Source organism: Lampetra planeri, chromosome 63 (genome assembly GCF_965212315.1).
Source record: "Lampetra planeri chromosome 63, kcLamPlan1.2.h2, whole genome shotgun sequence".
In the NCBI taxonomy this organism is placed as follows: domain Eukaryota; kingdom Metazoa; phylum Chordata; class Hyperoartia; order Petromyzontiformes; family Petromyzontidae; genus Lampetra; species Lampetra planeri.
Window position 1 is genome coordinate 3246104 of NC_136169.1, and position 71757 is coordinate 3317860.

The window sequence follows — 71757 nt, forward strand, 5'->3', positions numbered from 1 at the left end:
CATTTTTAAAAAATCGTTATTTTTTCGTAAAAAAAAATTGTGATTTGCTCACCTTGCCTATCATTTGCACTCCCTGTCGCGTCTTGAGGCGGCGGCATTTTCTGTCGTCGCAACTTGTTTGACCTCGTGTCCCCGACTGGACACTCATAGCCCATCGGATTTCCCCAAGATAAGTAAATATTCGCGTTTACCATTCCTGACGTCAGCCGTCTCCATTGGGCTCGGCGGGGGCAGGCAGGAAGCCCCCTCGGACTGATGCAAATTGTCGCGACCGATCCCCGTATCTCGGATTTGGCGCACGGGTCGAAGTTTGCGCAGACCTACATCGCTGTCTAAACAACCCATGAACGCACTCTCTTGCGCAATCCTTATAACTCGATGGCCTTAATGGCAGGCAGGTACGCACACACACACACAGGGGGGGTGAGATACACACACACACACGCATGTACGTATCTCCCTCTCTGTGTATATATAGTCGTGTTATCTGCCATCCGAGCGAACACAGCCTGAGCGATCTACCTGCCCTGCCGCTCGTCACTTGTCGGCTTTGTGCGTCAGAGCACACGTTGAGTCCCTTCCTTCTCAGGGCGTTACTTTTAATTTGAACGTCTCTCTCTCTCTCTGTGTCTCTCGTTGTCTCTCGTCCGTCTCCTCGCACGGAATCGCAAAGATGTGCACGGGAAAGTGCTCCGCTGGTATAGGCCATTCTCTGAGCATCCTCTCGCTGGTTTGCATCGTGGTCAATGTCCTTCAGTTCTTCCCCGACTGGAAGATCTGGGGCCTGCATTACAGCAAATACGTCTGGTGCATGGGAGGCATCTTGGGCGGTGGAATCATGGTGAGTTACGTGTTTAGCAACGTGCGTTTACATTGTCCTTTTATTGGTGTCCTTGATGATTTCACTCGTACGCAGCAGCATGTGGGTTCGATCGCGACCCCGTCGTCTGCTGCTGTATCTTTGGAGTTTGCGTGTCTCTCTGTCTCTCCCCGTGGTGAGATGTTAACTACCTCGCCTGGTATACAGGAGGTCGTGGGTTCGATCGCGACCCTGTCGCCTGCTGCTGTATCTTTGGAGTTTGCGTGTCTCTCTGTCTCTCCCCGTGGTGAGATGTTCACTACCTCGCCTGCTATACAGGAGGTCGTGGGTTCGATCGCGACCCTGTCGCCTGCTGCTGTATCTTTGGAGTTTGCGTGTCTCTCTGTCTCTCCCCGTGGTGAGATGTTAACTACCTCGCCTGGTATACAGGAGGTCGTGGGTTCGATCGCGACCCTGTCGCTTGCTGCTGTATCTTTGGAGTTTGCGTGTCTCTCTGTCTCTCCCCGTGGTGAGATGTTCACTACCTCGCCTGCTATACAGGAGGTCGTGGGTTCGATCGCGACCCTGACGCTTGCTGTATCTTTGTAGTTTGCGTGTCTCTCTCTCTCCCCGTGGTCGCGTGGATTTTTCTCCGAGTCCTCTGGGTTTTTTCCCTCCACATTTAGGATCAACATCACCACACGTTTAGAGTATTTGACTGATGCTATAAATGTCCACGTGATAATGATGATGAGCTACTTCGTTGGGACCTATCATTTGTGGCCAGGCCAACTTCTGAAAAAGAGCTAAATAGCATAGTGGGCCTTACTTGGTAAAATAGTTAATTATATTTCATTAACTATTGTATGATTAACAGTTGATTATTATTACATTTAAAAATAAACAAATGTATATTATTGTTAAACGTAATAAACGCAACGGTGGCGAGATGTTAACTACCTCGCCTGGTATGCAGGAGGGCGTGCGTTGGATCCCGACCCTGACACCTGCTGCTGTATTTGGAGTTTGTATGAACGCCCCCACCCCCCTGTTCTACAGAGTGGTAGTGAGTGGGTATAGTTTGTATGATTTCTCCCTGTTCTACAGAGTGACTGAGTGGAGTTTGTATGATCTCCCCCTGTTGATCTCCCCCTGTTCTACAGAGTGAATGGAGTTTGTATGATCTCCCTTGTTCTACAGAGTGAGAGTGTCATCTTCTTGGTTCTTTCGGTCAAGTCACGTAGAATGGAAATAATAAAATAAAATAAAACATAATAAAATAATTCTCACGACGTTTCGGCCACAACGCAAGCAGCCGTCCTCAGGTGGAGAGCAGGTCTGTCGAGGAGACAGAGTGAGAGTGATTAAGTGGAGTTTGTATGATTGATCTCTCCCTGTTCTACAGAATGAGAGTGAGTGTAGTTTGTATGATCTCTCCCTGTTCTACAGAGTGAATGAGTGGAGTTTGTATGATCTCCCCCTGTTCTACAGAGTGAGTGAGTGGAGTTTGTATGATCTCCCCCTGTTCTACAGAGTGAGTGAGTGGAGTTTGTATGATCTCCCCTTGTTCTGCAGAGAGAGTGAGTGGAGTTTGAATGATCTCCCCCTGTTCTACAGAATGAGTGAGTGGAGTTTGTACGTTCTCCCCCTGTTCTGCAGAGTGAGCGAGTGTATTTTGTACGTCCTCTCCCTGTTCTACAGAGTGAGCAAGTGGAGTTTGTATGATCTCCCCCTGTTCTACAGAGTGAGTGAGTGGAGTTTGTATGATCTCCCCTTGTTCTGCAGAGAGAGTGAGTGGAGTTTGTATGATCTCCCCCTGTTCTACAGAGTGAGCAAGTGGAGTTTGTATGATCTCCCCCTGTTCTACAGAGTGAGTGAGTGGAGTTGATATGTTCTCTCTCCCTGTTCTAACAGCCTGAATGTTTCTAACCGAGCCGTTTCACGACTGATGCGCTCACTCACTCACTCGCATGTCTATGGAAGCAGCTGAGCGCCTCAAGCCCTGAGCCTGTGCCTAAACCTCAGCGGCTTGTCAACGGAGACGGAGTCGATGCGAAATGAAACACTGCTCAAGACTTAGTCACACAGCGATGAGAAGAGTTGGCGTGACTCAGGGCCAATAATCGATTGAAGAATCGATTTATTCCCGTTTTTTATTTTGTCTTCACAGGGTAGTTTGTATCGTTAATAAAGAAATATGTTTCATGATTTCTAAGCTATGTAAATTGATAGTTTTTTTTTATATTTTACCAGGTAAAGCCTACTGATTCATAATAAAGTTTTTTTTGGAGGGGGTTAGATCGCTTAAGTATAAATGTATGGTTAAACCCGCCACCACCCGACACAGAACGTGGCCAATTCGTCACTAGTACAGCACTAACCGGTGTGTTGGAGAGCCAAGCCACAACATTTACAATCTGAGTACGAAGTTTCGCCAGTAATTACAACCAGCATCATCAGGCGACAAAAGCTGTTTCTTTTTCCTTCGGCGTTGGGCCGCCCTGGTTAATACTGCGCGTCCTCCGATTTCGCACGGCCGGTGCACGGTGCGAAAGGTGACGTGGCCTCAGTCGTGGGCTAGTTGGCTAATTGTGTGCAGGCGTCACCGTCCAGTAGTGACGGTGGTGGTGGTGGTAGTTCAAAGGCTGGGCAACGTGTCCAGTAGTTAAGGGTGTCGTTTTATTGTCTCACAACCATCTCCAGCCCTCCGTTATCGCGTTCTTTTGAGCGAGATAACGCGAACAATGCCCCCTACCAATCCCACCCCCCCCCAATGGGTGTGTGGGGAAATTCCCCCCCGCCCCCCCCCTCACACCCCCCCCCCCCCCACACACACACAGACTGAGACATCGCAGATATGGTTTGCGACGGGAGTGACAACGGGGCCACGCAAAACAGACATCGCGTAGAAACAAAACAAAAACAAAAACCGAGAAGCATTTTTTCTCATTTATCTCACCAGGTTCAAGGTCCCACTGGAGCTGTCTAACTCACTCTCTTTTTTTGCACAAGCCACACTACTGTGCCATCACGAATTGATAGGTCGACGAAGTTTGCTCGTCGTCACGTGGACATTCTATAGCGGCAAAACGAAAATTAACAACATTTAAATAATCTCAATGCATGGAGGGGGGGGGGGGTAAAAATCCGGGCTTTCTTTTGGTGAAGATCCTTCTTGCCAGCGGTGACGCGAGATGGAAATGGAGGATGCAATTTGAACTTATATATTTTATTTATTTAAGGGGGCACCGCGGTGGTTGAGATGTTGTCTTCCTCGTTGGTCTACAGGAGTTCGGGGGTTCGATCCCGACCCTGACGCCTGCTGTTTATTTGGAGTTTGCGTGTCTCTCTCTCTCTCATCATCATCATCATCACGGTGGCTAGGAGATGTTAACTACCTCGCCTGGTATGCAGAAGGTCGTGGGTTCGATCCCGACTCTGACGCCTGCTGCTGTATATTTGGAGTTGCGTTTCTCTCTCTCATCATCAAGGTGGCGAGGAGATGTTAACTACCTCGCCTGGTTTACAGGAGGTCGGGGGTTCGATCCCGACCCTGACGCCTGCTGATGTGTATTTGGAGTTTGCGTGTCTCTCTCTCTCGCTCTCCCCGCGGCCGCGTGGATTTCTCCCTCCGGGTCTTCCGGCTTGTCCCATCCACATTTAGAAGCACGCGTTGAGATTGTTTAAATTATGTTGCTGCTATAAATGTCAAACACGATGGGCCACTTTGCTGAACTATCATTCGTGGCCAGGTCAGTGGGATTTGCCTGCTAGGATGGGATATTTCTTCCTGCCTCAGCAGTCCGCCTGCTGTATTTTTTCACCTGAAGACGATTGCTTGTGTTGCGATCGAAACGTCGTGATTTTTTAAATTATTTTATTACTTTTATATCTACGTGACTTTACCGAAAGACCCAAAGAGTAGGATGGGGATGGTTTAGTTTTTATTTGTGTGTGTTTCGGTGATTTGTTACCTTTATTGTGCTTTGCGCTACTATCGTTTGTTGTTAGCCCGTGCCCCGCCTGGACATCTGTCAACAAAATAGCTCCATAGCTCATCGGATTCCTCCTGCAGTATAAATAAATACAGGGAATACTCTTACTCTTCGTTTTTCTCGGTCAAGTCACGTAGGTAAAATAAATAAATACATTTACTCACGACGTTTCGGAAGCAACACAAGCCTCCGTCATCAGGTGTTGCTACAGAACGTACAGAACCAGTGGCATCACATCTACAGAACACGAAGAACCAGTGGCATCTACGTCCTCAGGACATTATATAACTTTCAAAGCCATTCCCCATGTTTCGTGTGCACGCCGTGACAACGCGTTTGGAATCGAAGGGAGTAAAGTTTGCACTTACGGACAAATCGACTTACGGACACACCTCCTGAACCCAACTCGTTCGTAAGCAGAGGAGTCCCTGTAGTGTGATTCTGAAATTGCAGGGCCTGCGTCAGAGGTCGCAACCGGGTACCCGATACCCGTACCCTACCCGATACCCGGCTACCCGGGTACGGGTATGGGTACCCGTTTGCGACCCTGGTGTGGCCGGGTACGGGTACGGGTAGACCGTGAGTCACTGGTGAGTCACCGTTTGTCACTCATTTCCCAACGTCTTGTCTCTTCTCACAATTCAAGTTCCTAGAATCAACCCACCCGCGCCTGCAACATGGCTTCATCCCAGAGGTCGCAATCAGGTACCCGTACCTTACCCGTACCCGGCCGGGTACGGGTAGGGTACGGGTACGGCCGGGTTACCCGGGTACCCGTTTGCGACCCTGGTGCGGCCGGGTACGGGTAAGGAATGAAAACCCGTTTGCGACCTCTGGCCTGCGTTGTGCTCACTCGCTCTCTCTCTCTTCATCTCTTTGATCCTCTCTAACCGATTCTCTCTCTCTTCCTTCCCCAGGTGGGCCCGGGCTCCGCCTGGGCCAAGCGTGCTGGAGGCCACGGCTGCTGCTGCAACAACCGATGTGGGGTAAGCCCCCCCCCCCCCCCCCCGGGAAAGGGGAAAACGTGAAACAATTAAACCGCACGCAGCGTGAATAGCGACGTGCACGTGGTCTCTCAGGGCTCTCGCCCTCACGGCGTGGGATGTTCGTTGCCGAGGGGAGGCGGGGCGCTCTGTCTCGCTACACACCGGCTGGGGTAGTCTTATAAATGGGAGCGGTAAAATTTCGATTTAAAGCTTTCGTGACTGCAGGGATTCATATTCTTGGTTCTTTCGGTACCTTACTTAGCGATGATCGCCCTGCGCTCTTGAGAATGATTAGCAGTGAGTGGGTGAGTGGGTGGGTGAGTAAATTCATGAGTGAGTGGGTGGGTGAGTGGATGTGGGTGAGTGGATGCGTGAGTGGGTGCGTGAGTGGGCGCGTGAGTGGGCGAGTGAGTGGGCGAGTAAATTCATGAGTGAGTGAGTGGGTGAGTGAATTAATGAGTGGGTGAGTGAGTGAGTGGGTGAGTAAATTCATGAGTGAGTGGGTGGGTGAGTGAATTAATGAGTGGGTGAGTGGGTGGGTGAGTGAGTGGGTGAGTAAATTCATGAGTGAGTGGGTGGGTGAGTGGATGTGGGTGAGTGGATGCATGAGTGGATGCATGAGTGTGTGGGTGAGTGAGTGGGTGAGTAAATTCATGAGTGAGTGGATGTGGGTGAGTGGATGCATGAGTGGGTGCGTGAGTGGGTGCGTGAGTGGGCGCGTGAGTGGGCGAGTGAGTGGGCGAGTGAGTGGGTGAGTGAGTGGGTGAGTGAGTGGGTGAGTGAATTCATGAGTGGGTGAGTGAGTGCGTGAGTGAGTGGGTGAGTAAATTTATGATTGAGTGGGTGGGTGAGTGGATGTGGGTGAGTGAATTCATGAGTGGGTGAGTGAGTGGGTGAGTGAGTGGGTGAGTAAATTTATGATTGAGTGGGTGGGTGAGTGGATGTGGGTGAGTGAATTCATGAGTGGGTGAGTGAGTGCGTGAGTGAGTGGGTGAGTAAATTTATGATTGAGTGGGTGGGTGAGTGGATGTGGGTGAGTGAATTCATGAGTGGGTGAGTGAGTGGGTGAGTAAATTCATGAGTGAGTGGGTGGGTGAGTGGATGTGGGTGAGTGGATGCATGAGTGCTGAGGGTGAGTGATTGAGTGATTGAGTGCGAGAATGATGCAAGTGGGTTGTTGAGCGAGTGTATCCGTGTCACTTTGACCCTCTGTGAAACAGCAGCCAGCCTCTTCCTTAGCAACAATCGCTCTGCGCTATGAGAACTCAATCATTTCCCCCAAGCCCCCCTTCTTTTTCAAACTATACTATTGATTTATATTTCACCAAGTAGGGCCCGCTGAGCGATGCAGTTCTTTTTTTAGAAGCGACCTGGCCGCAAATGATAACTCGGCGACGTGGTTTATTACTTGGAAATGTAATCAGTCACGTTTGCAGCGACTGATTGATTATATTATTATTATAAATGCAAGGAGTTGTTCAGAGCTAAGAATCGAACCTGCCGAGCTCGGGTGAGTGACGATCACTCCCATCGACATCTCTTAACACGCCCAATGCAAACGCAAATTTCGGTGCAAACTTTTCATGCGTCACGTTGGCACCATCTGGCTCCCAGTGTTAATGATTGTGTATCTCGGCGCAGCTGATAAGAGCGTGGTGCAAGTACGGGTGTAAACGACGCTCACCCACCCCACCACCTTCGCAACAATCCGCGATTGCTGTTCAGCCTCTCGGTAAACGTGGACGAACGTCCAGTCAACCGTTTGTCCAGTGGCACATGCCAACGTTTTGGCGAACTTTGGCATGGGTTCTTTCTCAATTATTTTAATATTTCTAGCGATTCATCTTCTTGGTTCTTTCGGTAAAGTCACGTAAAAGGGAAATAATTAAATAATAAAAATAAAACATAATAAAATATTTTATTATATTTTTATTATTTTATTATTTCCCTTCTACGTGACTTTACCGAAATAACCAATAAGATGAATCCCTGCAGTCACGAAAGCTTTAAATCGAAATTTCTAGCGATTGTTATTATTTTTATTATATTATTTTATATTATTATCATTGATTATTTCATTATTATTCTTTTTTGTCTCATTGCTGTTCAGCCTCTGGGCGAACACGGAATTCAACGTTCAGCCGACGTTATTTTTTATTTTATTTTATTATGTTTTATTTTTATTATTTTATTACTTCCCTTCTACGTGACTTTACCGAAAGAACCAAGAAGATGAATCCCTGCAGTCACAAAAGCTTTAAATCGAGACTGAGCCTTTGTTACATCTGAGCTTAACCATCTTAGTGTGACATTGTAGTCGTCTCCGCATCTGAATCAGCAGGCGACCTATGAAGGCCGGCACGGCACACGAGAGAGCGGGTGGCTGGCACCACGCACTGCCGTGCTCATATGAGGCTGAGTCGACCTAGGGGAGGCCCAGGACGGGATCAGATCATTAACCGTCACTTGGGGTTGGCCCGCGAGCGGGGAATGGGACTCGGGTCGGCATGAGGAGGGCATGGAGCAGGTAAAGTACCCATCGTTGTGCAGAATCAGCTTCAGTGTTGTTACTGTAGGAGGAATCTGCCAAGCCACAAAGCTCTCTTTGATAGATGTGCAGTAGGGGTGAGTCAGAACGTTACCACAAACAAAACACAATAGTGTTGTTGTTGTTGGTAGTGGTGGTCATGAGGGTGATGAGGGTTTACCGAAAGAACCAAGAAGATGAAAGGTTCAGTTCTTTGTTATGTAGACTAGCCGTAGCTTCAGCCGCACCAACCTTACCATAATATTCTAGATTTGAAGCTTTCGTGACTGCAAGGATTCATATTCTTAGGTTTTTTCGGTAAAGTCACGTAGGTAAAACATTAAAATTAATCAAATAAAAAAATTAAATAAAATATTTGTTATTTTATTTTTATTTTATTAATTTTAATTTTATTGTATTAATTTACATTTTTTACCTACGTGACTTTACCGAAAAAACCTAAGAATACGGTTTGTGCAGTGGATGCGGTTTAGGGTGGACCATGAGCTCGTTAATGATTGTCGATCTCAATCAAGTTGGTAGTTGGCTGCGTGGCCGAATACGCCCAGTGACAGCACGCGATGGCTATTTGCATGTCCAGGGCACGGTGCGTTTGCAACAACAACAAAAGCCGACGGCAGGTATCCCCCCCCTCCCTCGACTCACGACCGCCGTTCGATTTGCGAGCGAAAATCCGCGTGCACCCAAGTCGGAAAATCGCGGGACGCTGTCTTCCCGACAGACCTGTTTTTCACCTGAGGACGGCTGCTTGCGTTGTGGCCGAACTGTCGTGAGAATTGTATTTTATTACGTTTCATATTTATTATTTTATAATTTCCCTTCTACGTGACTTTACCGAAAGAACCAAGAAGATGAATCCCTGCAGTCACGAAAGCTTTAAATCGAAATTTGAGGTTCATTCTTATTTTTGTTCAAAACTCGCGCAAAAAGGCAAACAGTGCAAGGACAATGCACCTATCTTCGCACTTATAACTCCTGGCGACCAGCTGCAAAAATGCCAGTATCAGCGGCGGAGTGTTTACGATGTGGCCTCGATGCCTTTTGGGATTCCGTATTAGACCCACTACTCGCAGGGCCGCCGAATCGTTGATGGTGCCACTTGTGGCAACGGGTGGCCGCATCGGTCATGCCCCCCCCTGTTCGCCGGTCTTGTTCCGGTTGACGGTTGATGGGTTAGGAGTAGAGTCAGAACGACTGTCCGAAAACCACATCGCTAAGGTTTTTTTTTTGTACTATAGCGGTGCTTCTTCATCTTGGTTCTTTCGGTAAAGTCACGTAGAATGGAAATAATAAAATAATAAAAATAAAACATAATAAAATACAATTCTCACGACGTTTCGGCCACAACGCAAGTAGCCGTCCTCAGGTGGAGAACAGGTCTGTCGAGGAGACAGAGTGCTTCTTGAACCTTTTCGGCTCGCGAACCGCTCGGCCGATGCAACGATTTCCACGGACTACCACCCAGCACCTCCCCCCCCAAAATCCTGGTGACAAATGGCATTCAATACTCTGTCTTTCTCTCTCTCTAAATACGCGCTTCTCCACTGCTGGACTAAGGCCCGCGACCCAGACACGGTCACACCCCCTTGCGGCACCTGCGATGCCCACGGTCGATCCGATCCCGATCCCGATCCCGATCGCTCCGTCTCGCGCGAATTGCCCTGGCTGATCTGTCCCGTCCCCAGATGCTGCTCTCCACTGTGTTCGCGGCGCTGAGCGGGGTGGGAGCGGCGTACTGCATCGTCATCTCGGCCCTTGGTCTCTTCACGGGGCCGTTGTGCGAAGCTGACGGAGAATGGATCTACCCTTTCGAAGGAAGCAACAAAACGTGAGGTCGCTTGCTGACACTAGCTCCCTCTCTTGAGAGCGAGCGCGATTTCCACTTTACAAATCTCGTAACGATGATCACGATGATGATGATCATCAGGGCTCGGGCAACATGTGGCTCTTTAAGGACTGTTGCTTCGTCACGTTGGCTATTAAGGGCCACCGCCATCTCGTTTTCAACCACGTGCATCATGCGGCTCTCAAAATATTGATTTGGGTTGTGTTTGTTTTTGCCAAATTCGAAAAAAAAATGATTTTCCTGTTGGTCCGTTTTTTTCTGCTTGCCGAACCCTGGTCGTCATCATCAGCAGCAGCGGCGACAGCTCTCGAACATTTAATGCTACACGGACGCTCCGTTTTAAATAAGTGTTTCGCTCTTTTTACACCGTTGCCGAAAACATATCTCACGATGGTTGACAAGGGCCCCCCCCCCAACTCGGAGCTTTGGCCACCAATGGGTGGAACTTCCCCCCCCCCCCTGCTACCCCCCTCCCCCTGTTACCACCCCCTCCCTGCCCCCACGCTCGTTAATGTTGCTGCCCTTGAGTAGCGGCCTCTTCCGGCGGCGGTGGTGCCAACAAAGCAGATGCGGGGCAGCGCCTTTATTATTTACGCTTTCCGCTCCTTCGTCCGCTCAACCATCCCACCAACCAACGGCTCATTCATACTCTTAGTTTTTTTCGGTAAAGTCACGTAGGTAAAAAATAAAATTAAAATGATTAAAAATAAAAGAATAAAAATAATATTTTTATTATTTTATTAAAAGAATAAAAATAATATTTTTATTTTTTTATTTTTATTGTTATTAAATTAATAAAAATAAAAGAATAAAAGTTATATTTTTATTCTTTTATTTTTATTGTTATTAAATTAATAAAAATAAAAGAATAAAAGTTATATTTTTATTCTTTTATTTTTATTTTTATAAATTTTAATTTCATATTTTACCTACGTGACTTTACCGAAAAAACTAACAGTATGAATCCTTGCAGTCACGAAAGCTTCAAATCTAGAACGGCTCATTCATTGCGCTACTCGTGAGCCCGATTCGTCAGCCCACCGCTAAACTATATATATATTAAACAATACAAACTGTTTTGTTTATTTTACCAGGTAAGGACCTCTTTTTCAGTTGCGACCTGGCCACGTGTGATGATAGCCCATCGAAGCGGCTCATCATCATGCGGATGTTTATTTATAGCAACCGAAATGCTCTGAACCCTTAACCCTGGGCAGAGGTCGCAACCGGGTACCCGACACCCGTACCCTACCCAATACCCGGCTACCCGTACCCGGCCGGGTACAGGTACGGGTACCCGTTTGCGACCCTGGTGCGGCCGGGTACGGGTACGGGTAGACCGTGAGTCACTGGTGAGTCACTATTTGTCACTCATTTCCCAACGTCTTGTCTCTTCTCACAATTCAAGTTCCTAGAATCAACCCACCCGCGCCTGCAACAACGCTTCATCCCAGAGGTCGCAATCAGGTACCCGATACCCGTACCCTACCCGTACCCGGCCGGGTAGGGTACGGGTACGGCCGGGTACGGGTACCCGTTTGCGACCCTGGTGTGGCCGGGTACGGGTAAGGAATCAAAACCCGTTTGCGACCTCTGACCCTGGGCCTCCTGTGTCTGTGTTTCGAAGGGGCGACTACTTGACGAACACCACCCTGTGGAAAATCTGCGATGATCCCCCGAATGCCGTTGAGTGGAACATCATCACCTTCTCCATCCTGCTGGCGGTTGGCGGGGCGGAGCTCGTGCTTTGCCTTGTGCAGATCATCAACGGATTCGTCGGCTGCATTGGCGGCACGATGCAGAAGGACTAGAGCGTGTTCGCGAGCACTCTCACACGTGGACGCGCACTCTCACACACGCACATAGATGCACACACGCAGATGCACACGTAGATTCACACACGCAAATATACACACGCACATGCGCACACACACACATAGATGCACACACGTAGATTCACACACGCAGATATAGATACACACACATAGATGCACACGTAGATTCACACACGCAGATATACACACGCACATGCGCACACACACACATAGATGCACACACGTAGATTCACACACGCAGATATAAATACACACACATAGATGCACACGTAGATTCACACACGCAGATATACACACGCACATGCGCACACACACACATAGATGCACACATGTAGATTCACACACGCAGATATAGATACACAAACATAGATGCACACGTAGATTCACACACGCAGATATACACACGCACATGCGCACACACACACATAGATGCACACACGTAGATTCACACACGCAGATATAGATACACACACATAGATGCACACATGCATGAACACGCATGCAGATACACACGCGCAGTTATACACATCGATGCACACACATAGATGCACACACGCAGATATACACATGTAGATTCACACACGCAGATATACACACGCACATATAGATACACACACATAGACGCACACATGCATATACACGCACGCAGATACACACGCGCAGATACACACATCGATGCACACACGCAGATATACACACGCACACATAGATACACACACATAGACGCACACATGCATATACACGCACGCAGATACACACGCGCAGATATGCACATCGATGCACACACGCAGATACACACTCACACACATAGATACGCAAACAAAGACAAAGATCCCCCGTATAGCCTGACCAGACTGTTGTGGCAAGTGCAGGTCGCGAGCACCTATCAAGGCCGGCACCGTGACAGACGAGGGGGTGAGGGGGCGTGGATAAGGCCGGATGCAGTGGAGGTGACGCTTCGCATATCAAAGTAACGCGAAGCAGTTGGTGGCGAGGTGGTGAGTGTGTACGTGTGTGCGTTGAACTTCTTTCACTACCACGACCGTACGTAGCCAACCGAGCTCCTAGGAGGTGCAGGGTTTGGGGGAAAGACGACAAAAGCCCCTTCGTACCTCACAGCGAGAGGGGCGGGGGGTGGGGATTGTGACGTAAACCCCCGTGTAAGGGGGCCCACGTGGTCCAGGCCTTGTCAAACAGCGCCCTCTCGCTTGCGAGGGCTCGAGACGGCTGGGGTTTGTGACGTCACCCCCGTAACAGTTGGCCCACGTGGTCCAGGCCTTGTCAAACAGCGCACACTCGCGTGCGAGGGCTCGCGACGGCTGGGGTGGGGCTTGTGACGTCACCCCCGTGACAGGGGGTACCACGTGGTCCAGGCCTTGTCAAACAGCGCCCTCTCGCGTGCGAGGCCCCGCTACTCACCTCGGACCCCCAGTTGTTATCAACATTTTTTTTGGGCTTCTGCTGTGACCCCCCCGCTTCGCTCCCCCCTCGTTAAATTTGGAGTAAACCGCCCCCCCCACCCCCAATTGCCTGACCCAACATTGCTCTGAGGAATAAATGCATGAATAATGAACATAGTTTTAACCCATTCTGTCGGCCATTTTGTAAGGTGTCCTTACTAGCTTACTCGTGACTGCAAGCGAATAAAACGACAGCAGCAATCGACGGACGCTCCGCGTGCATTGTGTAGTCGGTCTTGGCCGTGAGAGTAAACCGGTCGAGGCAGAAGTGCCGTTTGTATCCACAAACACAGGCAATTACTGTGTTGGTCCACAGGAGGGGTCCACAGTGTAGATGTGAGCCTCTCGCCAATGACATTGGCTAATCCAGCAGCATGTGTTTCACGAGCCTGACTCCGATGATGATCCCCATGAAGATCGAAGCCGGTCAAGGGTTTGCTTGCTTACACAAATGCCGCTCGATAATGTTGGCCACCGGGATCCGAGTAGTTCGGTGTGCGGTAGTTGTAGAGCAGTTGGTACTGGTAGGAACCTCCTGGTTACACTAGCCCACAGGGGATTATTGTTTCCGTCCGTCGTGCATACAGAAATTGGAGAGGTGGGGCTGGATGGAGAGGGGAGGGTGGGGAGGGGCTGGTTGGGGAGGGGAGGGTGGGGAGGGGCTGGTCACCCCGTGGTGCCCTTATAAAACTCAACGTTTAACCTACTCACGCCAGCTTGTGCCCACCCTCACAGTCGGCCATATTTGCGGAATACACCACGCCGCCGTTGACCCTGGCCATTGACCGAGCAACCCAACGTTCCTACCAGCTCCCTCCGCAGGAATGTGTTTATTCTCAACCTTGGTTGGCTACTGCTGTTACCCCCCGTTGTTGAATCGTGTTTCAACCGAGTACCAATCCCTTTGCCCTGACCCAACGTGGTTCCAGGAATTAAAGGTATGAATAACGAACGTCAACATTTTAACCAATTGTCCATTTTGTGAGGTGTCCTGACTAAGCACGCAACTGCAAGCGAATAAAAAAGACAAACTCAACGGAGGCTCTGCACGCGTGACGTCGTTTGTTCGAGCTGAAGTTACTCTCGGAAACCCGCATTGTTCACCATCGGTGAGTTTAGAGAGCTCTTTCATGTCGTGCGGGGTTACCACGTGGATTAAAATTTGACCGTAGTTTAAAAAATATATATATTGGCAAATTCATGCAACATGATTATTCACCAACGACTCTCACGAATTGATATTTAACTTCACGCATCGATAAATCGCGTCACGCAACCCCCTGGCATATTGACGCGTACCCCCGATTGAGAACCACTGCTCTGTACAAACGCCGCATCTCGCAATTCCTGCCTCGGAAGCTTGCCCAGCCACAAACTGAGTCACGCTGATAAGAGTGGGGGCCGTTAGCAGCGTGGAGGTTGGAGTCCAAATTGCTCAGTGAGACCAGACTCCCACACGGCAACGCCCAGTTTGCCACTTAGGTGATCCTAAGCCAGTTATTGACGTAGTCCATTCCTGGTTGATAACACTGGTCAACAACAAAAAAAAATTTCTGGCCTGGACTTTTGCAGCTGTTTTAGACTAATTTCAGAGTGCTGATTCCAAATCTGATGTCAGATTTGCTCTATCACATCTCATTTTATGCTTTCGGCATACCCCATTTTCATTGATATTACCCGAATTTAACTCTGTCACTTATGATTGCAAGTTGTTGCGAGTCAGTGACTGCTTTGGTGTTAAAATATGGTGCTGTATTTTTAGGATAGTGTGTTTATAATATAATTTCATGTAGATATCCACATTTATTTAAAAAATTTCTTCCGCAGTTTTTATTGAAAATGCAATATTTTATATCTCAAAAACCTGATGTGATAGACAAAAACTGATGCCAGATTTGGAATCAGCACCCCAAAATTACATTAAAACCTTTGGAATACCTTATGCCAGAAAAAGTGTTGACCAGTGTATAATCGACTTCCGTCACGTAAGTGGCAACTGGTTGGGCCAGTTTGAGGCTGGGCTTGCATCTGTGTTGAACTTCTTTTGCACCCTACGCAGCCTCATCATCAGCTAACTCCAATGTGTAAATCTCAACACCTGTTTTATTAGCCAGAAAGGGTGAACCCTATTCTTGTTTTTTTGATACTTTGATGCTGGCAATAAGGTCCCACGATATATCCGATATACTGTCGCTATGATTAGATTTCCAAAGTGCTTTCGTTAGCAGTGCAAAGATTGTGTTTATAATTTAATAACACGTTTTATTGGTAGAATGAAGTGAGTTGGTTCCTACCCCCCCCCAACCCCAGCCCACCAGACAGATTGTGTCACAGTGCTGACACTCGTGTCTCGCAGCAGGTAGGGGCATAGGTTTGATCCCCGACTCGGGCATCTTTCTGTGCGTGGGGCCGTCCATAAATTTACAACAACAACCACAACAAACAACCATACAATGTAACCGGCATTGACCAAAAAAAATCACAACGCTGAAAGTGACACTGCAGGTTACTCTACAGCAAAGTGCGGTCTCAGGAACCAACCGGTGGTCCCTGACGATCTTACAGGTGGCCGTGATGCGAACGCAGGTTGAGCCGGACAATAATGACGACGTTTTTTCACACATTTTGTTTCGGAAGTGAATTCATATTTGGCTGATGATGTTTAATAAAAAAAAAAGTATGTATATTTTTAATTAAAATGTCCCCCCTTGCCCCCACACCTAAAAGACAACCGTATTAGTTACGTACAATTTTTTTTAATGTTCCAGTAATAAGAACCATTTTGTACGAGTGGTATGTAGAGAGAGATCGATCATTGCGTTTTTGTCGCCAGGGCGTGGGCGGTGGCTGGGTGGTTTGAGTGGTTCAGGGAAATGTTTGCATCGGCTGAGTGCTCCGGAGGCCAAAACAAGTTTGAGAAACACCGCTAGTACCGCCCTAATGGGATTACACACAGTCGTAGCAGCAGCAAACGCAGCAGCAGAAGCAGCATCAGCAGAAGCAGCAGAAGCAGCAGCAGCAGAAGCAGCAGCAGCAGAAGCAGCAGCAGAAGCAGCAGCAGCAGAAGCAGCAGCAGAAGCAGCAGCAGCAGAAGCAGCAGCAGCAGAAGCAGCAGCAGCAGCAGAAGCAGCAGAAGCAGCAGCAGAAGCAGCAGCAGAAGCAGCAGAAGCAGCAGCAGCAGAAGCAGCAGCAGAAGCAGCAGTCGTACGCGCGCTACAGCGACGCAATCCTCCTTTTTTGTTGTCAATTATCTTTTTTATTGATCCAATCACAAGGGGGGGGGGGGGGTTGGTGGAGGGGGGTGGGGGGCTGTGTACAGCTTAGAAGATAGGAGAGTGGTGCGTGAGTGGTGCGTAGCGGGATATGCTGCCCGGACAGACAACCAACGCGGACTGCGTAGGACCGTAGCGTAATGCGTTACGCGGTGCGTCTGATCCATTTCCTTTGGCGAAGGAAGGAAGGGGGTGGGGGGAGATGTGGGGGAGGGGGGAGATGCGGGGGAGGGGGGGGGATGCGGGGGAGGGGGGAGGGGCAGGCGAGTCAGTCTCATTTCAACTTCAATCGCGTAAACTCAGAGTCTGTGGAGTGGCGTTCACGAGGGGGCCACCCAGATCTGTGTGAACTCCCCATTTGCCGAGTCCTCGCTTTCAGACGCAGGCGTTCTCGAGCTGATCAGGGGGAGTGGGGAGTTATGCCAGAGGGTGACTGAGAGGGGGACCCCCCCGCAACCCCCCTTTCAATTTACAAAAAATAAAAATAACGGAGGCCACCGCTTGTGGTCTGATGCGTCCACGTGGGCAGTTTCTGCCGGTCGCACGCACGGACGCACGCACGGACGGACTCTCTCGCACGGTGACAATTCCGCGGGGATAATTCGTAGCCCCCGCTGTCAATCCACTGCTGGATGAGATGCTCGCCAAGCTGAGTCCGTCATGGAAGAGGTGGGGGAGGAGGGGGGAGGGGGCGGGGGGTAGATGCCGTTTGACCCCCATACTTCACCTCCACGCTTGTCGTGCCAACCCCCCCCCCATCCCGCCAGGAAATAATTAAATAATTAAGTAAACCCGCCACTCATTTCTTTGCGACGGCCTAGGATCACGTGGGTTTATTGCACGCCATGTAAACATTTGCGTGGCCGCTACCCCAACAACAACAGCAGCAGCAGCAGTTACGGTAGCAGCTCAACAACTTTTTGTTTCCCAACAATAATCCAGCAGTTACGTCATTTCACATCGATTCTAACACCGTGGTGACTACAATATGAATGTCTATCGAGACAGTCGTTTGGTCGCTTTTCATAGTCTAATAGCGGAGAGATGAACGAACTCATTGAATGGTATGAACACGCATTGATTGACAGCGAACATCTTAATATGTTGAGGACTGCAGAGCTTGGCCGATTGTTGTCAGCGCCGGCCTCACTTGCTGCTGCCTGCCGGATTGCGAGGTGCAATTTGCGCGGACGACAACGATTCGACACATTTTAAATAATAATTAAAAAACCTTGATTTTAAACTTTCGTGACTGCGGGAATCCATATTCTTTGGGTTCATTCGGTAAAGTCACGTAGGTATTAAATGAAATAAATCACGACGTTTTGGACGTAACACAAGCGCCCGAAACGTCGTGATTCATTTTATTTCATACCTACGTGACTTTACCGAAAGCATCAAATGGTATTTAAAAAACAACGTTTAAGCATTACATTAATCATAATTCACCCATTCTGTCTACACCACCACAACCCACCTATAAGGACTGCTGATCACGCGATTACGTCGTTGGCTGGCACGGTGGTAACACTCGTGCCAAGCCACTGATGAAAAGTTAATCGAAATTGACTCAACGAGCAGTTCACACAAAGACAAAGATCCCCCCCAGTATAGCCTTAACAGACTGTTGGAGCAAGTGCCGTCAGCGAGCACCTATGAAGGCCAGAACGGCACACGAGGGGGTTTGGGGTGGCCAGCACCACACGCCCGACCGCCTTTTTCTCGCTAGTGGCGATGTTTACAACACACTGCACTGGGTACTCATTTGAGGCTGAGTCGACCTAGGGGAGGCCCAGAACCGGTTCAGATAACCGTCACCGGTGTTGGCCGTGAGCGGGAATCGAACTCGGGTCTCCAAGTTCGTAGCGCAGCGTAGCGCTAACCGCTACACCACCGCTCCCCGGTACACAACGTAGCTGGCATCGGCAAAAACACATCCAAAATCACTCGCAAATTACTCAAGTGGCAGTACAAACGGGCAGCAGCAGCAGCAGCATCATCATCGCCGCCCCCTCTACTTGTTACAACTTGGCAGGACCGCTCATGTAAACGAACATTGGGAGCTCGGGTGAGGCTCTCCTCGGGTAAAACGAAGCGCGGGTGACGAAGACGATGATGCCTGGTTGTGTATACAACGACGCTGACACATTGGCACGCATGAGTTGTAAATTACATGATATACTTTTACCCCCCCCGCCGCCGCTTCTGGTCTGATTGGACCACAGTAACGGCATCACATTTACCCCCCACCTCGATTTAAGGACGGACACGTGGAGTCGAGGATTTCTTCGCAACTCTGTCTGTCTCCCGATGGGCTCCAGGGGTGTTGCAATTACCGGCGAAAATGTCACAGCACTCGAGGTGTAAACGTCGCGGGTGTACTCTCCAACACACGAGCGCATACCTGTCAAACCCTTATCAGTGCCCCAACCTTATTACAGAGCAATTTGGACGTTGTAGGTCACCCCGTGCCCTTATAAATCTCAACGTTCAGCCTACAAAGTCCCATCACAAGGGAGAAACACAAACGAAAATAAAAGAAAATGTTGCCCGTATTGAAACGGCTGTACGCTGTATGGACCTGAAAACTCAATTTCCCTGGACAAGAATACGACCAAACCCGTATGGGTTGACAGTTGTGAAGTCATCGTGCTAATACACTACTAAAGACGTAAACCTCTTTTGTCATTATTTAATAAAATACAGTTAAGTTGCTACCTACCCCCCCCCCACCCCCCCGCCTCCCCCCCGTTACCTTATTAAACATTAATTTAAAATAAACTATTTCTTTCCATCTTTTAAATTGTCAACAAGCTTAAAGGTGTCAGCGTTTTCCTCGACTATCCCTCGAGAGTCTTAATAAATAGGTACTCTGCGAAAACGCGAGTGCAAGGTGTACGCGTGTACGGTCCAATTGGCAATCCTCTGCTGGCAATCTCCTACAGCATGGGGTAGAGCATGGGGTCGAGCATGGGGTCGAGCATGGGGTCGAGCATGGGGTCGAGCATGGGGTCGAGCATGGGGTCGAGCATGGGGTCGAGCATGGGATAAAGCATGGGAAAGTGCATGGAGTTGAGCATGGAGTTGAGCTTGGAGTCGAGCATTGGATAGAGCATGGGGTCGAGCATGGGGTCGAGCATGGAGTTGAGCATGGGGTCGAGCATGGGGTCGAGCATGGAGTTGAGCATGGGGTCGAGCATTGGATAGAGCATGGAGTTGAGCATGGGGTCGAGCATGGGGTCGAGCATGGGGTCGAGCATGGGGTCGAGCATGGAGTTGAGCATGGGGTCGAGCATGGAGTTGAGCATGGGGTCGAGCATGAGGTCGAGCATGGGATAAAGCATGGGAAAGTGCATGGAGTTGAGCATGGAGTCCAGCATGGGGTCGAGCATGGGGTCGAGCATGCATTCAAAATTGCTATAATTTCTCTAGATTCCTGATCCATAACTCTTTAAATGAGCACGGAAATGCCCAGGATAACCGTATTCGACACACCTACTTTAAACGGTTACCCTGGGTGTGGCATGACACAGCCGCTATAAACTATCAAAACTTAACACCTCCATATTACAGACCCCTTCTCTCACTTTACAGTGTCAGTTTTGACTGCCTTCCAGCTCATCTGCAGTTTCCCAGCGTCTCCGTGTACGAATCTGCGAGCGTTGGATATTCTCCAGCGTTTTGGAGAAGCAACAAAAATAAACGAAACTCATTTTTTTTGTTACGTTGAGGCCATGGCATGTGCTGGCCTCCAAGACTCAAGGCCAAGCCTAAACTCCACCGACTTTGTCGGAGGATGGGATTCTAAGGAAAGGAAAAAATAAGTCTTGAGACTCAGCGGAATCGTCGTAACAATAAGAACAACAATAACAATAATAATTAGGGCTTCTAAACACCGGTTAAACCGCGTCCTGGCTGGTAGACACTGGCACACTACTTCACGGTGAGCGCCGCGTTTTGCCGGAAGCGCCGCGTTTTGCCGGAGACGCCCCCTGAACCCACCCGCCGCTCTGCCATTCCGCCTCCGAGCCCGGCTCCGTCGTCCGCAGGAACCGACCTCCGGGACAACCGTGGCAACTTCGCAAGGTAGAGGAGCGGCCAAGTTTGTGGCTCGAAACGGGTGGGCGGGTGAGTGACAGTTCGACGAAAACTTTTCCCCAAGCCCCCCCCCCCCACCAAACCCCGGTGCTCCGTGTCGGGCCCCAAACCCCCCGCCCCCCCCTACCCCACCACTTCTCAGCGCGCTCGCAGTTCGTCACGCGTCAATTGCCCTTTCCCATGTAGAGTCGGATCATCTTGGACTTGTGCAGGCGCGCCCACAGCACCAGCTCCAGCTTCATGTCGTGGTTGGCTACGAAGGGCACGCCGCGCTTCACCTTGTCGTAGTAGTAGCACGAGTACCTGGCGTAGTCCTTGGTCAGGAACCCATAGGCGTCCACCTAGGGGACACGGACACACGGCGGTCACGACAGCAGCAGCAGCAACGGCGACAACAGCGAGGAAGGGAACAAGGCCACAAAACAACCGTCAGACCACCATGTAACCGACGGTGATGTCACCACGGCGCCTGTGCCAGGCCAGGTGCACTTTGAGGCCGTCACGTGATGTATCGAAGGTTTCGCTGACGCAGGAGATCACGGGACAGACCCAGCAGGTGCCATGGGTTAACCGATGGAGATGACTGGCTGATGCACCAGCATTTCAGCCACCAGGCACTCCCCTCGTTGTTGTGAGCGTCGCTCCTCTGCCCTCCTTGTTGTTGGAAGGCAACTTCCTCCAACTGCCCAGCAGCAGCAGCAGCAGCGTCCTTCACGAGCCTCCTCCATGGACGCTGATCTTGACACAAGTGGTACCGTCGGCAAGTCCACTCAGCTCCACATTCTCCCGTACCGCATCAGTCCATCTCTTCTCCAGCCCGTGTCGTGCCCGTTTAGGCCCCTCTATCTGGCCATAGAGAAGCTGCTTGGGCATGCGGTGGCTGGGCATGCTGGCTTCATGACCCAGCCTATCGCGTGAATTGACCCAACCGTTCAATAACGATTAATCCTCATCATGACTGAGGCCTGCAATTCAATGCAAGAATCGATTCTTATCTTATATAGATGTATATAGCGTCTTAAGAGTCCAATGCGTTTTACAATAATAATTAAAATTGTACATTAGAAGACAGTGGTTTACATAAATAGTGGGGTTGTTGTTCTTCAAAGTGGTTGTTTAACTATTCTTAGGTTTTTTCGGTAAAGTCACGTTGGTAAAAAATTAAAATTAATAAAAGTAAAAAAAAGAATATGAATCCTTGCAGTCACGAAAGCTGCAAATCTAGAATTAATGCCCTCTACGGGGAGGAATTCCACCTATCTGTTAGAGTTTTGAACAGACAACGAGACAAGAAGTCACAGCTTCTCGAGACGCTGGCCTTCCTAAAGAGATGCCGAGATAACAAGGTAATATACAAGGAGTGTTTTCTTGGAATTTCTCTCACTTGATACAGCTATCGTGCTGTGACGGTTCCACCTGAAGACGGAAGCTTGTGTTGCCTCCGAAACGTCGTGATTTTTATTTTATTTTACTTTTACTTTTATTAATTAAAATGTTTTACCAACGTGACTTTACCGAAAAAACCTAAGAATATGAATCCTTGCAGTCACGAAAGCTTCAAATCTGGTTGTTTAACTATGGTGACGGTTATAAAGGATAGGTGTGAGTGGTTAAGGAGGGGTTGGGGTAGTGATAGGTTTGGTGATAGGGGTAGGGGTGGTGATGGGGGTTTACTAAACTATTTTTATATGCTCTTTGTTTTTTTCGGTAAAGTCACGTGACTTTACCGAAAAAACAAAAGACTATGAATCCTTGCAGTCACGAAAACTTCAAATCTAGAATTATGTTTACATGACCAGGTAAGGCCAACTGAGCTACTGTATGCAGCTCTTTTACAAAAGGGACCTGTCAACAAGAACAGCTCAACGAAGTGGCTGTTATAATGTGGAAATGTAAAGCAGCCGTACACTCTCAAAGCGTGATGTTGATTCGAAATTTGAAGGGGAGAAAGAAAAAAAAATTAACCCATAAAAACAAAGTTTTTCACTATAAATCCTTTATATGCGTGGCGGCTAGAGTCCTCTCGTCCTCTGGCTTGAGATGGCTGCCACCTATGGGTCAGATGATTGCTTGGCACCATTAAGCAATTGGTAATTACATATAATTTTTTGTTCCTAAAAAGTGTAAAATTTTGGAAAAAAAATTTTCACGAAAATTTATTGTCACGCACGAGTCTGTGTTGAAAATGTCAGCTCGATTGGATCACGGGAAGTGGGTAAAAAAACGACCGAAAGATTTGCACGGTCGTAAGCGCGCAAGCAAGCAAGCAAGCGAACTTAATATAAAGGATTAAAAAAAAAAAGTTTTAGTTTAAAAAAAGAAAAATGCGTTTAGTTTCGGGAGCAGCTCACCACGTCGCAGGTGTGCAGTGCGGTGAGCAGCATCATAGCTCCCGTGCTGGGCCTGTAGATCACGCGGAGACGCCCCTTGAGCCGCGAGGACATCATGAACCTGTGGGGGATAGAACAAAAACACATCGCAGTCGTCATTGTGACCAATGATGTCTGAATTGGTGTGTAATAAGGTAGGGCAATGACAAGGGGTATGGTTCCATACAGCGTACAGCCGTTTCAATACGGGCAAAATAAATGTGTGTCTATCTGTTTGTGTTTCTCCCTTGTGATGGGACTTTGCAGGATGAACGTTGAGATTTATAAGGGGACATGGGGTGACCAATAAGGTCTGAATTGGTCTGTAATAAAGTAGGGCACTGATAAGGGGTTGACAGGTATGTATTAGTGTAGTGCATAGCGTAGTGTATAGTGTAGTGGTGAGTGTACAAGTGGTGAGTGTAATAGTGGTGAGTGTAATAGTGGTGAGTGTACTAGCGGTGAGTGTAATAGTGGTGAGTGTAGTGGTGAGTGTAGTAGTGGTGAGTGTACTAGTGGTGAGTGTACTAGTGGTGAGTGTACTAGTGGTGAGTGTACTAGTGGTGAGTGTACTAGTGGTGAGTGTAATAGTGGTGAGTGTAGTGGTGAGTGTACTAGTGGTGAGTGTAATAGCGGTGAGTGTAATAGCGGTGAGTGTAGTGGTGAGTGTAGTAGTGGTGAGTGTAGTAGTGGTGAGTGTAATAGTGGTGAGTGTAGTGGTGAGTGTAGTAGTGGTGAGTGTACTAGTGGTGAGTGTACTAGTGGTGAGTGTACTAGTGGTGAGTGTAGTGGTGAGTGTACTAGTGGTGAGTGTAGTGGTGAGTGTACTAGTGGTGAGTGTACTAGTGGTGAGTGTACTAGTGGTGAGTGTACTAGTGGTGAGTGTACTAGTGGTGAGTGTAGTAGTGGTGAGTGTAATAATGGTGAGTGTAGTGGTGAGTGTAGTAGTGGTGAGTGTACTAGTGGTGAGTGTACTAGTGGTGAGTGTACTAGTGGTGAGTGTAATAGTGGTGAGTGTACTAGTGGTGAGTGTAGTGGTGAGTGTAGTAGTGGTGAGTGTACTAGTGGTGAGTGTACTAGTGGTGAGTGTAGTAGTGGTGATTGTCTATATGTTTGTGTTTCTCCCTTGCGATGGGACTTTGTAGGATGAACGTTGAGATGTATAAGGGGACACGGGGTGACCAATAAGTTCTGAAGTGTTCTGTGACAAGGGAGGGCGCTGATATGGGGTTCACAGCTATGCGCCTGTGTGCGGTGTACGGGTCACTCAATAACCACCGTCGCTAGCTTCCCTTGCATTACTTTCCTATTTTTGTTTCGCTAGAAGGGGGGGGGGCCTGGGTTCGATTCGCAATTCGGGTGCCTTTACGCATGTGGAGATGTTAACTCCTTCGCCTGGTATGCAGGAGGTCGTGGGTTCGATCCCGACCCCGACACCTGCTGCTGTATATTTGGAGTTTGCGTGTCTCTCTAGCTCTCTTTCCCTCCCCGTGGTCGCGTGGAGTTTTTCTCCGGTTCCTCCGTTTTTCCCCCTCCACATTTCGAATCAACGTCACCACGCGTTCAGAGCATTTGCCTGCTGCTACAAATTTCCACGTGGTGATGAGCTGTCATTTGCAATCGCCAGGTCGCTTCCGAAAAATATCTACGTAGCTTAGCAGTGGGGCCTTAGCTGGTAAAATAAAATTTAAAAAAGTTCTCTCTCTCATCCTGTTGTGCGCGCGAGTTTTCCATGCCGGGCAGTTCTCCGGCATTTCCAATAAAATAATAAAACTCACGCGTAAAAACTAAACTGGCGCTGGCCAAACCATCGCCTCCCCCCCTCCCCAACTGCTAAAATATGGCAGGTGACCTACCTGATCATAAAACTAAAACAAAAGTCTTTGAAGATCAGGTCGAGACCCTTCTTTTTGAATGCTTTCATTTCATTATTTGCTGTGCACATGAACAAAGCGCCCGCTCATGGGGTGGAGTTTGCGGGCGGATGGAGGGGAGGGGGCATACACCCCACCCCAAAGTGAAAACCTTTGTGAAATTATTTTTAGGAGTTTGCAGTTAAGATATAACAAAATTATTGATTATATGCACCCACGGTTCCTAACGCGAGGGACAAAGTGGGTGGTGGGTGGTTGGGTGGGTGGGTGGTCGGGTCGGTGGGTGGTCGGGTGGGTGGTTGGGTGGGTGGGTGGTTGGGTGGGCGGTTGGGTGGGTGGTCGGGTGGTTGGGTGGGTGGGTGGGTGATGGGTGGGTGGGTGATGGGTGGGTGGGTGATGGGTGGGTAGGTGATGGATGGGTGGGTGGGTGTTGACAACCCGGGGAAGTGGTAGTGGGGGGGGAAGAAATCATCTATGGTCTCATTTACATGGGAAAAATCGCTCCTGTAGTCCATTCATGCTTTGCTGTTGTTGTTGTAACAACACAGGGCGAGAGAGACGCAAAGGGGGGGGGTCCAGACGAGACCCTCCCGAGTAGAACGGGCAGAGCAAAGCTTCAACAAGTTCAATAAAAGTGTTGAAACGAGGAGAGAGATAAAAAAAAACCCTCGAACCTGTTCCGTAGGTAGCGGGAGAAGTCGGGGTGGAGCATTTTGAACTTCTCAGGCCCCGGAGCGCTGCCAAAGTAGGTGGGAGGCCTGCGAGATCCACGCGGAGGGGTTGTTCATCCACCAGCAGCAGCAGCACCAGCAGCAGCACCACCACCAGAACCACCACCAGAACCACCACCACCAGCACCACCAGCACCACCACCACCACCACCACCACCACCACCACCAAAACCACCACCACCACCACCAGCACCAGCACCACCACCAGCACCACCACCACCACCACCACCAGAACCACCACCACCACCACCAGCAGCCACACACAGCGCGGACAGGACGTTCTACACGTGGTGAGGGTGGAGAGGGGGGCAAAGAAGCCCTGGCAACTGCTTGATCGTGCCACTGCTGGCAGACTCACTCACCACTAGTACACTCACCACCACTACACTCACCACGAGTACACTCACCACTACACTCGCCACCACTGCACTCACCACTAGTACACTCACCACTAGCACACTCACCACGAGTACACTCACCACTACACTCGCCACCACTGCACTCACCACTAGTACACTCACCACCACTACACTCACCACTAGTACACTCACCACCACTGCACTCACCACTAGTACACTCACCACTAGTACACTCACCACTAGCACACTTACCACTAGTACACTCACCACTAGCACACTCACCACTAGTATAATCACCAGTACACTCACCACCACTACACTCACCACTAGTACACTCACCACTAGCACACTCACCACTAGTAGAATCACCAGTACACTCACCACCAGTACACTCACCACCAGTACACTCACCACTACACTCGCCACTACTGCACTCACCACTTGTACACTCACCAGGACACTCACCACTACATCCCTGTCAACCCCTTATCAGTGCCCTACCTTGTTACAGACCAACTCAGACCTTATGGGTCACCGCGTGCCCTTATAAATCTCAACGTTCATCCTACAAAGTCCCATCACAAGGAGAAAAACAACAAACAAATAGACACATTTATTTTTTGCCCGTATTGAAACGGCTCTACGCCGTATGGACCTGAACACTCAATTCCCCTGCACAAGGATACGGGCTAAACCGTCTGGGTTGAGAGCGATGTGATGTGGTCGTGCCAACTCTACTCCAGACCTAAAAAAAAAACCCGTGTGTGCCACCTACGTCGTCAACTCAAGCGTCATCATGAACGACGTAAATATGAAAACTTATTGAAGAACAATGAAATTAAGAGGAAACAAAAATACGTCTAGTTTTTTCACTTTACACGCTTTGATGAAAAATGGTCACGTATGTTTTGCCCACTGCAAGCGACTGCGATGAGATGATTAACACACAAGGCCGTAGCCATGGAGTCAACATTGGGGGGGACCAAATATTCCAGGGGGTCTGGGGGTCGTCCCCCCCCAGAAAACAAAATCTCAATTTGAAAACTAATTTCCACCAATTTCCTGCCAAAAATATTTAAAAATTCACTAATACACGGGATGGACTTTTTATTTATGTTTTACAATAATGTCTAATAGTGTATTGTATTTACATGGCTCTGTTTTTTTCTGTTTAACCTATTCTTGTTTCATTGTATGTAATGGCAGAGATTAGGGATTAATAAAGTACAACCATAACCACAATAATAAAAACAGAAATCTATTTTATAGCAATATATTACTGGCGACACATTTTGAGCATATTTGAATATTGGGGGGGGGGGGGGATGTGTTTTGAATATCGATTTAAAGCTTTCGTGACTGCAGGGATTCATCTTCTTGGTTCTTTTGGTAAAGTCACGTAGAAGGAAAATAATAAAATAATAAATCTAAAACATAATAAAATAATTCTCACGACGTTTCGGCCACAACGCAAGCAAGCCGTCCTCAGGTGAAGACAGCGTCAGACGCTGTCTCCCCGACAGACCTGATCCGCACCTGAGGACCGCCGCTTGCGTTGTGGCCGAAACGTCGCGAGAATTATTTTATTATGTTGAATTTGTATTATTTTATTATGTTGAATTTTTATTATTTTATGATTTCTTTCTACGTGACTTTACCGAAAGAACCAAGAAGACGACGGCCTTGGTTAAAGATGTATAAGCAGGGAGGTGTGGAGCGATGTGCACGTGGAAGGGGAACCGGGGGGGGGGGGGGGGGGGGAGTGTCCTCACAGTTTTGAGCTGTCACGTCCAGAGGTGACGGGCGTGTTGGTGATGGCGGCCTGCACCATCTGGTAGTCGCGTGTGCTGTCCGGGATGAAGACGTAGCGCGTCTCCTGCAAGCGACAACGAGCGGCGTCACGATCTCCCGCGGTGTCACAGACAGGGGTAGGGGCTGGTAGGGGTTGACACACAGGGATGGGGGCTGGTAGGGGTACACAGACAGGGGTAGGGGTTCACAGACAGGGGTAGCGGCTGGTAGGGGTACACAGACAGGGGTAGGGGTTCACAGACAGGGGTAAGGGCTGGTAGGGGTACACAGACAGGGGTAGGGGTTCACAGACAGGGGTAGGGGTACACAGACAGGGGTAGGGGTTCACAGACAGGGGTAGGGGTTCACAGACAGGGGTAGGGGTTCACAGACAGGGGTAGGGGTTCACAGACAGGGGTAGGGGTTCACAGACAGGGGTAGGGGTGGTAGGGGTTCACACACAGGGGTAGGGCTACACAACAAGCACTCCCCTGCCGCACGCTTGCCGTGTAAACAAACAGCACCAGGTGTCATGCCCCCCCCTTTCCCCCGGGGGCTACCCCACCCCACCCCACTCGCTCCCCACCCCCTCCACCCAGGTGAGCCCCCCCCCCCCGCTGGGAGGGGCGAGACGTCTCGCGACGCTGCCGTGGGTCACGTGGCTCTCGTCACGTGATGCCACCGGACACCTGAGCGTGGGCCGCGTGGCCGGGTGGTTCTTTTCTCTTTTTTTTGCCAGAGCCAACTCGACAAACATTGACGGGCCAAATTGGGGACAGGAAACAAAAACACACACACACACACAAGACAAACAAGGCAGACAGACAGGCACAGCTAGTGGTGAGTGTAGTGGTGAGTTGTCAGGTCCATACGGCGTACGGCCGTTTCAATGGGGGAGAAAAAAAAAACATTGTTTGTCTATTTCATCTTCTTGGTTCTTTCGGTAAAGTCACGTAGAATGGAAATAAGTAGTACTAATCGCATATCTGCATTTCGCATAAATATGCTAAATTCCTCTTGATCTGCAAATTATTCTGTCAAGGCGCCCTTCCCCCCTCCATCCCAGCTTAAATAGTCGCTCCAAGCCTGGTGGTGTTTCATTCAGACTCTGTCTCCCCGACAGACCTGTTCTTCACCTGAGGACGGCTGCTTGCGTTGTGTCCGAAACGTCGTGAGAATTATTTTATTATGTTTTATTTTTATTATTTTATTATTTCCTTTCTACGTGACTTTACCGAAAGAACCAAGAAGATGAATCCCTGCAGTCACGAAAGCTTTAAATCGAAATTGTCTATTTGTTTGCGTTTCTCTCCATTGCGATGGGACTTTGTAGGATGAACTTTGAGATTTCTAAGGGGTTGTCAGCTACGCGCACAAGAGATGCTGTCGTGAAACTCTCCTTGACGTGGGCGTCGAGAAGGTGCGAAGGACGTGGACTCCACGTGTACCGTGTGTACGGGATCGCGCCTCTAGGGTCAGCCCGTGGCTCGCGGGGGGAGGGGGGGTGCAGTGAAGGGCACGGGCTGTGAAGGGTACGTGCTGACAAGGCAGTGAAGGGCACGGGCAGTGAAGGGCACGGGGAGTGAAGGGCACGTCCAGTAAAGGGCACGGGCAGTGAAGGGCACGGGCAGTGAAGGGCACGGGTTGTGAGGGGCACGTGCAGTGAAGGGCACGTGCAGTGAAGGGCACGGGCAGTGAAGGGCACGGACTGTGAAGGGCACGGGCTGTGCGTGCGTGCGGTGCTCCGTACCGGCGTGTCGGGCGGCGAGGTGTATCCCTGCTTGCGGAAGCGGCCCAGCGAGTTGCGCATCGTGTTGGTGCTGAAGAAGTAGAAGCTCGTTCTGCTCCCCACGTCGTCCTCGTAGCCCCGCGTCATCGCGGCATTCACCCTGCGACAGCGGCAGAAGCAACAGGAGCAGCATCAGCAGCGGCAGTAGCAGCAGCAACAGAAGCAACAGGAGCCGCATCAGCAGCAGAAGCAGAAGCAGCGGCAGAAGCAATAGCAGCAGCAGAAGCAATAGCAGCAGAAGCAACATCAGCAGCAGCAAAAGCAGCAGCAGCAGCAACATCAGCAGCAGCAGAAGCAACGTCAGCAATAGCAACATCAGCAACAGCAGAAGTAACAGCAGCAACCATCAGCAGTAGCAACATCAGCAACAGCAGAAGTAACAGCAGCAGAAGCAGCAACAGCAGCAGAAACAACATCAACAATAGCAGAAGCAGCAGCAGAAGCAACATCAGCAGAAGCAGCAGCAATAGTAAAAACAGAAGAAAAAGCAAAAGTAACAGCAGCCGAAGCCACGTGATCTTTACTCGAGAAATTCACTTCTGATTCTGATCCGACGTCACGTGATCGGCAATCACAAAGCCAGGGAGATGGATGGAGGTGGATGGAGGAGGCTGGCAGTGGCGGCTGGGTGTGCGCGTGCGCGCGCGACTCAAAATCAATCGGCGTCTGTATTTCGTGCCAACAATCGCCCTCTGTAAAAGTGGCCATCGGAGCGCATCGTAGCAGCAGAAGGTGAAACGGTGCCAGGGAGGGTGGGCAGAGAGCGGTAGACTGAGGATAGGAAACTCGGTCGCGACGCTGCGCGGGTTTCACGAATCGCGTGAGAAATGTGAGCAGTGAATAAAACAAATGAAAGGTAGCGCCACTCCCAAGTGGTACTCGTTTTTTCGACCGGGAGTGGGACGGTCGGTCAAGATGAGTTGCGGATAAAAGAGTCGTGGATAAGTGAAGAAGTTTTGAGAAGTTTCACCCGAAGTGGTACTAGTTTTAGCGACCTGGGGAGTGGGATGATGGGTCGAGATGATTTGCAGATAAAAGGTCACGTATTAAATCAAGACAAAAAGCACCACCCTAATTGGTACTAGTTTTAGCGACCCGGAGTGGGACGATGGGTTGAGATGATTTGCGGATAAAAGGGTCACGTATTAAAACAAGACAAAAAGTGCCACCCTAATTGGTACTAGTTTTATCGACCGGGAGTGGGACGATGGGTTTCCGCGAGGGAGCGGCGGCCACGGCGGAATTTACGAAGATTCAGCACGCGACTTTCCGATCCACCTGGAGGAGCGAGCCCCTAAACTTTTTGTTTATTCTTAAAATAATTTGGCGATGCTACCACCGTCGCTGCTGCTGTGGCATTGGCAAGTCGAGTTAAATAACAATAAAATTTTGATTTAAAGCTTTCGTGACTGCAGGGATTCATATTCTTGGTTCTTTCGGTAAAGTCACGTAGAAGGGAAATAATAAAAATATAAAACAATTAAATTCTCACGACGTTTCGACTGCAACACAAGCAATCACCATAAGGTGTGAAATCCACAGCAGCGTTCTCCACTGCAAGGCCACCGAGGGCCACTGGTGGCCTTAAATGCGCCCCCCCCCCCTCCCTCTCTCCCTCCCCCCTGACAATACACAAATGTGCCAACACCCCCTCATCATCATCATCATCGTGCTGCTGTCAAACCCAACGATGGTTTCAAATGGTGTGGCGGCCCCCTCACTCACGCTGACGATATCTTATCGGTGAAAGTGTCCTTCCCCCCTCTGAAAATGAGCGAAGTAAACCCATCCTGTCTTACACAGACTCGTGCAACAGCTGCGCCTTACTCGGTCAAAGGCAGAGGTCGCAAACGGCTTTTGATTCCTTACCCGTACCCATACCCGGCCGCTCCAGGGTCGCAAATGGGTACCCGTACCCGTACCCAGCCGGGTACGGGTAGCCGTTCCTTACCCGTACCCTACCCGAAATGAGTGACAAACAGTTACTTACCAGTGACTCACGGCCTACCCGTACCCGTACCCGGCCGCACCAGGGTCGCAAACGGCTACCCGTACCCGTACCTGGCCGGGTAAGGGTAGCCGGGTATCTGGTAGGGTACGGGTATCGGGTACCCGGTTGCGACCTCTGGTCAAAGGCGCCTTTGCAATACTTACAAAAGTGTACACAAGGTGGCAGTGGTTGAGATATTTTAACGTGGGGTGGTTGTTATTCAACGTTGTGGTGAAGCGATGGTGACAGGAGGGCAGGCGTGAGTGGTTAAGGAGGGGTTGGGGTAGTGATCGGGTTGGCGATAGGGGCATCGGTAGTGATAGGGGTTGGGGTAGGGTTTGGGGTTGGGATAGTCTCTGTATGAGAATATGTTTCCCCTTTTTTCTGGCAACAAAATATGTGTTACGATTTTGATTTAAAGCTTTCGTGACTGTAGGGATTCATATTCTTGGTTCTTTCGGTAAAGTCACGTAGTTAGAAAAAAAATTAAACCAATCACGACATTTCGATTGCAACACAAGCAATCATCATCATCATGTGGAAAAACCACGGAAATATTTTTTTTGCAATTTCGTTTATATGGAAATTGCTTTTATTGTTCTTGAGCTTTAGTCTTTTGACAATGTTTTCTTTTATCTGTACAGCACTTTGAATTGCATCTTTTGCGCCAAATAGTGCAACGGAAATAAAGGCTTGATTTATTGATAGAGAAAGATGCGTAGATGAGAGGAAAGGGGTTCAGAGTGTGGGTGTCCACACAGAAGGTCACGTGATTTACAGGATTCTTCAGCCGATTTCGATAGATGTGCCTGATCTCGAGGGGGGCGCTGGGAGTTAATCTGGCTTAAGCCGGGTTCCGCTCTTCCGTTGAGCAAACTTAAGCACACGAGCAAATTTGTTGCTAACAGTTGAACCGTGCGGTCCAAAATATCATCTATAATTATTTTTGAATACACTAATGGACAATAATATTGAGGATTATGGATGATACATTGCATGCACGGCTGGAATAACATAGAGAGGAGGACACGTGTCCATCCAGTGCTCGCCAAGCTGCATGGGCTTCTCGTTGCTGAACAAATATGTTTTAAAGGTCGCGCTCATTACATGCAAAGTGCTCACCGCAAATGAACCCCAAGGAGCAGAAACCATCACCACGCGAACTCCGGTTAATCAACGCTAGCCGCGTCTTTTGGCTGTCCATGCAACAAAGACGGTCACCACACCACGGCGCTTTCACGCGACGCGCGAGTGCTCGCCGTTCTGCTAGAGCACGCCACACGTCCCCTGCGTGGCTTCTGCAAGAGGTCGATCCTGGTTTTTAAAAGCCACGTCGTGGGGATTTACACAAGACCCATTTGCTCGCCACAAACCAACCACAATATCTAGCCGATTTTGTCAAGGAGCAAAAACCACCACCACCACCACCACGCGAACTCCGGAAATCTTTGCAGCGTCTTTTGGCTGGCAATCTGAAAGCGCACCGCGGCACTTTCAGACGAGCTTCTGTGGCCGTCTGGAACGCTCTTCCTTCCGATATTAAGAATCCACTGCAGCTGTCCACTTGTAAATCGACACTGACTGCTCAACGCACGTGGCCAAGCCGAGGTGCGGCGTGGTGGGTGGGGTGGGTGTGGCGGGGTGTAAGGACAACAAACTAAAACAACAACAACAACAACAAATCCCCAAGCGGCGACGTCACGCGATATTGGGGGGAGGGGGGGGAGAAAGAGAGGGGGGAGAGAGGGGGGGGGGGGCGAGAGAGAGGGGGGAGATAGAGGGGGAGGGTGAGAGAGAGGAGGGAGATAGGGGGGGGGCGAGAGAGAGGGAGGGTGAGAGGGGGGCGAGAGAGAGGGGGGAGAGGGGGGGCGAGAGAGGGGGGGGGGGCGAGAGAGGGGGGGGGAGATAGAGGGAGGGGGTGAGAGAGAGGAGGGAGATAGAGGGGGGGCGAGAGAGAGGGAGGGTGAGAGGGGGGCGAGAGAGAGGGGGGAGAGGGGGGGGCGAGAGAGGGGGGGGCGAGAGAGAGCGGGCGAGAGAGGGGGGGCGAGAGAGGGGGGGCGAGAGAGGGGGGGGGGGCGAGAGAGGGGGGGGGGGCGAGAGAGGGGGGGGGGGGCGAGAGAGGGGGGGGGGAGCGAGAGAGACGGAGAGAGAGGGAGGGAGAGCGAGAGAGGCGGGGGTCGAGAGAGAGGGGGGGCTAGAGAGGGGGGGGGTGGCAAGAGAGAGCGGGGTGAGAGAGAGAGAAGGGGGAGAGAGAGAGGGGGAGGGGGGGCGAGAAAAGGGGGGGAGTGAGAGAGAGAGAGAGAAAGGGGGGGTAAGAGAGAGAGAGAGTGGGGGGGGGGGGCGAGAGAGAGCGGGGGCGAGAGAGAGAGTGTGCGCTGACCGGAAGACGTAGTGGTGCTTGTCGATCTCGCGGCCCATGCGCGACCCGTTGAGGATGCCGCCGTTGCCCACGACGGCGCACGTGACGCACTGGGGGTGCCCGCCGCCGCCTCCAGCGCTGGCTCCAGTCGTCGAACATGTGCCGATTGGCGCTCGTGTTGAGCAGCTGCAGCGCGTTGGCCACGACTGCGAGAGGGGGAGGGGGGGGGTGGTGATCGATTAGTGTCGGTTGGCTACGTACGGTGCGGAAGAAGTTCAACGTGCCCACCAAGCAGCGTCTTGATACACGAACGAGCTGCCGCGAAGATGAACAGCCACCACCACCACCGCCACTACCACCACCACATCCACCGCCACTAACACCAGCACCACATCCACCACCACCACCATCATCACATCCACCACCATCAGCACCACCACTATCACCACCACATCCACCACCACTGCCACCACCACCACATCCACCACCAGCAGCACCACCACATCCACCACCACCAACTACCACCACCACCGCATCCACCTACCGCCACCACCAGCACCACCACCACATCCACCATCAGCAGCACCACTGCCACCACCACCACCGCCACTACCACCACCAGCACCACCAGCACCACCACTACCACCACTTCATCCACCACCACTACCGGCACCACCACAACATCCACCACCAGCAGCACCACCACTATCACCACTACATCCACCACCACTGCCACCACCACTGCCACCACCACTGCCACCACCACATCCACCACCACTACCGGCACCGCCACCACCGCATCCACCTACCACCACCACCACCACTACCAACAGCAGCACCATCACTACCACCACCAGCACCACCACCACCACATCCACCAGCACGGCCACCACCACCAGCACCACCACCACCACATCCATCACCGCCACCACCACCACCGCCACTCACGCGAGAAGTTCTTGCCGCCCCAGCCGTAGATGAGCTGGAAGCGCTTGAGGCGCTCGTACTCCTGCGGCGTGGCGTGCTCGCTCCACGCGAGCACGCGCGTGTCCGGGATGAACGCGGCGCGCAGCCACTCGTCGGCACGCAGCGCCAGCGCACGCACGCTGTTCTTGCATCCCTGCAGCAGCAGCAAAACAACAGACAATCGGCACGGCTTGTCGTGCGTGCAAACCAAGGCCGTCATTTCGGTTTAAAGCTTTCGTGACTGCAGGGATTCATCTTCTTGGTTCTTTCGGTAAAGTCACGTAGAAGGGAAGTAATAAAATAATAAAAATAAAACATAATAAAAATAATTCTCACGTTTCGGCCACAACGCAAGCAGCCGTCCTCGGGTGAAAACATTCAGACGCTGTCTCCCCGACAGACCTGGTTTTCACTGAGGACGGCTGCTTGCGTTGTCGCCGAAAACGTCGTGAGAATTATTTTATTATGTTTTATTTTTATTATTTTATTACTTCCCCTCTACGTGACTTTACCGAAAGAACCAAGAAGACAAGGCCGTCATTATAATATATATTGGGACACACACACACACCCCCCTTCCAATATTCAAATATGCTCAAAATGTCTCCCCCCCCCCCCCCCCCCCCCCCCCAATTTATTGCTATAAAAAACAATTTGCTCAACCTTGGCCACAATATCTGGACTTGTCTTCATATAAATCAATGCATAGATTTATTTTTATATATGATTGTGATTATGGTTGTACTTTATGAATCCTTAATATCTGCCATTACAAACAATGAAACAAGAAATGGTAAAAAACAGAGCAATGTGATACAATACACTCTTAGACATTATTGTCAAAAAATAAAAAAAAAAGTCCATCCATGCGTTGGGGAATTTTTTAATATTTTAGGCAGGAAATTCGTTTTTTAATTTAGATGTTTTTTCTGGGTTGGGACCCCCAGACACCCTGGAAGATGAAGCGAAACCCTTGGGAAGGGGGTTTAAGAATCCGCTTTCTCTGCTTCGTGGCGACGGCGAGCGACTGCGCAGTGCACGTCGTGGATTGTTTGAATGGCAAAATGTTGCATTTTAAATCGCGTAGCAATATATCGTTAAACGTGACCGTCATTTAATCGCACCCGTTGTTCGCGATGAGGGATACGTTCTTGAGATGCTCGTGAACAGCGGAAAATGATTTCGGCCTACGGAAACCTATCTTTGTTACGAGTTACCTTTAATAAACACTTACATAAGCCCTTAAACGCGTCGAAATTATCATAATAAGACAAACAAGTAAAAATATGTTGTAATACCATTGTAAATTAAAATAAATATAATGAACTGCCTTGAATAAATACGCAGACAAGCTTTCTCTCTCGTCACTTAATCTCTCATCAATACATGTCACCAATACAGGTCATCAATACATCTCGTTGCTTTATATCTCATTACTTTATCCCATTAGTTTATCTTGTCACTTTATCTCTCGCCACTTGATCTCTCTGTCTCTCTATCTCTCTCGACGGAGTCGCGTAGAGTCCCAGGTGTGATTCGCCGATAGCCAAACACGACGGGTAGCGAGTTCGTTATTTTTAACGAGCGAACGCCGTGAAGCGACGGCCGACAATAGGAGCTTCCCTGCTCTGGTGATGGGCCCTACTCCACCAAATGTCCCTTCACTCTGCCGAGCGGCGTGAATGACCAGTCAGTCGCAACCTGATGTGTGTGTGCGCGTTACGTAGACAGTGCATTGTCGAAACTATCACCAATTACAGACCGTTGGGGGGGGGGGGGGGGGGCGCTTGTTTGTTAAGACCACGGTGATGTCATTGACCAATGTGGTCGTGTGTGTAAGTTTGTTAAGATTTCGGTGTTATCAATGACCAATGTGTCGAGTGTGTAAGTTTGCTTCTGCTTTGCTTGTTCCTTGTGCTCGTGCACCATTTGTATCGCGTTTGCCATCCTCATGGAGCGATCGATTGACTTGGCGCGATCTTTATGCGGCTGCAAGATTGCAGAGCCGAGTGCAACAGCGCAGGGTGGTGGGGAGGCTGTGAACTTTGTAATTACATAAAGGAGACCTCACCCTCGGGTTACGTAACTTGGACTTCGCCTGACAGGGCATTTATGCTAAGCCCAAGGCGTGGCATTGGGAATGTGGGCCCATCGTTCAAGGCTCAGATTAACCAAGCGTCATGCCACACCTTTTCGAGAGAAACCAACAAAAATGTTTTTTATCAAAAGGTTGGAGGTCTTGCGGATTTGCTTGCTCATGCCGCCGCTGTCGGATAGGGGGCCCTGGGTGGATATTTGGGCCAAACTCTTCCATGCCGTTCCAGATATCATGAAAGGAGTAGGCAGTAACACACACATTATCCCCACCGCACTCCCGACATTGCACCGATTGATAACAACGCTGGGGCAGAAGCGGGCGGTGGAGAGAGAATCGAGAAATCCGATGAGTTGTGAAGCTGTCTTTAACAGATGCACGATTGTTTAAGACAAACCCCACGGTGTGCACACACTCGAGTCCCAAAGCGGCAGACTCAAAGTCAAACTACGGCAACGTATTTATTTTTATTTTTACCAAGTATAACCCACTGTGGCTGGATAACTTTTTAAGAAGATACCTGGCCGCAAATGAAAGCTCAACAAAATGGCGTATCGTCATCACGTGGATATTCAAAGCAGCCAAACACTCTAAACACGTGAAGTTGATTCTAAATGTGCAGGGGAAAACCGGAGGACCCGGAGAAAAATCCACGCGACCACGGGAATCGAGAGAGAGAGATACACACATGCACACTCCAAGTATGTATGTTGAACTTCTTTCGTACCATACGTAGCCAACCGTGCTAATCGGGAAGCACAGGGCATCAGGATCGGGATCAAGCCGACGAGCTCACGCATACCAGGCGAGGGAGATAACATCTCTACCTACAGAACGTGTGTAGGTGTCATTGTGTGGGTACCAGTCTCCCAGCTCTACCTACAGAACGTGTGTAGGTGTCATTGTGTGGGTACCAGTCAACCAGCTCTACCTACAGAACGTGTGTAGGTGTCATTGTGTAGGTACCAGTCACCCAGCTCTACTTACAGAACGTGTGTAGGTGTCATTGTGTGGGTACCAGTCACCCAGCTCTACCTACAGAACGTGTGTAGGTGTCATTGTGTGGGTACCAGTCACCCAGCTCTACCTACAGAACGTGTGTAGGTGTCGTCGTGCGGGTACGAGTCCCCCAGAGGCATGGCTGTCGTTGTCGCCTTGGGTCTCCTGGCCACCGTGGGTCTCAGCGCAGACCACGCAGTGTCCTGCATCTCGCGGGGTTCCCTGTGTGGGGCAACAAAGGAGCGACATGGAAGACACGTGGCGCACACGCACGTGGATCCCCGTCGCGTCACGTGGTTGTCGCCCGATTAGCGCGGTTGGCTACCTGTGCGGTACGAAAGAAGTTCAACATACGTGACATACACAAATATTTGCGGTCAGGAAAACTTCAAATCTATAAATATCTGTAAGTTGCTGTTGTTTCTTGTTTTTCAACGTTCGTTAATTGGGCCAAAAACCCCGATGGTATATCGAGAAGAACCACGCTTAACGACGGTAAATTATTCCACGAAACCGTTCGTTAAGTGATTTGGTCGTTGTGTGAATCTAGGAAATACAAGTTAAAGTCTTAATTTGTTTCAATGGCATCGAAAGTTACCTTTTTCACCCAAAAAAACGAACTTCATAATATTTAAACAATGGATGTTAATACAGAAAGATACTAACAACATTGTAAAACACAAAATTTTAGAAAAAACATGATTAATAAATACATTAATTTATATTTACTATACCTACACTCACCCGTCATTAACAGGGGAATGGTCGTTAAGAGAGGTACTACTCTACACTACTATATACTCTACACTACACTATACACTACACTACTACACGAATACACTATACACTACATATTCGGCTGTATAGAGGCCTGTCGTTAACAGGAATCATCGTTAAGAGGGGTTCTACTCTACACTGCTATATACTGTAAACCAGAGGTGGGACAAAGTCATTGTTATGCAAGTCCAAGTCGAGTCGCAAGTCATCAAATTCATGACTCGAGTCTGACTCGAGTCCAAGTCACATGACTCGAGTCCACATCTCATAGGTGGGACAAAGTCATTGTTATGCAAGTCCAAGTCGAGTCGCAAGTCATCAAATTCATGACTCGAGTCTGACTCGAGTCCAAGTCACATGACTCGAGTCCACATCTCATAGGTGGGACAAAGTCATTGTTATGCAAGTCCAAGTCGAGTCGCAAGTCATCAAATTCATGACTCGAGTCTGACTCGAGTCCAAGTCACATGACTCGAGTCCACACCTCTGCTGTAAACTACTATATACTATACACTACACTATACACTACACTACTGCACACATCTCCCCCCAATATTCAAATATGCTCAACATGTCCACCCCCAATATATTGCAATAAAAAAAATGCTATGCTATGTAAATAAATAAAACAATTTGCTAAACCTTGGCCACAATATCTGGACTTGTCTTCATGCATAGATTTATGTTTACATTATTGTGGTTATGGTTGTACTTTATTAATCCCTATTCTCTGCCATTATATACAATGAAACAAGAAATGGTAAAAACAAAAAGTAAAAACATAGCAATGTAATACAATATACTATTAGACATTATTGTAAAAAAAATTACTAAAAAGTCCCTCCCATGTGTTAGTGATTTTTAAATATTTTAGGCAGGAAATACATTTTCAAATTTAGATATTTTTCTGGGTTGTGACCCCCAGACACCCTGAAGATTTGGTCCCCCCCAATGTTGACTCCATGGCTACGGCCTTGGATTACACACAGGAAACATCCACACCGCACTGTGAAAACCTGGCAGGACCCTCTGGCGAAAAACGAGTCTTGAGACTCGGTGCGGTATTCTTTGGTTATTTTGGTAAAGTCACCTAGATATAATTTTTTTTTTAATGAAAAACCAAAACTCACAACGTTTCGATCGCAACACAAGCGGTCATTTTATTTTTTTATTTTTATTATTTTCTATCTACGTGACTTTACCTAAAGAACCAAAGAATATGAATTCCTGCAGTCACGAAAGTTTTAAGTCAGAACTCTGTGAGGTGTGGGCACGGCGGAGGAGGAGGAGGTAGTGAATTCCGCGACGGGGAAGCGATGTTCAGCTCGTCTCGTCCCAGAGACGACTTCGCTGTGGTGATGGTGGTGTGGGAGCGGTAGTGTGGTGGTGATGGTTGTGGTGGTGTGGAGACAACACCAGTGACGATTATGAATGCGGTCAACAATGCTTGACTCAGGGAGGAGGACGCCCCTGCCATAGTCCCATGGGATGTTGGCTATCAACAACAAGGCAACTCCTATGACTAATTGGGAATGGCGTAGGATTGATCACCCTGTCGCTGGCCGCCTTTGGGGAGGGTGTATAGTATGAAAGGCTGAAACACCCTAGGAACCAAAGGTACACTACTGACGATGCGCTCCCCAAATTTCACCAGGCTCACTGTTCATGAACTCTTGGAAGTGCTTGCACAAAGGATAGTAACATCTCATCCTGTGTTCTTGGAATCAGGAGGAGGAGGCTGCTCGAGGCCAATCGGAGAACAGAGTCGACTGGCCCGCGTCACCAGCAAGGTTGTGAAGCTACGGGGGAGAATTCAGGGTTTGGGTCAGTGTCGCCTAGGATAGGGCGTCACAGTGGCTCGGAGATGTTAACTACCTCGCCTGGTATACAGGAGGTCGTGGGTTCAATCCCTACCCTGACACCTGCTGTATATTTGGAGTCTGTGTCTCTCTCTCTCATCATCATCACGGTGGCTCGGAGATGTTAACTACCTCGCCTGGTGTACAGGAGGCCGTGGGTTCAATCCCTACCCAGACACCTGCTGTATATTTGGAGTCTGCGTCTCTCTATCTCATCATCATCACGGTGGCTAGGAGATGTTAACTACCTCGCCTGGTATACAGGAGGTCGTGGGTTCAATCCCTACCCTGACGCCTGCTGTATATTTGGAGTCTGCGTCTCTCTCTCTCATCATCATCACGGTGGCTCGAAGATGTTAACTACCTCGCCTGGTATACAGGAGGTCGTGGGTTCAATCCCTACCCTGACGCCTGCTGTATATTTGGAGTCTGTGTCTCTCTATCTCATCATCATCACCACGATGGCTAGGAGATGTTAACTCCCTCGCCTGGTGTACAGGAGGTCGTGGGTTCGATTTCGATCCCTAACGCCTGCTGTATATTTGGAGTTTGCGTCTCTATCTCATCATCATCACCACGATGGCTAGGAGATGTTAACTACCTCGCCTGGTATACAGGAAATTCGTGGGTTCGATCCCGACCCTGGCGCCTGCTGTATTTTTTAAGTTTGCAGGTCTCGTAGATTTTTCTCCAGGTCCTCCGATTTTTTTTTAAATCAACACCGTGCGATTAGACTTTACGACTGCAATACATTTCCACTCGATAAGCGAATTCGTCGGGCTATATTTTGTGATATCCAGGTCGCTTCTGTAAAAGAGCAACGTAGCTCTGCGGGGCCCTTACCTTGGTGACAAAAAAACCCATCGTAAATATTATTGTCAAAGAGTTTAGTCACAACAATCGCCTCTCCTGTCGTCTCTCGGCCGTCGGCTAAATTCCTCTGCCATCGGTGCTCGCGACGGCAAAACATCACCCCGGTTCGGAATTCCACCCCCGAGGCCTCGCGCGGCGGCCGTCAAAGCAGGAGCAAGACGAAACAAGTCGGACAGTAAAACCGAAGCAGCAGCAGAAGCAGCAGTAGTAGTAGCGGTAGCAGCAGCAGTAGCAGCAGTAGCAGCAGTAGCGGTAGCAGCAGCTGTAGCAGCAGTAGCAGCAGCAGTAGCGGTAGCAGCAGCAGCAGTAGCGGTAGCAGCAGCAGCAGTAGCAGCAGTAGCAGCAGTAGCAACAGTGGCAGCAGCAGTAGCAGCAGTAGCAGCAGCAGTAGCGGTAGCAGCAGCTGTAGCAGCAGTAGCAGCAGCAGTAGCGGTAGCAGCAGCAGCAGTAGCAGCAGTAGCAGCAGTAGCAACAGTGGCAGCAGCAGTAGCAGCAGTAGCAGCAGTAGCAGCAGCAGTAGCGGTAGCAGCAGCAGCAGTAGCAGCAGTAGCAGCAGTAGCAACAGTGGCAGCAGCAGTAGCAGCAGTAGCAGCAGCAGTTGTAGCAGTAGCAGCAGCAGCGACTACGAGAGTGCATTACCCACCACCCTCCCACGTGAAACGAACTCCTGAAGTATTCTGTGGGTCTTTCGGTAAAGTCACGTAGATGGGTTCAAATTAATTAAAAATAAAGCAAACAAAAAACTAAGACGTATTATTTGGGACGTTCGGTAAAGTCACGTAGATAGAAGACGACCACTTGTGTTGCGATCGAAACGTTGTAGTTTTTTGTTATTTTTTTCGTTATTTTCTTTGAACCTATCGACGTGACTTTACCGAAAGACGCAAAGAATATGAATTCCTGCTGTCACGAAAGCTTTAAGTCAAAGTCTTCATACCTACTGGATTTGTTCGGTCTAAATGCCGTTAAAGGCCATCAATCAATCAATCAATGTTTATTTGTTATACGGAAAGTCCAGTGTAGCCAGCAGCTACCCAGCCAATTCGCAAGACGAATCCATGGTGCGTCAGCCTGGGTAGCTGTACAGCAAACATCCAAGACTTCACGATCACCCGGTCATGTAGATAATGAAGCACGGAATCCCTGTAAATCGCAGATTTCGAGTATTCGGCTGCTATAAATGTCCACATGAAGGATGAGCCCACTTCGTTGAGCTATCATTAGCGAGGTCTGAAAAAAATTAATACATAGCTCAGTGGGGGTATTACCTGGTGAAGGAAAACTTGTTTAATTTTAGATTTGAAGTTTTCGTGACTGCAAGGGTCCATACTCTTTGGTTTTTTCGGTAAAGTCACGTAGGTAAAAACTTGTTTTGTTTAATCCGGAAGTTCACGAATGCTTCCGCCATCTCCACAAAAGCAGTAACAATAATCGCGTTTTAGTTAAAAAAAAAGCAAATCCACTTGCCAAACGACACTGCCCCGGAACCACGAGGATTACGTTTAAAAAAAAGCAACAAATATGACAAAGACATTTCGCGCAGAACAAACACACGCACACACGCACACGCACGCACCTGGGATAAAGATCCCCCGTGTAGCTTTTAGGCTGTCGGGGCAAGTGCTGTTAGCAGGTAGCAGCTATAATGGCCGGCACGGCACACGAGGGGGTGGTTGGCCAGCACCACGCACGACCGCCTTTGTCTCTCCCCCCCCCTCCCCATAGCGATGTTTACACACCGAACCGGGTACTCATTTGAGGTTGAGTCGACCTAGGCGAAGGACACTGACCGGATCAGATACTCGTCACAGGCGCTGGTGGGCGTGAGCGAGAATGGAACTTGGGATCGCCGGGTTCGTAGCGCAGCGCGCTTAACCGTTGCACCACCGCTCCCCATAAGCAAAGACAAAGACCCCCCGTATAGCCTTAATAGACTTTTGGGGCAAGTGCTGTTAGCAGGTAGCAGCTACGAAGGCCGGCACGGCACACGAGGGGGTGGGTGGCCAGCACCACGCCCGGGCGCCTTTGTCTCCCCAGTGGCGATGTTTACACATCGCACCGGGGTTCTCATTTGAGGCCGAGTCGACCTAGGGGAGGCCCAGTACCGGTTCAAATAATCGCCACCGGTGTTGGCCGTGAGCGGGAATCGAATCCGGCTGTCCGCGTTCGTAGCGCTGCGTAGCGCTAACCACTACACACACACACGCAACGCACCTCGCACACACACACCACACGCAGTCTGCAAATAAGTTAGACCACTGCACCTGCCCGGGTCGTAATGAACACTTCCAAGCACTCGTGAGCTCAATAACCCCCCAACCCATCCCACACGCAACTCACGCCAGCTTCCATCAGAGCGTGGCAGCGCCCATGAGTGCTATGAGCGTTTTCGTGGCCAATTGGGGGGTGAGGGGCACATATGGCCCCCGCACGGGATATGCGAAGTTGGGTTGGGTTGGGGTTGTTTCCGCATTGCAGAAGATCCGTCGGTGTCTGCGCATTTCCACTCGGGGGGTGGTTTTTCTGTTTCAAGCGGCCGATGAAGAGACGCGTCGAGACGGAATGGTGCCTGTGTCTCGAATTGCGAGAGCGTCACCCGCCGGAGGCGTTTGGTTTGCAACAGAAGAGAGAGAGGGGTGGGGTGGTGGTGTTATGATTGTGGCTGCCGCGGTGTTAAATCCGAAACGAGCGATTTTGCGGGGGAATTGTCGCGAGCAATGTCACCCATGGGGCAGGTGGGTTTTTTTTTTGGGAGGGGGGTGGGTTTAGATCGCGTAAATAAATGAATGTGTCGTTAAACCCGCCACCACCCGACACAGCCAACGAGTTAAATGTGGTCACGTGAACAGAACGTGACGATTTGTCACTAGTACAGCACTAGTGTATAGTGTAGTGTATAGTGTAGTGTATAGTGTAGTGTAGTGTATAGTGTACAGTAGTGTATAGTGTACAGTAGTGTATAGTGTACAGTAGTGTATAGTGGTGTAGTGTATAGTGGTTTAGTGTATAGTGGTGTAGTGTATAGTAGTGTAGTGTATAGTATAGTGTACAGTAGTGTAAAGTAGTGTATAGTAGTGTATAGTGGTGTAGTGTATAGTAATGTATAGTGTAGTGCACAGTAGTGTATAGTGTAGTGTATAGTGTAGTATACTAGTACAGCACAGCGGTGTGTTGGAGAGCAAAGCCACAACATTTACAATCTGATCACGAAATACTGTGGCTCTGCTGGGAGTGGTAGTGGTGGTGGTGGTGTGGGAGTGGTTGTGTGGTGGTGTGGGAGTGGTAGTGTGGTCATGGTGGTGTGGGAGCGGTAGTGTGGTGGTGGTGGTGGTGTGGAGACAACACCAGTGACGATTATCCGATCCGGTCCAGGGCCTCTCCTAGGTCGACTATGCCTCAAATGAGTACCTGGTACTGTGTGTGTGTGTAAACATCGCCACGAGGGAGACAAAGGCGGCCGGGCGTGGTTGCTGGCCACCCACCCCTCGCGTGCCGTTCTGGCCTTCATCAGGTGCCACCTACTAACAGCACTGGGCAAGTGGGGGTGGGTGGCCAGCACCACGCCCGACCGCCTTTGTCTCACCGGTGGCGATGTTTACTACACACCGCACCAGGTACTCGTTTGAGGCCCAGGACCGGTTCAGATAATCGTCACCGGTGTTGGCCATGAGCAGGAATTGAACTCGGGTCGCCGGGTTAGTAGCGCAGCGTAGCGCTAACCACTCCACCACCGCTCTCTCACGCACACATACGCACGCACATTTTTTTTTTTAAACACTAAGTTTAACATGTTTAATTGTAAATAGTATGCTTTGTTTAATTGATTGAACAGTCTGTTTGGTATATACATTAGGTGTGGTTTTCGTATAAGCCGCCGTTGTGTTCCAACCTCAACCTTTATACCGTGTTTGCCTTTCACCTGCCTTTCTTGTGCCAATAATAAGATCAAAATCAAAGTCCACCGATCTAGCAGCTCTGTTGTCAGAGGCGACATTGCCACACGTATGTCTGTACTGCATGCTGGACTTTTTTTCGCACCGTACGTAGCCAACCGTGTTCACCGCAAATGCGTTGGAAGGACAACGCCACTAAACACACAGAAGCAGTTCTTAATAAATGGGTCTCCATGTGAGTCTACGGGTCTCTGTGCGAGTCTACGGGTCTCTGTGCGAGTCTACGGGTCTCTGTGCGAGTCTACGGGTCTCTGTGCGAGTCTACGGGTCTCTGTGCGAGTCTACGGGTCTCTGTGCGAGTCTACGGGTCTCTGTGCGAGTCTACGGGTCTCTGTGCGAGTCTACGGGTCTCTGTGCGAGTCTACGGGTCTCTGTGCGAGTCTACGGGTCTCTGTGCGAGTCTACGGGTCTCTGTGCGAGTCTACGGGTCTCTGTGCGAGTCTACGGGTCTCTGTGCGAGTCTACGGGTCTCTGTGTATTTGTTTGTAGGTGCTCGCTAACAGCACTTGCCCCAACAACCTATTAATTATTTACGGGGGATCTTTGTCTTTGTGTGTAGGTGCTCGCTAACACTACTTGCCCCAGCAGTCTGTTAAGGGGGGGGGGGGCTCTTCATCTGTGTGTAGATTATCTGAACCGGTCCCGGACCTCCCCTAGGTCAACTCAGCCTCAAATGCCGGCCCTTCATAGGTGCCACTCGAGAACAGCACTTGCACCCCAACCGTCTGTTGTAGTCGAAACTGAGAGGTGGGTGGACGTGGTGGTGGTGGTGGTGATGGGGGTGGTGGTGATGGTGGTGGTGATGGTGGTGGTGGTGATGGGGGTGGTGGTGGTGGTGGTGGTGATGGGGGTGGTGGTGATGGGGGTGGTGGTGGTGGTGATGGGGGTGGTGGTGGTGGTGATGGGGGTGGTGGTGGGGGTGGTGGTGGTGGTGGTGATGGGGTTGGTGGTGGTGGTGATGATGATGGTGATGATGAATCTTTATCACCGTAGCAGGCACCTACCTGCAGGCGGATCTCTGCTCGTGACCCAGGTCGCTCTGGGTGTAGTCGCGGCTGATGCTGCCCAGCATGAACGTCGCCACGAACGCCACGACAAGGAAGAGGAGCCGAGCGAGTCTCAGCACGGCAGAACTCCCGCCAGCGCGTCTCGCTACGGCCGGATTCATCGCGCCGATAGAAGGCAACAAATGCTTTAAAGATGTTGGACGGCGACGACGATGATGATGACGACGATGCTACCGCCGCCGCGTCCTTGAGTCGGATAGGTCCAGAGTTCAGCTCGCTCATAAAATGGATTTGTGCATGACTCCACCCCCTCCTCCCCCCACGTTGCAGGTAAGCGTTGCTCCGGCGTGTGTGGTGGTGGGTCGTGGTGGCGGTGCTGGTTGGTTGTAGGTTTGTGTGGTGGTGGTGCTGGTTGGTTGTAGGTGGGTGTGGTGGTGGTGGTGCTGGTTGGTTGTAGGTGTGTGTGTGTGGTGGTGCTGCTTGGTTGTAAGTTTGTGTGGTGGTGGTGCTGGTTGGTTGTAGGTGTGTGTGGTGGTGGTGCTGGTTGGTTGTAGGTTTGTGTGTGTGGTGGTGCTGGTTGGTTGTAGGTTTGTGTGGTGGTGGCGCTGGTTGGTTGTGTGTGTGTGGGGGGTGATTAGCCGAAGGACAGACACTCAAAACTGTCCGCTGAGCTGGGATGGCGCGTGGTGACCGAGGTGAACGAGAGGTGGTGTGGGAGCGACGGGGAACTACAGTCTCATGCGCGCGACCCGTGTTACGACCCCCCCACCACCACACCCCCCCCACCACTCCCCCCACCACCACACCCACCACTCCCCCCACCACCACACCCACCACCCCCCCACCACCCCCACCACCCACCACTACATCCACCACCACACCCACCACTCCCCCCACCACACCCACCACCCCCCCCACCACACCCACCACTCCCACCACAACACCCTCCACCCCCCCACCACTACACCCTCCACCCCCCCACCACCACACCCTCCACCCCACCACCACCACACCCACCACCCCCCCACCATACCCACAGACATAGGGTCATTGGGTTGGTGGTTGTGTGGAGAGGGCGTGAGACGACACGGGCGATGGGATAATCGGACGAGGCGGAGACCGCGAACAGTCGAGCGTGTAAGCCGCGTGAAAGAAAGAAAAAAGATGAAGGCGCAGGCCCTGCAATTGTTCGTCTCACGCCGACCGCTGCCGGTGGTCGGCCGGGGTGCAGTTAGTCGCGAGAACGTCGCAAGCTCGACCAGGATCGAAGGAGTTCGAGACGCAGTCCCGGTGCGTTCATAGTGGTGCGTACGGAGGCGTCTCCTTGGGTACACGGCGACTGGCCAGGGCCCCGCGCTTTGGGGGGCGGTGGGGGTGAGGGGACCTTGGTGGAGGCCCACTGTGGAGTTTGCCCCGAGCCGCCTTGAACCCCCCCCTCTCCCGACCCTATGGACGGCCCTCGGCGCACAAAGAACGAAAACGCATTCCTCGATGACAATGACCTTTTAAAAAAAAAAAGAGACCATTCTTAAGAATAATAAAACGTGCGATAATGTGTTCGCCCCTTGCCCCCCCGCGCACCTCCCGATTAGCACGGCTGGCTACGTACGGTGCGAAAGAAGTTCGACACACGTACGCAAACACACGTGGCCAAAAACAACGAATGTGTTGATGGCGCGTCACTGCCGGCGCGTTATTGACACGCCTTAAATAAGAATGGGGTGATCGTAATGTGCCCCACGTTCCGATGTTTTCATTTCGCCCAACCACCCCCCCCCTCTTTCTTTTCACTTCCATTAATGTAGCGGCCCCTCGTGGCTGGCTGGAGGCTCACGCCTACCCGTTGTAAGCGGCGAACATAATTCACGCGGGTAATTGTTGAGTGCGCCGTGGTGTGACGATAGCAATCGGTGTGGCGGTGAGCGCGCTGCGCTACGGACCGAGTTCCAAATCCCGCTCGCTACCCACAACAGTGGCGAATATTTTGAGCGTGATCCGGGGCATCCCCTAGGTCTACTCAGCCTCAGACGGGTACTAGGTGTGGTGCGTAAACTAAATTGTTTTTTTTGTTGTTAAACGTTACCAGGTAATTCTAGATTTGAAGCTTTCGTGACTGCAAGGATTCATACTCTTAGTTTTTTCGGTAAAGTCACAGCAAATCTGACTGTGACGGTCCCACCTGATGACGGACACTTGTGTTGCCTCCGAAACGTCGTGATTTTTATTTTTTTATTTTTTTATTAATTTTAATTTCATTTTTTACGTTACCAGGTAAGACACGCCGAGTTGTATATAGTTCCTTTTCAGTAGCGACCTGGTCACAAAATTACATCTCAACGATGTGGCTTATCGCGTGGGGAATGATCACAGCCAAGTACTCTGAAAACGCGTGATTCAAAAAATGTGGAGGGGAAAGAAACGGAGGCCCCGGAGAAAAATCCACGCGACCACGGGGAGAGAAGCGTGCACACTCCAAACATACAGCAGCAGGCGTCAGGGTCGGAGTCGAACCCACGATCTCCTGTATACCAGGCGAGGGGGTTAACATCTCCTAGCGACCGTGGTGATGATGATGAGAGAGATACACACAAACTCCAAATATAAAGCAGATCGAACCCACGTCTTCCTGTTTAACACGTAGGCTATCGCGACCAATATCCTAACCGCGATCTAACTAAAAATATCTGTACCACGACCTCCTGCATACCAGGCGAGGAAGTTAACATCTCGGGCGTGGTGCTGGCCACCTCCTCGTGTGCCGTGCCGGCCTTCTTAGGGTGCTACTCGCTAAACGGCACTTGCCCCAAAAGTATGTTAAGCCTATACGGGAGGGGGGGATCTTTTGTCTTTATGCAGGCGCAGCCTCGCTTTGGAGATTCCTCACATTCCATGAGCGGTCTTTCCTGTTCTCTCGGTTGCAACGAGCAGCTGTGCCCACCTCTAAGCAGATCTCCGAGCAGATAATTAAACAAAGCAACGTCTCAGTAGTGGTCACCCGTCTGAACTTCTCTTTTCTGGTCAATGCGCAAATGGGTACCCGGTTCGTGTCACACGTGGCAGGCTGTCGCGATCAATGTCATCCATAACGGAGGTTTATTTGGGGTTAGATCGCGTAATTAAAACAATGTGTCGTTAAAACCCACCACCACCCGACACAGCCAACTAGCAAGGGTTGTCACGTAAACAGAACGTGGCCAATTCGTTACTAGTGTAGTAACGCTTATGACTCGTTGACACCGGAGTTGGAGGCACACTTGTTTATTTGAATACCAACTTTGTGACATACACAATTGAGGGGGTATCGGCCCCCTCACCCGTCTATCTGAGGACACACCTCTAGGCTAACCTTAGCCTGCCTCTGAGTCCTCCACTAATGGGCTAGGGGAGGCTATCTTGGCCCGACACTGGTCAGTCGGGCCCGGTACCCAGAGTCCAGACCAGCACTGGCTCTGGCTCTGGTACCACGCCACTGGCTCGAGCCTGCGCGGTCCTGATAAGGACGGCGTACCAGGGGGAGTCCAGGGCTCTATCTCAGACGTCTTCCGCCTCCTCTTCTTTAGCTAAACATCACTCCCGAGCCCCCCGATACATTCCCCTTTTATACACCCCCCTCCCTGAGGGGTGGGGCCCCGGGGGATCGTAACGTCCGAAGCGCGGACGTCGTAGAGGGCACCTGCCCGTGCACTGACGTAGCCCCGCCCACTGTGCTTGTTTACCATAGGCTGCCATGCATAACGGGCTCTCTGTAACAGCCCTACATCACTCCCCCCCACATAGCATGCAGCCGTCCCGGCTGCCAACATACAAAATTTGACAATAAAGGTGCCTTCACCCCCTGACGTGTGCCTCACTATTTTTGAACCATAACAGGAACCAGAACAAGACACAACAACAAGATGAGAAACAACCCGTCGCACCCCCCCGAATAAATACGAATTCCGTAAAAAAAACAGCTTATATACAACCAGCAGGGAACCCACCCCGCACACACAACAAACGGTGAACCCAACATATGTACATCCGAGGAGCGGGAAACACACCATCCACACAACAGCCAATAAACACAACAGCTATGTACACATTTTCCGGCCTCACAACAGTTTGCGCATTTTAGCGCGCGTCCTTGCAGCGGGCCCCTCACACGGGGTAACCCCGCGTGGCGGACCATCAGGTGGCGACTGTCCGTCTTGAGGTGAGCATTCCTCTGACTCCGCGTGACCCTCGGTATCCGCAGGAGGGGTGATCGGGCGTGAGCCCGTCACTCCTGATGCTCCTGAAGGTGGCACAGCCGGCAAGGCATTAGGTGAGAGCGACAGAGACGGACCCAGCAAGTCGGCCGACCCCCCACACGTTTGGCCACGCGCGTGTGAAGTGGGGTTGTGTACCGCAGCGAAGGGTTTTAATCTGGAGGGGTGCACGAACCATCGCCGCTTCCCCCACTTGATGCGCACGCACTGCGGACGTAACACCTCCACCACTTCCACAGGGCCCCGCCACGGCCGCACAAGTTTAGAGGAGGTTGCCAGTGGCACCTGGGGGCAGTGCAACCATGCCTTGTCCCCCGGCTTCCACTGCAGCATGTGCGCTCGACTCAATCTGAGGCGCTCATTTGCCTTCTGACGGAGGTCAGAGTTTTGCATTGCAGCATCCCGTGCCTCGGTCAATTTGTCCAGATTAAATTTAACGTGGTCAGCCAGATTAGTTTTTCCCTGCGGCACGGGGATCCGCAACTGGGCACGAACAGGCGGGTCTGGTTCTCGGCCGTACATGAGGTAAAAGGGAGAAAACCCCGTAGCCGCATGGGGTGCCATCCGGTACGCCGCCAAGACCCCCTGAATTTGTAGGTCCCAATCCGTTTGCGAGTCCGAAACTTGTTGTGATAACATGGACGAGATGGTGCGATGCAAACGTTCGACCATCCCGTCAGTTTGTGGGTGATATGGGGAGGTCCGAATTTTCTTTGTGCCCAGGAGATTGCAGACTTGTCTGAGTAGTTTACCGGAAAAATTTCTGCCCTGGTCGGTCAGCAGCCTCTCCGGAGCACCTTTGTCCAGGACATAACCCTGAACAAAGGCCTCCACGATGGCTGCTGCCGACTGGTTGGCCAAAGGCCAGGCCATAGGCCAGCGTGTAAAATACTCGACACCCGTCAACAAATATCTATTCCCTCTGGGGGTGGCGGGGAATGGTCCCAAAATGTCCAGAGCGACCAGCTCGTTTATCCTGGACACTTTGATCGATTGCAAGGGCGGGTTAGACTCCCGTGCCGGCGGTTTGCGTTGTGCACATTGAGGGCACGATCCCAACAAATCCCCCACATCCCTCGTCATGCCAGGCCAGTAAAAATCAAGTTGCAGCAAGGCGAGAGTCTTTTGGGTCCCCAGGTGTAGGAGGCGCTCATGAGCGGCCCATACCACCCTACCCCGCAACCCAGTAGGGACAACCAGCCGATGTCGACGTGACTTCCCGTCCCAATGCATTAGCAGACCTTGGCACATTTCCCATGCGTCGGAACCACCTCTTTTTCCCCCCGCCGCACCGCCAACGCGACGTCGCCACCCGAGGAGGGAGACATCCTCCATCTGGAGGCGCCCCCATTCAATGACGGGCAACCCCAACAGGGAATCTTTGCCCTGTTGTTCGATCGAATTAGGAACCATTGCATCGTCGTCGTTGGCGGCCGCCAAGACAGGTACCGATGTGTCCCCTGGAGGCCTGCAACGTCCAGACCCCAGGAGGCATGCACACTCGGAGGTGGTTGGCAAGCGTGACAGAGCGTCCGCGTTGGTGTGGCGAACGCCCTTACGGTATGTGGTTTGGAAATCGTAATCCTGGAGGACCTCCAACCATCGGGACAATTGTCCCGATGGCTGTTGAACCCTCAGGGCGTACTGCAGTGCCGCATGATCTGTGCGGACGGTGAAATGCCGACCGTACAGATATGGGCGATACTGTTGGACGAAATGGACAATTGCCAACAGTTCCCTACGGGTGACACAATACCGTTGCTCCGCTGGAGACAACACCCGACTGCCGTACGCAACCACATGTTCCACGCCGTCAACCACCTGGGAGAGCACGCCCCCAATACCCGTGTTGCTCGCATCGGTGTCGAGCAAGAACGGTTTTGAAAAATCAGGGTAAATCAGGGGAGGAGCGTTTACCAAAGCATCCCGAAGGGAGCAAAAAGCAGCCTCCTCCTCCTGACCCCAGCAAAACCGAACCCCTTTAGATGTTAAAGCATGTAGGGGTTTGGCGATAGTCGCAAAATTAGCGACGAAGCGTCTATAATACGACGCAAACCCAATAAAACTCCTAACCTCTCCCACTGAGGTGGGAGTCGGCCAGGAGCTTACACACTGCGTTTTGGCGGGATCGGTAGAAATACCTGAGCGCCCCACGATGTGCCCCAAATAACGCACCGACTCGCGTAACAAATGGCATTTTTGGGGCTTAAATTTCAAATTAGCAGCCCGCATCTTTAGGAAAACCGCCCGCAACCTCTGGAGATGTTCCTCAAAAGTTTTGCCAAAGACAATGACGTCATCCAAATAAATCAGGCACGACTCCCATTGCAATCCAGCCAAAACCAATTCCATCAACCGCTGGAAAGTTGCCGGCGCTGAGTGTAAGCCCATCGGCAACCGGTTGAATTGAAACAGGCCGTGCGGAGTACGGAAAGCAGTTTTAGGCTTTGAATCATCGTCCAGAGGAAGCTGCCAGAATCCCGAAAGTAAGTCCAATGTGGAGAAGAATCGCGCTCCCGCCAAGGCGTCAAGCGATTCGTCCATCCGTGGGAGCGGGTATGCGTCGGCAACCGTAATTTTATTAAGGCGCCGAAAGTCAACGCAAAACCGCAACGAACCGTCCTGCTTCTTAACCAGGACGATCGGCGCTCCCCAAGGGCTGTTGGAGGGAGAAATTATGTCGGCGGCTAGCATGTCATCAACAGCCGATTTGACATGGTCCTTTTCGGCGGGACTCAACCGAAAAGGATTTTGGCGTATTGGCGCGCTGTCACCCGTATCAATATGGTGACGCAGCAGATGAGTGCAGCCCAAATCGTATTTATCCCGACTGAAAACGTCGGAAAATTCCCTCAGTAGTGTCTTAAGACGTTGGCGCTCTAAATTTGACAGGTCCGTCGATCCCGCGCAAAGCGCCTCGAGCCACCCTTCATCGCTGTCTGAATGTGGTCGCGGTGCAGGGGCAGCGCCGACATGACTCGCGACGGGTTCCTCACAGGGCACCGGCGTTGCGTGAGCAAGCACGGTCCCCTGTGGGACCACCACCGTCTGCGAGCCCACATTGAGGACCGCGATGAAGGGTTCTCCATCCCCTCTCACTATGGTCTGGGCCGGGAGTAAATTAGGTCCACTGACCCCGGCCCTAGACGGTCCCAGCAAAACCCCTTGAGCCCCAATGCCCTTAGCGAAGGGCCGCCGAAGTCTCAAAGGAATTAACATTTGCGCCCCCGGAGGAACGCGCACCGTTCTATCTACGAACGCCGGCACCGTCGCGAACGCCGTCCGGCTCGTAGCGGGGGATGGCAAAAACGCCATGCGTCGGCCCGATGGGAGCTCAATGCATCCCTGGTCGATTAATATCCTAATCGGCATTTTGGCCAGGAAATCCGTCCCCAGCAGGCACGGAACCGCCAGCGAGGAGGAAACAAAAATCGGCCCAGATAATTTAATATCCCCGACACAAATTTGGGCTCGAATTTGTCCGATGATGCCAAGTGAACCCCCGTTAGCAGCAAAGAATGGCACATTAACAGGCATCAAAGGACGGCTCTGGGCAGGGAGAATGTTATAAATCAACTCCGAAATAATGGTCGCCGATGCTCCTGTATCGACCAAGATGCGAACCTCCACCCCATCGATGTGACCCACAACGGCCGACGACCCCGACGACGCGGCTACAACCCGATGGGCCAACACGGACCACTGGCTGGGTTCAATGTGAGTACCCAGAGCGGTGCGTGTTGGTGCCATGGTACGCGATATTGGCCCCCCCTTCGCTGCGGTGTTTAAGTGTGCGACGGGCGTGTGCGTGGGCCAAACGTGAGGGGTGCCGCGACTCGCCGGATTATGATGGTGGAGCTTGTGACGAGGGCCGGCGTCCCGTTGAGGTGTCGTCCCGCGCTGCCGAGGAGAGCGGCACCCCGAGGCGACGTGGCCCCGGATGCCGCAGTTGTAGCAGCGTGGAAGCGCTGGTGGCGACGATGGACGTTGTAGATGGCTTGAACCGGCCCGGTCCCCCCGCGCTCCCGCTCCGTGCTGCCGTCGATGGTTGATGGCGCAAACCTCTTCCGCCGGGAGGGTGGCCGCAGCGACGGCGCGCCCGCTCGCCGCCTTGCTGGCCTTCCGTCGTTGAGAGGATAGGTTTGCGTGGAGGAGACGGGCCGCTTGGAGGGAGCACATTTCTGCATCGTCCTGTGCGACAATGACGATGTCTAAGTCGTCCGCCAGCAAAAGTATCTTTTCTGTCACCATGGCGTCGATCCCCTCGTCGTCCATTCGTGGAAAGGCTTCCTTTGCCAGCGCCAGGAGGCTTGTACGGTACGCCAGGGGCGACTCCTTCGTCCCCCGCTGGCGATCGTAAAAGAGTTGACGACAGTCCGATGGTGGCCCATACACAGCGGACAGCACTTGCATCGCCTTCCGCAGCGTGGAACGCCTCTCCTTCGTTGCCGATGTTAGTGTGGCGAGGGCGTCGCTGTCGAGGAGTGCTGGCAGTGCTCGGAGAGCCTCGGCGTCTGTCCACTGTGCCATCTCCTGGTGAGCGAGGAAGCGCCGCTGGAAGCCGCCCCAGTCGCCCTCCTCGCCCACAAATTCTTTGAGCGGCGGCAGTCGCTGATGTAAGGCAGCGGCTGCAGAGGACGATCGCGCTCCCTCGTCTCCCTCACTCGACTCAGCGTCGGCCCGAAGCAGCGATGGCATCGCCGGTCGCACCCGTGGTGACGCGGCAGGTACTGTACTCCCGCCGTTGGACGCGATGCTTAGAGCGGCCACGCCCTCAACAGCAGCTGCGGCGATGGCGGGAGTTTCAAAATGTTGCTCCGTTGAAATGGCGGGAAGGCGCTGTGGTCGTTGGCTGCTGTCGCCTCGTGGCGGTCCCGCAGCCCCCAGCCGTGTGATGTTATCGAGCATGGCGGCTGCGGCGTACAGCAGCTCGGCCAGCTTCGCGTGCGCCTGCCTCAGCCCCTCCGTCGACGGCTCCCCTTCCTCCAGCTGCTGTGGCGTGGATGCACCCAGCCCCGGCTGCTCGATGGCATCTTCAGCCGTCTCGGGCTCTCCAACTGCAGCGGTGTCCTCCGCTCCTGGTACTCCGACTCGAGTCGTCCGGCGTGTATCCATGTTCGTACTTTGTTTCACTTCTGACGCCAGATGTAGTAACGCTTATGACTCGTTGACACCGGAGTTGGAGGCACACTTGTTTATTTGAATACCAACTTTGTGACATACACAATTGAGGGGGTATCGGCCCCCTCACCCGTCTATCTGAGGACACACCTCTAGGCTAACCTTAGCCTGCCTCTGAGTCCTCCACTAATGGGCTAGGGGAGGCTATCTTGGCCCGACACTGGTCAGTCGGGCCCGGTACCCAGAGTCCAGACCAGCACTGGCTCTGGCTCTGGTACCACGCCACTGGCTCGAGCCTGCGCGGTCCTGATAAGGACGGCGTACCAGGGGGAGTCCAGGGCTCTATCTCAGACGTCTTCCGCCTCCTCTTCTTTAGCTAAACATCACTCCCGAGCCCCCCGATACATTCCCCTTTTATACACCCCCCTCCCTGAGGGGTGGGGCCCCGGGGGATCGTAACGTCCGAAGCGCGGACGTCGTAGAGGGCACCTGCCCGTGCACTGACGTAGCCCCGCCCACTGTGCTTGTTTACCATAGGCTGCCATGCATAACGGGCTCTCTGTAACAGCCCTACACTAGTACAGTACTAGTGTGTAGTGTAGTGTGTAGTGTAGTGTATAGTAGTGTATAGTATAGTGTATAGTAGTGTATAGTGTAGTGTATAGTAGTGTAGTGTATAGTGTAGTGTATAGTAGTGTATAGTGTAGTGTATAGTGTAGTGTATAGTGCAGTGTGTAAGTGTAGTGTATAGTGTAGTCATCTTCTTGGTTCTTTCGGTAAAGTCACGTAGAAGGGAAGTAATAAAATAATAAAAATAAAACATAATAAAATAATTCTCACGACGTTTCTTATTTTATTATGTTTTATTTTTATTATTTTATTACTTCCCTTCTACGTGACTTTACCGAAAGAACCAAGAAGATGAATCCCCGCAGTCACGAAAGCTTTAAATCGAAGTATAGTGTAGTGTATAGTGTAGTATACTCGTACAGCAACACCGGTGTGTTGGAGAGCCAAGCCACAACATTTACAATCTGAGTACGACGTTTCGCTAGTAATTACAACGATCTTCATCAGGCTGTCGCTTGATTAAGGCTGTCGCCTGATGAAGCTACTTCTTGGTGATTTTTTGAAAGAAAAGGAGGAGCAGGAATGGGCTCTCCTTTGTCTCCTGTGATAGCGACTTTGTATTTTGAAGATTTTGTAACAAAAGCAATAGCTTCAAGCACACTAAAACCATCTGCTTGGTTTAGATATGTGGATGTCACATTGGTGGTCTGGCCACACGGCATAGATACACTGAACGCATTTCTAAATCATCTCAACTCGCAAAACCCATCCATCCAGTTCACCATGGATGTGGAAGCTGACTGAACTCTCCCATTTATGGATATTCTGCTCGAAATGGTAAAATAACACACAGTTAAATCATGGGACCTCCTTTGCCATTACCAAAATATGATAATGGGGTTTTCTCTTTTTTTGGCAACAAAACAGGTGTTAGGATGTTTAAACACCAAACTGAAACCTTTTACAAGGAATCATGTCTGCATTTTGGCGTCCTCTGGTCTAACATCGTTTGAGACGAGGCACAAAAGAAAGCTGTCTGGTGTGGACCAATCAGTTTCAAGGACAATGCATATATTATCAGAGTATGATTTTTTTTTGCATTCTGACCACAAGCATTGTGGTTAATGCAGACATGATTTCTTTTTAAATGTTTCCGTTTTGTGTTTTAACATCTTCACACCTGTTTTGTTGCCTGAAAAAAAGGGAAAACCCCTATTGTCATAACACGCAGTGTTTGCTGAAAGAAAACGCATACCGACGCCTATCTGAATGCAGAGTCACACCATCACCCTGCACAGAAATCTGCTCTTATCTAGACGCTCATTCATCGAGCTAAGAAAGTGTCAGAAGTGAAATTCAACATGTTGAAGAAGCGCTGCAAATGAACGGTTACAATGATGCACAAATCAACAGGGCATTGAATGCCAAAACCAAATAAAATAACACGAGCATTGAAACTGCCCAAGTAATTAAAATACCGTACATTGCGGGAGTAACTGATAAATTAGCCAGATGTTTGGAAAAACAAAACATCCGAGTAAGATTTGGCACGGTACATAAAATACAGAAATTAATATCTGGTACTAAAGATGTATTACCGAAGCTATCAGCAGAAGGTGTGTCCAGGATTAATTACACGTGCGGTAAATGTCATGTTGGGGCAAACAGGACGAATGGTCAGAACGAGACTTGAAAGAACATCAGAGAAATATTCAATTATCCCAAATACAACTGTCAGCAGTAGCAGAACACGCGTGCCAACAAGGACACTCAATTGATTTTGATAATGTTGAAGTTCTGTGCAAAACTAGCTACTACTGGCCAAGACTAATTAGATAATCTATCGAAATTTAAAGAAATAAAAAATAGCTTTAACCGTTCGGATAGCTACAGCCTTAGTGCTGCGTGGAAGCGAATCATCAAATAATACATTATTGAAATGCATGCCTACATAGGGCAGCATAATTCAATAGGGATTACCGTTGGTACGACTATTTTAATACACAATAGACAGGAAGGACAAGTTGAAAGGGCTCGCATCATGTACATGCATCATGTACGTAGACTCAGTAATCGCCGCCCCCCCCCCACATTGTGCAAGAATGCAGAAGCGTGGTCACCACATCTACGCCTCTATATAAGGAACGAAACAGGTGGAATCTCCACAAATCTGGCTGTCGCCTGATGAAGCTAGTTGTAATTACTGGCGAAACGTCGTACTCAGATTGTAAATGTTGTGGCTTGGCTCTCCAACACACCGGTGTGCTGTACTAGTATACTACACTATACACTACTATACACTACACTATACACTACACTACTATACACTACACTATACACTACTATACACTACACTATACACTACTATACACTACACTATACACTACACACTAGTGCTGTACTAGTGACGAATTGGCCACGTTCTGTTTACGTTGCAAACCTTACTAGTTGGCTGTGTCGGGTGGTGGCGGGTTTAAACGACACATTTATATATTTACCCAATCTAACCCAAAACACCTCTATTATGGAGGTGTACCCGGGTGATATTTCTGCGTGTGTACAAGCTGTGGAGCGGTGGCGCAATAGGTTAGCGCATTTTTTTGTTGTATTAATAAACCACGATTGTGTAACAAAAAAAAGCATGATTGGTAACCGCAGAAAAAACCCCGGAAAAAAAACTGTTACAGGTTTTCCGCACCTAAATGTGAAAACAAACAAGAAACCGTGCTGAGTTCGTCGCGTTGTGCCAACACGTGGTGATGTTTTTTATGGCTTTATTTTGGTGATTTTCGAAACGTTTTTTGGTTTGGCCATGTTTGTTTGTTGTAGTACAGAGTTAGACTGATGGCCTTAATCTAAGTTGTCTTGTGGTTGTTGTTGTTGTTGTTTGACTTGCATCCCACTGTGATTTTTGCACACAGTGTTGGTGTACGGTGCCTTTTCTGCAATATTTTGCTGTCTTTTCTGTTTGCACATAGTCACTTTAATATGTTTTCTTGTTCATGTTTGTTGCTGTTGCACCCGATTCAAGAGCCGAATGGCTCACAGGGCTACACCTAATACATGAACTTGAACTTAATGTTGTGCCAACACGAGGTGGTGTTGTACCAACACGAGTTGATGTCGTGCCAACACGCGGTGATGTTGTGCCAACACGGGGTGATGTTGTGCCAACACGAGTTGATGTCGTGCCAACACGCGGTGATGTTGTGCCAACACGGGGTGATGTTGTGCCAACACGGGGTGATGTTGTGCCAACACGAGGTGGTGTTGTGCCAACACGAGGTGATGTTGTGCCAACACGAGGTGGGGCATGGCGGGGAGAGGGTGTGCAGGAAGACGAAGGTAGTGGGGGGAGGAATAGGGGAGCCTGGGGACGAGTCACATTTGGACGCCTGATCGCTTGCTCACCGCTGTGGGCGCTGCGACCCCTGCCTGCTGGCTGGTACTGCACTGCCCTCTGCTGCCATCTGCTGCCCACGAGGCAACCCTCCACGCGGTGGTGGCACACCCAAGTTCAAGTTCAATTATTAGGTACTAAGCTGTTACTACCCGGCTTCGCCCGGGACTTGGATTCACCACGCCCGGCCGCCTTTGTCTCCCCAGTAGGCGATGTTCACACACCACAACAGTTACTCGTTTGAGGCTGAGTCGACCTAGGGGAGGCCCAGGACCGGTTAAAATAATCGTCACCGGTAGTGAGCGGGAATCGAACTCGCGCTAACCACTAAACTACAATGCGTTACGCTTCCACATGCGCGGGTCACGTGACAGATTATTATCATATTTTGGTACTGGCAAAGGAGGTCCCATAATTGTTTTTATTTTATCAGGTAAGTGACCGGATGAGCCATACAACTGCATTTTCAGAAGCGATCTGGCCACAAATGATAGATGAACGAAGTGGCTTATCACGTGGAAATGTATAGCAGCCAAATATTCTAAAACGCATGTTTATTATACACTTGGATGGGGGGTGGAACGGAGGATCCGGAGAAAATTCCACGTGACCACGGGGAGAGAGACACGCAAACTCCAAATATACAGCGGGCGTCAGGGTCGAGATCGAACACGCGACCTCCTGCACACCTGGCGAGGTAGTTAACATCTCCCTACCGTGGCACCCAAGCAAAACCCTTCTTCAATTACCCCCTCCTCCCCCGCTATGGTCAAAGCTATAAATTGTGGGGCACCCCCCTTGACAACCACGATGACATTCGTTTTCAACAACACAGTAAAATACGAAGAATAACAACAACCAAACACTTATTCAAAACACGGTTTGAATTAATTTCGAGTGAAAATGCGTCAATTCCACGCTCCACGTTAGATTCTAATTACATTCGAGCGGTAACGTAACATTGCAAAGAGGTAACCACCACTACGGATCTGTTAGTGGCTGCACCGCCAAATAGTTCGAGACCGCGCGCGTAACGACGATGTCGATCAGTGCAAGAGGCTGCAACCGTGCTAAGAGACAAATCACAATAATCACAAGGAAAAAAAATTAACCCGTAAAAACAACGTTTTTCACTCTAAATCCTTTATATGCGTGGCGGCTAGAGTCCTCTCGTCCTCTGGCTTGAGATGGCTGCCACCTATGGGGCAGATGATTGCATTGCACCATTAAGCAATTGGTAATTAAATATAATATTTTTGTCCTAGAAAGTGTCAAATTTTGGAAAAAAATTTCACGAACATTAATTGTCACGCACAGCGAGTCTGTGTGCAAAATGTCAGCTCGATTGGATCACGGGAAGTGGGTTAAAAAACGACCGAAAGATTTGCACGGTCGTAAGCAAGCAAGTGAACTTAATATAAAGGATTTAAAAAGATGGTTATCTATCGGTTTAACTCATGCTAACCCCCTGCTCAACCGCCCACGACGCCACACGGCCTGCCGCATGACCCCCCCCCCCCCACTAGTCCCCTATATAAACACGTGTCTCTAAATAGCTATCTTCATATTCTTAGGTTTTTTTCGGTAAAGTCACGTAGGTAAAAACATTAAAAAGTAAAATAAAATAAAAATCACGACGTTTCTCTCTTCATGCGCTACAGTAATTTTGCTGGAGCGGTTACACCTGATGACGGATGCTTGTGTTGCTTCCGAAACGTCGTGATTTCATTTAGTTGTATTCTTGGTTCTTTCGGTAAAGTCACGTAGAAGGGAAATAATAAAATAATATAAATATAAAACAATATATGTTTTATTGTTAATAAAATAATATAAATATAAAACTATATATTTTTATTGTTTACTATTTATATTATTTTATTATTTCCCTTCTACGTGACTTTACCGAAAGAACCAAGAATATAATTTAGTTATTTTATTTTATTTTCACCTACGTGACTTTATCGAAAAAACAAAGAGTACAAATCACATTATTGGGGGGGCCCCCACCTGACTCGATTGTTACACTGCACAGCCCCCTTCGCCGCCCCCCCCCCTCGCTGATAACGCAGTCAACTACGCGGCTGCGTCACGGACCATGGGGCTCGGCTTCGTGACGCCGCAGGGCGTCGCCCGTCGTCGTGGAGCGGCACGTGCTGCACCTGGACACGGCCGACGACGACGACGCCGCCGTCCCCCAGCGTCGCATCGCGGGGAACGGCTTCCTGCACGCCTCGCACTGCCGGGCGAAGGGGAGGAGAGGTTTACCACCTTGTGGCCTAGGGCAAGTGCTGTGAGCGAACACCGCCTAGGGCAGGTGCTGTGTGTGAACATCGCCTAGGGCAAGTGTTGTGTGTGAACATCGCCTAGGGCAGGTGCTGTGTGTGAACATCGCCTAGGGCAGGTGCTGTGTGTGAACATCGCCTAGGGCAGGTGCTGTGAGCGAACACCGCCTAGGGCAAGTGCTGTGTGTGAACATCGCCTAGGGCAAGTGCTGTGAGCGAACACCGCCTAGGGCAAGTGCTGTGTGTGAACATCGCCTAGGTAGGGCAAGTGCTGTGAGCGAACACCGCCTAGGGAAAGTGTTGTGTGTGAACATCGCCTAGGTAGGGCAAGTGCTGTGAGCGAACACCGCCTAGGGCAAGTGCTGTGTGTGAACATCGCCTAGGGCAAGTGCTGTGAGCGAACACCGCCTAGGGCAAGTGTTGTGTGTGAACATCGCCTAGGGCAGGTGCTGTGAGCGAACATCACTTATGGAGGATACATAGACAGAGATCACCCGTCTAGCCTTCAACAGACTGGTGGGGCAAGTGCTGTTAGCGAACACAGCCTCGGGCAAGTGCTGTATGCGAACAATGTCTATGAAGGAGACAAAGATCACCCATGTAGCCTACAACAGACTGTTAGGGCAAGTGCTGTTAGCGAACAACGCCTATATTAAGGCACGGTACAGCACACGAGGGGGTGGAGTTGGGGGTGGTGTTACCAGTACCATCCCCAGCCGCCTTTGTATTCCCGATGCTGATATTTACCACACACCGCGCCAGGAACTCATCTCTAGGCTGAGTCGACCTACGTGGGGAGATCCACCAGACCCCGAATTGCCATAGGAGCCGGATCCATTCCGAGGGTCGGTGGGCCGTTGTGTGTGTGGGGGGAAATTGCAAATGTGGCCAGAAATAAAAATAAATAAATAGGGAGTGTGCTTGAACTTTTTTTTAACACTTACATGGGACTATCGTTTTAAATGGAAAAAGAACGGATGATATAACACTGTTAACATGATAACAAATTTTTATTTAAAGCTTTCGTGACTGCAGGGATTCATATTCTTGGTTCTTTCGGTAAAGTCACGTAGAAGGGAAATAATAAAAATACAAAACAATATAATTCTCACGACGTTTCGACTGCAACACAAGCAATCATCATCAGGTGTGAAATCCACAGCAAGAAAATTTGACCGCCACTTTTTTCAAAATTTCTTGCTGTGGATTTCACACCTGATGATGATTGCTTGTGTTGCAGTCGAAACGTCGTGACAACTGTATTGTTTTATCTTTTTATTATTTTATTATTTCCCTTCTACGTGACTTTACCGAAATAATATGATAACAAATGTAATGTTAATAGCTTCAAAAAGTCAAAGAGTCTCCCACTCGTTGGCCATCGTTGTCAACGCGTGCCTGGAATCGTCTCCAGGTGGTCTCCAGAGCCCGGAGGGTACATTTCTTGTGGTACTGTCGCAAATTCGCACATCTGTTATCATGTTACAGTGTTATTATCCATTATTTTTACATTTAAAACGATAGTCCCATATAAGTGTCAACATTTTACAGGTAGGAACAATGTTCCACACTGCCCACCAGGGATTATTTGTCTGTCTGTCTGACTGTCTGTCGTGCATATATATAATATAAACAGCTCTTTGATTGGTGGAGACCTACTGCCGGGTACGGAGAGGGGAGGGGCCTAAGGAAGGGGGGAGTCAGGAGAGGGGCCTAAGGATATGGAGGGGGTGGTCAGGGGAGGGGCCTAAGGGGGGAGGGGCCAAAGGGAGGGGGGGGGGGTAAGGGGAGGGGCCTAAGCAAGGAGGAGGGGCCGATAGTTAAGGGGGTTGGCTACCTGGCTGGCTGCCTGGCTCCCTAAAGTCAAGTTATCTTTTATACAGGTAGGAAAAACAGGTTCCACACTGCCCACCAGGGATTATTTGTCTGTCTGTCGTGCACGAATGCACTGTCCAACCAAGTTCCTACCTGCCCACTCCGAAGGAACGTGTTTTAAAGCACCCTGTATTCCTCCAATGTGTGCGCTTCATTGCTTGTTTACGCTCTGACTTGGGTTTAAAGTCCACCATTATAATCGGCAGCCCCAAAGATGCCTCCTTAATAACCACAATTCACATTTAGAATGCGCATTCCATCCGAGGATCGGGCCCCATTTGCCCTTTTTTGGGGCCCAACGAGATCACGCAGCAACTTGCCCCCCCCCTCCCCCTGCTGTGTTTACAAAAAGCCTGGGACCGATTTCCAGTCCCCGGTCCGTCACCGATAGCCGCCACCGCCGCCCAGCCAGCCAATGAGCACCATCGTTGAGTGTAACAATGCGCGGTCAAGTAACACGACTCACCTGCAAGACCCTTGACTCGTTCTCGCTCTCGCGTCCCATCACGGCTGGGATGCGGTCCATGTTTTCAATGTTCCACAGTCTCATCGTGCGGTCCTGTGGAACACGAGCGACGCGCGTAAGTGCAAACCTCCCAGCCTCGCGTCATTCCGCTGCTGGGCGATCACACCCAAGACCGCGCGGGCCGATGAGGTTTTGGAGTGCATAGGATTTGTGGAGAGGTCCCTCCTGTTTCGCTCCTTGATAGATGTGATGACATCACTTGGGAGCCCTTCTTGCTTGAGCAAAGTGTCGCCTGATGAAGCTGCTTGTACTTACTGTCGAAACGTCGTACTCGGATTGTAAATGCTGTGGCTTTGCTCTCCAACACACCGGCGTTGCTGTACTAGTAACGAATTGGCCACGTTCTGTTTACGTGACAAACCTTTTCTAAATGGCTGTGTCGGGTGGTGGCGGGTTTCACGACACACTGAAATATTTACGCAATCTAATCCCAAAAAACTGTATTATGGAAGATATCGGCCGCGCAAGCCACCGTGTTAAACACACAGGGTTTAATAAAAACTAAGCAGTTGCACTTGACGTGCCCGCGCTGAATTTATTTATCGATGATTTAGCTTCTTAAACAAATCTGGCCACGTGTCGCACCCCCAGAAAGGGCATCTCGCACCCCCCAGGAACTGCGTGCACCCCCCAGGTTAAGAAGAATCACTGGTGGAGAGAGACAGCACTTGTCAACATTTTACTGGTAGGAACCAACTGGTTCCACCAGCCCACAGTAGATTATTGTGTCCGTCCGTCCGTCGTGCATCCAAAAATGGGAGGGGTGGGGCTGGGTAGAGAGGGGAGGGTGCGGAGGGGCTGGGTGGGGAGGGTGGGGAGGGGCTGGGTGGGGAGGGTGGAGCTGGGTGGGGAGGAGCTGGTCACCCCGTGGTGCCCTTATAAAACTCAACGTTTAACCTACTCACGCCGGCTTGTGCCCGCCCTCACAGTCGGGCATATTTGCGGAATACACCACGCCGCCGTTGACCCTGGCCATTGACCGAGCAACCCAACGTTCCTACCAGCTCCCTCCGCAGGAATGTGTTGGATAACATTGATCGTGAAAGCCTCCGACGAGTTTAAAAACCGGGGGGGGGGGGGGGGGCGAGAACGGGGGGTGTTCACAGATCGAGCAACTGAGCAAAGCGCGTCCGCTCGCTGACCTTCGAGGCCGTTAAAACCCAGCGCTTGTCCGCGCTCACGTCCACGTCCATCACCCAGTCCGTGTGACCCTTGCAAGCAGCACAAAGAACGATGGCGTTTGCTTGGGGCCTGCGGATGATTCCTTCCAACGGGTGACGATTTCGCAATTTTAGGTTTCAACCCGTTTCTGGCCATGATAAAACCAGTTGTGTTAAGATGTTAAAACACCAAGCAGAAACCTCTTGGCAAGGAATCATGTCTGCATTAAACACGTAAGACTTTGTGGTGAACATGCAAAGAAAACACATGCTCTGGTGGTATATGATGATGCATTGTCTTTGAAACTGATTGGTCCACACCAGTTGTAATTACTGGTGAAACGTCGTCATTCAGATTGTAAATGTTGTGGCTTTGCTCTCCAACACACCGGTGTTGCTGTACTAGTGACGAATTGGCCACGTTCTGTTTACGTGTCAAACTTACTAATTGGTTGTGTCGGGTGGTGGCGGGTTTAACTGACACGTTAATATATTCTTGGTCCTTTCGGTAAAGTCACGTAGAAGGGAAACAATAAAATAATTAAAAAAATATATGACTTTACCGAAAGAACCAAGAATATGAATCCCTGCAGTCACGAAAGCTTTATATCTAAATTTGACACGTTAATATATTTACGCGATCTAACTATAAAAAAACTGTATTATGGATGATATTGGTCGTTCTAGTTTGAAGGCGTCTGTGATGATGTTGGTTCTAAATGTGGGAGGGGAAAAACGGGAGGACCCGGAGAAAAATCCACGCGGCCACGGAGAAAGAGAGAGACACGCAGACTCCAAACATACAGCAGGCGTCAGGGTCGGGATCGAACCCACGACCTCCTGTATACGAGGAGAGGCAAATAATATCTCCTAGCCACCGTGATGACGATGATGATGATGAGAGTGAGAGAGAGAGACACGCAAACTCCAAACGTACAGCAGGCGTCAGGGTCGGGATCGAACCCACGACCTCCTGTATACGTGGAGAGGCAGATAACATCTCCTAGCCACCGTGATGTCGATGATGAGAGAGAAACACGCAAACTCCAAACATACAGCAGGCGTCAGGGTCGGGATCGAACCCACGACCTCCTGCACACCAGGCGAGGCAGTCAACATCTCCTAGCCACCGCGGCGTTCGAGAGGAAGCCCGGCTCATCGATCAAAGTGCTACGATGTGACGATCGATCTACTGCTGGATGGCCAGGTAGGTTCTACATAAAAGCGTGTTAAAACATTTTTTTTTAATACTATATTCTATCATAAAAAATTAAAAATATAATTTTTAAACATTATTTTTTTACATGTTATGTTTCGGCTTGGGTCTAATTGTCCACGGTCAACTGACGTTGGCTGTAATTGGCCACGGTGCCTTACGTTATGGCAAGCTTCGGGGCAACTTCCTGGAGTCGTGGAGTTCTTCCATTACAACATTCATGCTTACGGTGTGACGATCGATTTACTGCTGGATGGCTGCTATGAATCTCTACGCGATGTGCTACTTCGTGTGTGCCAGGTAGGTTCTGCATAAAAGCGTGTTTTTAAAAACTTTTTTTTTTAAATATATATTTTATTTTTGTTACCTTCAGCACGGCGCCCCTGCTGCCCGTAGCGGCGTCCCACACGACGGCGCGTCGGTCAAGACCCCCAGACACGAGCAGGGAGGCTTCCAAAAGGATATGATCGCGCACAAGATGAACACATTGACGACGACTAACAGCATCATGGGAGCTCCCTTGCCAGTATCGAAATGTAACAATAGGTTTTATACCTTCTTGGTTCTTTCGGTAAAGTCACGTAGAAGGGAAGTAATGAAATAATAAAAATAAAACATAATAAAATAATATAATAATATTATATAATAATATTATATTTTATTACTTCCCTTCTACGTGACTTTACCGAAAGAACCAATAAGATGAATCCCTGCAGTCACGAAAGCTTTAAATCGAGGTTTTATACCCTTTCCGGCAAATAAAAACCAGTTGTGTTAAGATGTTTAAACCACCAAACTGAAACCTTTTGCAAGGAATCATGTACCTCATTAACCACAGATACTTGTGGTGAACATGCAAACTAAAAAAACACATGCTCTGACAGTATATGATGATGCGTTGTCTTTGAAACTGATTGGTCCACACCAGAGACAGCTTTCTTTAGAGCCTCGTCTCACGCAGCGTTAGACCTGGAGGACAACACCAGAAGGCGAACAGCACAAGGACAATGCCACTGTCAGGGCATTGAGAGCTCGGGGTGAGCAGCTACATTATGGGACCTCCTTTGCCAGTATCGAAATATAACAATAGGTTTCATCCCCTTTCTGACAATAAAAACCAGTTGTGTTAAGATGTTAAAACACCAAACTGAAACCTTTTGCAAGGAACAGCAACATCATCATCATCAGCGTCGTCTCTTTGCCAAAGCCCGCAAACACTCACCCACACACTCGGCTACCATTCTCAAGCCAGGAGACGTGCAGTCACGAAAGCTTCAAATCAAGATTGAATCAGATGTGTTGGCAACGATCACGCCAACCGACTGCACGTGCCACGTCTGCCTAAGGGGCGCTGACTTGGTGTGTGGTAGGTGGAGGGTGACGGATGTTATCCTTGCAGAGTGGGTGTGTAGGTGAGGGAAGATTTTCTGTTTGCACAGAGTCACTTTAAGATGCTTTCTTGTTCATGTTTTTGTTTTTTTGTTTGTTGCGGTTGCACCCGATTCAAGAGCCGAATGGCTCACAGGGCTATACCTAATAAATGAAACTTGAAATCTTATCTCAACATAATTTACATAATTCTAGATTTGAAGCTTTCGTGGCGGCAAGGATCCATACTCTTTGGTTCTTTCGGTAAAGTCACGTAGGTACAAAATTAAATAAATCACACGACGTTTCGGGCGCAACACAAGCGTCCTTCATCAGGTGGGAAAGCTGGCAAAGCTGCGTGACTTTACCGAAAGAACCAAAGAGTACGGATTCCTTCAGTCACGAAAGCTTCAAATCAAGTTCGGTTCCAGTTCGTACCGTGCGGCATCAAACGGCGGCGCAGTTATGAAGTTTTTTTTTTTACCATCGGACGAGAAGGCGCAGGAGCTGACGGAGCCGCCGTGACCCCCACGCAATTCTAGAGGTCCGTCCTCACGGAAGGCTCCGGTCCGCACGTCCCAGAGGCGGAGAGTACGGTCCCACGACGCCGTGGCAACGAGGCGCCCGCCGGCGCCGAAGCGGCAGTCGGAGAGCACGTTCGCGTGCGACCTGTGGCGAGCGCTCGTTATCAGAGGCGTAGCCTTTGGGGGGGGGGGGGGGGCAGGGGGGGTACATATGTCCCCGGGCGCCAAGGTAAAGGGGCGCCAAAATGAGGCTTACAACGTCACATTATAACTTATTGCGGCGGGCGCGGCAGCCTGAAACTACTGCACAAATCTACACCTCAACCTAAAAGTTTATATATCCCGCCACACACAGCCTACATGTCATGTAATTACATTTTGGTATGTGATTAAACGGGGGGGGGGGGGGGGGGGGCCGCCAATTTTATAGTTCGTCCCCGGGCGCAAAATATCTTAGCTACGCCACTGCTCGTTATAACGCGTTTTTGGTGCTTTCGACCAGGCGACGTGACGGTAATCCGATGCGCTAACGCACGCCGCACGGCGAGATGGCGGGACAAATCAGCGCGCTGCGGCTCAAGAAAGTTGTTCGTCGACCGCTCAGACACCGCGAGTTCCGCGATAGAACGGGGGTCCGCGTTCCGCGTTAGAACGGTGCGTGTTCCGCGTTGTGTGAAAGGTGTTCCCGAATGGAAGAACCGCGTTTTAGCGAAAACGCGCTCGCGTGTGAGCGCGCATCAAGCGAGGACTTGCCGCTGTTTGTTTAATGAGGTTTAATTTTTTTAGTTTCTACTTGTAACTACGCCATGGTCGTGTTTTTGTTGACGCGGCCAGAGCGGGAGCGCGTTCGCTGCAGGGGGTTCGTGGTTCTAATCCGGAAGGCCGCCCTGATTAATACTGTGGTGGGTGTTGCCCGTAATATAATTTATTGATCGCCCTTCGCTTTGCGAACGATAGCGCCCATACCACGTGCACTCAATAATTATCAGCATCATTGTCGTCGTTAGTGATAGTATTACACCACGTACCCAGCCACGCTGACCGTAGCCACGCGTGTCGCAAGGTCCCACACCTTGAAGCTTCGGTCGTACGACGAGGTCACGACTCGCTGAGCACCGCAATCAAACCTGCATCCCGTGAGCGCTCCCTCGTGGTGATCTGTGGACAACGCAAGATGCACAATCACCTCGCCACGTGAAGTGCTTAAGCGAGGCAGGGTGGTGGTGTGCAGTGGTTGACACTCGCGCCTTGCGGCAGCAAGGAGCCGGGTTCGATTCCCGACACGGGCCCCTTTCTGCGCGTGGAGTTTGTACGTTCCGCATGGCTCACGGAAGAAAAAAAACACATTCCTGCGGGGAGAGCTGGTAGGAACGTTGGGTTGCTCGGTCAATGGCCAGGGTCAACGGCGGCGTGGTGTATTCCGCAAATATGCCCGACTGTGAGGGCGGGCACAAGCCGGCGTGAGTAGGTTTAACGTTGAGTTTTATAAGGGCACCACGGGATGACCAGCCCCTCCCCACCCAGCCCCACCCCTCCCACCCCCCACCCAGCCCCTGCCTCCACACCCAGCCCCTCCCCCACCCAGCCCCCTCCCTCCCCACCCAGCCCCTCTCTGCACGACGGACGGACACAATAATCCCCTGTGGGCTGGTGTAACCAGGAGGTCCCTACCAGTAAAACATTCAATGTAACCGGAATTGGTCAAACAACATCCGAATGCTGAAAAGTTACCCCGCAAACCGCTCGATTGGGATGTCGCGCACAGCGGCAACTCCGATTAGCGCGGTTGGCTACGTACGCTGTGCCAAAAAGTTCAACATACATGTGAGTTGCTGTTGCCTGCTGTTTTTAAACATCCGTTAACATACAACGTACGTACAGCAGCAGCAACAACACTGCCCCCCCCCCCCCGTCCTCACTGCGTAAACTCTTTAACGAGTCTTGAGACTCGGTGAGGCTGTCCCGGGGCGAACGAGCGTCACGATCAGGGCTGTCGGTAAACCCCAAAACAACAAGAAGAGGCATTTGTTTCCTTCTAATTCGGTACAACAACAACTAAAACCCTAAATTTCGATTTAAAGCTTTCGTGACTGCAGGGATTCATCTTCTTGGTTCTTTCGGTAAAGTCACGTAGAAGGGTAATAATAAAATTATAAAACATAATAAAATACAATTCTCACGACGTTTCGGCCACAACTCAAGCAGCCGTCCTCAGGTAAAGAACAGGTCTGTCGGAAAGACAGCGTCTGAATGAGCACGCTGCCAAGCATGGTAGTGCTCATTCAGACGCTGTATTTCCGACAGACCTGTTCTTCACCTGAGGACGGCTGCTTGCGTTGTGGCCGAAACGTCGTGAGAATTGTATTTTATTATGTTTTATGGTTATTATTTTATTATTTCCCTTCTACGTGACTTTACCGAAAGAACCAAGAAGAACTAAAACCCTCTCAATATTTCACAAAGCCGCAATGCCTGCGAATAACTCTCGCCAAGCCATCCCTTCAAGAGTCGCACGCAATTCCGGAGCCGCAGTTTCCCCGCCCCCCCCCCCCCCGCCCTCCCCCCACCCTGGTCACGGATAATAATAATAATAATTCGTCGTCGTAGTCGCAGTGGAAATAACCACCGCACCGTTGCGCTGCACCACGAGCGAGCAGCTGTCCACGTCCCACAGGCGGAGTGAACGGTCCACTGCGGTGGCCGTGGCCAGCAGGCGCCCGTCGCCAGACGCGTCGCAGCACGTCAGCGGCCACGCGTGAGTCTCGCACATCTGCAGAGGTTCAAAGTTCAAATGTCAAGTTGGTTTTGTTTAATCAGCTGAGAAATCAAGGGACCAGG

General features: G+C 50.3%; 2 protein-coding genes and 1 pseudogene across 3 annotated transcripts in view; 1 reads left to right on the forward strand and 2 right to left on the reverse strand.

Annotated features, from left to right (window-relative positions):
• The first annotated feature begins 506 nt into the window (after positions 1 to 506).
• On the forward strand, positions 507 to 13674 carry LOC144736768 (transmembrane 4 L6 family member 5-like). The gene is made up of 4 exons (XM_078619384.1): positions 507 to 841; positions 5712 to 5780; positions 10014 to 10156; positions 11802 to 13674. Exons 1-4 carry the CDS (start codon positions 674 to 676, stop codon positions 11983 to 11985), a joined length of 564 nt encoding a protein of 187 aa, XP_078475510.1. The 5' UTR covers positions 507 to 673; the 3' UTR covers positions 11986 to 13674.
• A 7276-nt stretch (positions 13675 to 20950) lies between these two features.
• On the reverse strand, positions 20951 to 47367 carry LOC144736762 (alpha-N-acetylgalactosaminide alpha-2,6-sialyltransferase 2-like; annotated as a pseudogene). The gene is made up of 9 exons (XR_013588819.1): positions 46628 to 47367; positions 38254 to 38383; positions 35050 to 35221; positions 34123 to 34307; positions 29714 to 29852; positions 27945 to 28048; positions 25757 to 25840; positions 23191 to 23290; positions 20951 to 21180 (listed from the first exon to the last, which is right to left on the reverse strand). The product of XR_013588819.1 is annotated as an alpha-N-acetylgalactosaminide alpha-2,6-sialyltransferase 2-like (transcript).
• Positions 47368 to 61866: 14499 nt separating this feature from the next.
• WDR88 (WD repeat domain 88) overlaps positions 61867 to 71757 on the reverse strand; it is a 14113-nt gene continuing 4222 nt past the window's right edge. The window contains exons 5-12 of the mRNA XM_078619453.1: positions 71496 to 71689; positions 70795 to 70876; positions 69948 to 70279; positions 68815 to 69064; positions 67395 to 67601; positions 65794 to 65862; positions 64592 to 64684; positions 61867 to 62204 (exon numbers count right to left, since the gene is read on the reverse strand). Of these exons, the coding sequence (XP_078475579.1) occupies positions 62055 to 62204; positions 64592 to 64684; positions 65794 to 65862; positions 67395 to 67601; positions 68815 to 69064; positions 69948 to 70279; positions 70795 to 70876; positions 71496 to 71689 (1377 nt within the window). The 3' untranslated portion in view covers positions 61867 to 62054. The remainder of the gene's footprint in view (positions 62205 to 64591; positions 64685 to 65793; positions 65863 to 67394; positions 67602 to 68814; positions 69065 to 69947; positions 70280 to 70794; positions 70877 to 71495; positions 71690 to 71757) is intronic.

Coding starts and splice junctions, on each gene's coding strand:
- LOC144736768 (XM_078619384.1), top strand. CDS start 674: ATGTGCACGGGAAAGTGCTCCGCTGGTATAGGCCATTCTCTGAGCATC. Junction 842..5,711: donor TCTTGGGCGGTGGAATCATG/GTGAGTTACGTG, acceptor TTCCTTCCCCAG/GTGGGCCCGGGCTCCGCCTG. Junction 10,157..11,801: donor TTCGAAGGAAGCAACAAAAC/GTGAGGTCGCTT, acceptor TGTGTTTCGAAG/GGGCGACTACTTGACGAACA.